The 72,089-nt window shown below is 40.1% G+C and overlaps 1 long non-coding RNA gene and 2 pseudogenes across 1 annotated transcript; 2 read left to right on the top strand and 1 right to left on the bottom strand.

Annotated features, from left to right (window-relative positions):
• The first annotated feature begins 18,157 nt into the window (after positions 1-18,157).
• On the top strand, positions 18,158-50,983 carry LOC133051697 (uncharacterized). Its single transcript, XR_009691914.1, has 4 exons — positions 18,158-18,250; positions 18,823-19,008; positions 48,080-48,182; positions 50,380-50,983. It is a non-coding gene; the product is annotated as an uncharacterized LOC133051697 (long non-coding RNA).
• A 162-nt stretch (positions 50,984-51,145) lies between these two features.
• On the top strand, positions 51,146-53,332 carry LOC133051696 (stromal membrane-associated protein 1-like; annotated as a pseudogene).
• A 14,672-nt stretch (positions 53,333-68,004) lies between these two features.
• LOC133051922 (E3 ubiquitin-protein ligase RNF168-like) lies at positions 68,005-69,707 on the bottom strand (annotated as a pseudogene).
• Between the last annotated feature and the right edge of the window lie 2,382 nt (positions 69,708-72,089).

Here is a 72,089-nt window from a genome sequence, read left to right as displayed (position 1 = left end):
GAATATTCAAAGTTGAAATGAACTATAATTCTGAAGGAACATAGATCACATTTATTTAAATTTTTAGCTGTAGTCACTGAACTTGACTTTATTTTTTGCCTTTTTAGATTATAAACCATATGGAGCTAATTATCATTCCCACATTAATTTCAATGTGTCAAAGAGTTGGGCAAATGTGTTTTAAATATATATTGAATATTATATTTATGCTCCTCAGTACTCTCACTGTTTATCATAATATCTTCCGTATATACTGCTTCATGATGGATTATCAATATAAATAATTTATGTGTGGTTTAATATGCCTCACAGCTGGACAAAGTGAAATCCTTTGCATTCCACTCCCCAAAGGTAACCACTGCTACTGTTTGATTGGTACTTGGCATACAATTTTCTATGTATATTGAAATACACATACATAAATTGATACATTGGTCTGCTCATCAACTGATTTACTAATCTGTTAGATATGAAATTGGAATCACAGAATAACACTGATCTGCTACTCACATTCTTCACTTAACAAGATGTGTGCTTTTAAATTGTTTTCATTAAGGTATAATTTAGACAAAATAAAATTCACTCCTTTTAGTGTCCAGTTCTGTAAGCCTTGAAAGGTACATACAATTGTATAACCACTACACAATTAGGATATGCAAGAGTTCCATTATACCAAAAATATCTCCTGTGCCTTTTTGTAGTCAACCTGAAAATGACCTATGTGTTTTCTGACTCCCCAATTTTGATAGCTCTAGATTTTTACTTTTATTTTTGCTTTAATACTGTTCTATGTATTTTTCATTTCCCTTGAGACTTCCTCTTTGACCCATGAATTAAATATGTATTGTTCAGTTTCCCAGTTCTTGGAGATTTTCATGTAATCTTTCTATTATTGATTTCTAGAGTTTTATTTCATTATTGTCAGATAACACAATCTGTTTGGTTTCAGTTTTTTTAATTTATTAAGGTTTGGTTCTTGACTCAGGATATAGTCTATCTTGCTGAGTGTTCTGTGTGCATTTGAGAAGAATGTGCATTCTGCTATTTTTGGGTGGACCACTCTATAAATGTCAATTAAATCTAGTTGGTTGATGGTGGTGTTCAGTTCATCTATAACTTTGCTGATTTTTTGCCTACTAATTCTATCTATTAGTGAGAGAGGAATATTGAAGATCACAATTATAATTGTGGATTTGTCTATTTCCCTTTCAGTTCCTTCAGTTTTGCTTCATGTATTTTAAGACTGTTGTTAGGTATAATACATATTTATAACTATTGTATCTTCCTGGTGAATTGACTGCCCCTCTTTATCCCTGGTAACTATGTTTGCTTTCAAGTTGACATTGTCTGATATTCTCCTATAGATTCTGGTCAGTGTTTCCATGGTGTGTTTTTATTCATCGTTTTACTCTTAAGCTACCTATGTCATTATATTTGAAGTGAGTTTCTTGTAGACAACATATAGTTGGAGCATTATTTGTGTTTCACGTTGTTTTTTATAAATCCATTCTGACAATCTAGTTCATTTAGTTATGTATTTAGGCCATTGACAATTAATTATTGGTGGTATGTTTTGATTTAGATCTACCACTTTATTTTTCATGTTTTGTTGGTCTTCTCTGTTTTTCATTACCCTGTTTCCCCTTTCTTGCTTTCCTCTGGGTTATCTAAATGCTTTTGAGTATCTCATTTTAATTTTTTTTACTCTGATTTTAAATATCTCTCTTCACATAACATTTTTGTGGTTTCTCTGTGGATTATAAACTATCTACTTAACTTTTCACAGTCTATTCAGAATCAGTATGTTACCACTTCAATTGATATGTAGAAACCTCACCTTAATATGTGCTGTTACCACTCCCCTTTATGCTATATTTGCCTTATGTATTATATCTATATTGAAATGTACATAGATATCTACTATAGCTACTTTATTGAAGTACTGACTCCATCAGTCAACGTTATATTTTGCTGTGGTTTTCCACTTCATGGTCCAACTCTCACATATCCGTACATGACTAGTGAAAAAAGTATAGCTTCGACAATATGGACCTTTGTCGACAAAGTGATGTTTCTGCTCTTTAATATACTGTCTAGGTTTAGCATAGCTTTTCTTCCAAGGAGCAAGCATCTCTAATATCATGGCTGCAGTCACCATCTGTAGCAATTCTGATAGTTTGTCACTGTTTCCATTGTTTCCCCATCTATTTGCCATGAAGTAATGGGACTGGATGCCATGATCTTCGTTTTTTGAATGTTGAGTTTTAAACCAGCTTTTTCACTCTCCTCTTTCACCTTCATCAAGAGGCTCTTTAGTTCCTTATCACTTTCTGCCATTAGAGTGGTATCATCTGCATATCTGAGGCTGTTGATATTTCTCACAGCAATCTTCATCCCAGCTTGACCTTCACCCAGCCCTGGCATTTCACATGATGTATTCTGCATAGAAGTGAAATAAAGAGGGTGACAACATAAAGCCTTTTTGTACTCCTTTCCCAATTTGTAAACAGTCTGTTATTCCATGTCTGATTCTATTGCTTCTTGTCCTGCACACATGTTTCTCAGGAGATGGATAAGGGGTTCTGGTACTCCATCTCTAAGAATTTTCCACATTTTTTTGTGATCCACACAGTCAAAGGCTTTAGCATAGTCACTGAAGCAGATGTGGTTTTTTTTTTTGGGGGGGGGGGGAAATTCCCTCGCTATTTCAATGATCCAATGGATATTGCCAATTTGATCTCTGGTTCATCTGCTTTTTCTAAATCCACCTTGCACATCTGGAAGTTCTTGGTTCACATACTGTTGAAGCCTAGCTTGAAGTATTTTGAACATTACCTTGCTAGTATGTGAAATGAGTGAAATTGTACTGTAATTTGAACATTCTTTGGCATTGCCTTTTTTTGGAATTGGAATTAAAATTGACATTTTCCAGTCCTGTGGCCACTGCTGAGTTTTCCAAATTTGCTGACATATTGGAATCTCTTTAAAAAACTAATAATAGAGTTGCCATATTATTCAGCAACTCCACTCCTGGGCATATATCTGAAAAAAAAAACCCTCTAATTTGAAAAGATACATGCACCCCAATATTCATAGCACACTTTTTAAGTAGCCAAGACTTGGAAGCAACCTAAATGTCCATCAGCAGATGAATGGATAAAGAGGATATATATAATATTCCTATATATAGATAGGAATTTTATTTGGCCATAAAAAAGAATAAAATTAATGCCATTTGCAGCAGCATAGATGGACCTAGAGATTATCATACTAAGCACAGTAAGTCAGAAAAAGAAAGGTGAAGGAGTCTTTTGGGCCTAGAAAAGAGAACAACAGTCTCAAAGGCCCCTTGCTGAATCGTCTAACTTCGGAGAAAACAAAACAGAATTTTAGTTCCAACCTGATGCTCCAGGCCGGTTGCAGTTCTCTGGGACTTATCAACCCCTGTCCAGAAACCTTCCACCCCCTACACCTGCCCAGAAGACTTATCACCTCCTGCCCAAATACAAATTTCATCTCAACAAAAGAATACTCAAAATATCCTGCCTGATTAAAGTGTCCCTTATCACTTCCACAAACCTCCCTATAAGTATGAAGCCTCCCTGACCCCTCTCGGCACTCAGCCTGGTCGTTTGGCCTACTGTCTCCCCTCCTTGCCTGAATAAAGGTAACCTACTTCTGTTGAGGTCATCTTTCCTTTTCTGCCTCGCCCGAACTATACCCTACAAAAGACAAATATCATATGATATCACTTATATGTGGAATCTAAAATATACAAGTGAACTTATTTACAAAACAGATACAGATTCACAGACATAGAAAACACTCTTACAGTTACCAATGGGGGAAAGGGGAGCAGGAAGGGATAAATTAGGAGTTGGGAATTAGCAGATACACACTAACATCTATACAACAAGGTCCTACTGTATAACACAGGGAACTATATTCAATATCTTATAGTAGATTATAATGAAAAAGGATATTAAAAAGGATATATGTATATGTATGTATAATGAATCACTTTGTTCTATACTAGAAACTAACACATTGTAAATCAACTATACTTCAATTAAAAAGCAATATAGATCATTATTAATAAATCAAGCAATAATTTGGGCGGCACTGAATGCCAGTGTTCAGCGAGATTAGAGCATTTAGAGACCTGGTAGCTTCAGGATATAATGGGAAAAGTTTTAGGGTTATTTCAAGTTTAAGTACTGTGCAGGCATTCAAAGCAGTTTCCCTGGTTTACTTCACCTCTCCTAACTTCTTACCCTTATCTGAAGTATAGGATTAAACAGGTAACTGAATAAGTGTTAAGTTTAAAGGAAATGCAATTTAGAGTACCACTTGTCTACATTAATTTTGTAAATATTAATTTTCTTTACCCTCCATATCATCTTTCATAGGGGAAACATCTGTTGCTAATTCACATAAGCCCCATACTCAATTCTCTTGACCCTAGGGGTAGGATTTCATTGCTTTCATCATCATCAGTCATCATTACCATCATCATCACCATCACCAACAAGAGCAGTTGTCCTATGGGGAATTTTAAATGACCTGTCCTTAACTCCTGGGGGCCTATCACCTACATAAGAGGTCACTGTGTATATACAGTGTTTGTCAATCTCCTTTCATTGTCAGGAGCCTTTTCAGAATTTTTTTTTTTTTTTGCCTAATCACCTCTAACCCCACTCCCTAGCAAAATGTGAAATTTTTAATACTCCAGATATAGTTGATCTGTTTGTGTACTGTGGCTGTGGTCCTTTGGAGGTTCACAGACCATTGTGGGTTTTGTTTTGTTTTTTGGTCTGCAACACACAGTTTGTGGGATTTTAGTTCCCTCACCAGGGATGGAACCCAGGCACTCAGCAGTAAGAGGGCAGAGTCCTAACCACTGGACTTTCAAGGAATTCCCTCACAAACCATTGCAATATCTAGGAAATCTGACCCTCAAGAACCCATCTTTGATCCCTTGGGCATGGTGTCATCTGTTGAGAATGCATGGTATACTGTGATTAGGGCAAAAGCTGGGATCCCATTCCTTCTATATCCATCCCACAATCCACATTCAAAAAATGTCATGATCAGATGCCAGGCCTTGATGGACCATCCATGGAACCACTCCAAGCATTGATATGGAGCCATGCTCAAGTCCCTACACTTGGAGGGACCTGTAGACCTCCAACCTCATCCCTCTCTGGGAGAAATCTCACTTCCTTCTCTATTACCTGAGATGTCCTTTCTCCCAACCAGGTAGCCTGCCAGGCTCCTCTATTGATGGGATTATCCCAGCAAGAATACTGGAGTGGGTTGCCATGGCCTCCTCCAGGGGATTTTCCTGACCCAGGGATCAAACCTGAATCTTCTGTGTCTCTTGCATTGCAGCTGGATTTATTACTGACTGAGCCACCAGGGAAGTCATTTCCAGTCATTTCCAAATGTGTTCACAAAGGACAAAAGAAACCTGGCTTCAGACAACTTCTGCTTCCAGCTGTTATAAATCTCCCATGCAGCAGGGGGCAGGAGCCCAAGGCCTGGCTTCCTGGTGCAGTGAGGGTAAGCACAGGGAGAACAAAGATTAACCACCTCGGAAGTACATGTTCTGATACCTTTGCTAAAGTTCTGCCACCAGCAACCAAAGGTGCCCAGGCTGCCAGGTCCCACTCCTGGCTCTGGCAATTGGCATGGGGAGCAACTTCTTGTCCATTTTTCTCTGTGCTCAGGAACACATGCTTTGGAGTCACACACATCCACAAAGAGATGATAATGACACCTCACTAGTGGGGATGTTGTGATATGAAATCCAGTCACTAACATGAAGAACCTAGATCTGGGCCCCTCTAAACAATCTGCCTCATAAATAATAGTAGCTCATTCCTTTGTTGATTAGAGAACTTATGTGGTCATGACCTGCCCCTTCAGTCAGGGCCCCTTACCCAGATTGCAGGTCAGAATCACCTTGGGGATATTTTTCTAAACCCACATATTAATTTCCCTTGGTGGTGAAAATAGGGCTTCTGTATCAAAAGCCATTCAACTTATTCAGGCATAATGACATGGGCCTTAAGAAATACATATGCCCATTTGGCACCAATAGTGTATGGCATTGTCCATTTCCCCTTCATTCTACCAGCATCAGTCATTAACAGCTTTTTTCTTTACTCCCATATAGGATCTCTTCATTCTCCCCAGACAAGTCCCAGTGGAAGAGTCACCTCAGAAGGTGTGTCCGTAAACTTATAGATTCACAAGCTCCTTTGCTAGGGTTGCCAGATTTAGCAAATAAACACACAGAATGCCCAGTTGTACTTGAACCTCAGATGAACAAAGAAATATTTCATGCAAAAAACTACACTAAAAATACTTGTTTATTTTACTTTTTTGTTGTTGTTTATTTTAAATTCAAATTTAAATGGTTTAAGTATAATCCAGTAACCCTACAAATGGAGTGATCAGGAAGAGAACCAAGATGCTCTTGTCAACAGCACCAGCTGAGTCCCCAAGCAGAAACCAGCACCAATGCTCATCCATGTGAATGAGCTTTCTTGGATGTACTAGTGAAAGGTTGTTGCTGAACGATAAGACGCCGGGATTCCTGGCCTCTGGAGGAGACGAATTCAGTCCGGGGCCAGAGATGAGGCTGGATCACTCAGAGCTTTTGTGTAATAAAGTTTTATTAAAGTATGAAGGAGATAGACAAAGCTTCTGACACAGGCATCAGAAGGAGGCAGAAAGAGTAACCCCCTGCTAGTCTTTAGCTGTATGTTATATAGTCACTCGCAGTCTGTTAATGAAAAGAAAGGAATGTCTTAAAATTTAGAATGGCACCAGATAATTCATCCCAGGCCATAAAACAATTGACTTGCATCTTGTAGAAGGGCAGATTACCACGCAAATAGTTTTGTTTACATAGATTAGGGGAACAATATCTGAGTATAACATACTGGTTTGTCAAGTAGGTTGAGCCATTTGGGGGAACCAACTTGAAGACAGAGCCTGGGGTACATTAACATAGCTTAAGACAAATATTTCCATAAGAAAAAATGTATTGGTTAACTCAAGGTTTTGAGAATAGTTAGCTTCAGGTGAAACCAGGTGTCATGGCAACACAGCATTTTAAGTGAAACCTCCTTTTAAATTTGTATAGAGAAGGTAAAAAAAAATCTCTAGTTTGTTTCTTCCTGCCGCTTAAGAGAGATAAAAATGTCTGGCCCTTGCAGCCTATTTCTTCCGTTTGGAGACCCCTGGCCTTCCTGCCTGTTACCCTCTCATTTCCCCCTTTTCTTTCAGGAGAATTATGTTGCCTAGGGAAAAGGGGTGCCATTCTCATTCCATAACTGCTTCCGAGCTGACAAGGGGCGTTGTCCCTAAATTGGTGAGGCAACATGTTCTCCTAATCCTCATACTGCGGATGTCTGATCCAGGGGCCCCAAATAATAGTTGGAAGAAGCTGCAGCGATAGCAGGAGTTTGAGCAACCATTTGTAACTTTAAAGCTTTCTTGCGACTAGAAACAAATCCAGTTACACAGTTACAGATGCAGGGAGCAAACAGAAAAAACAAAACAATCAGAATTATTGTAATTAAGATAGTTTTCCACCATGGGGAACTAGTTAATGTCTCCCAAAGTGAGGCAATTGAGGCTTCAGGAGTATCCATAGCCCCAGTCATCTTGGTCATGTGTTTAGTAAAATGAGTAACATTAGTGCTCATATCAGGTATATATGTACAGCACTGAGTATGAATGATGGCACAAGTTCCTCCTTGCGCAGCTGTCAGAATATCTAAAGCCAATCTGTTTTGTAAAACCACCTTTCTAATTTGTGCTTGTTCAGCATTAAGAGCTGAAATAGCTTTTTGAGAATCTTGTAATGCCTGTTGAGTAAAATTAGTCAAAGCATCTGTTGCAGGAAGGGGGACCCCTTCCAGGGCCAGAAACTGGGCTCTTGTCTAACACTTGGAAATGAATTGTCCGAGGAGACACATGCTGACAAAGCAAGAGATTTTATTGGGAAAGGGCACCCGGGTGGAGAGCAGGACGTAAGGGAACCCAGGAGAACTGCTCTGCCGTCTGGCTCGAAGTCTTGGGTTTTATGGTGATGGGATTAGTTTCTGGGTGGTCTTTGGCCAATCATTCTAATTCAGAGTCTTTCCTGGTGGTGATGCATCGCTCAGCCAAGATGGATGCTAGCAAGAGGGATTCTGGGAAGTGGACGGACAGGCAGTGTCTCCCCTCGACGTTTCCTGAACTCTTCCAGCTGGTGATGGCTTATTAGTTTCGTATTCCTTATCAGGATCTCCTGTCATAAAACAACTCATGCAAATAGTTACAATGGGGCCTGGCCAGGGTGGGCTGTTTCAATCAGTGTGCTTCCCCTAACACATCCACTCTTAGCATAACATCTGTAGTTCCCAAAGAGGGGACAAACACTGCAGCCAAATAATCATACCAGTGAAATACAGACTTTGCCCACCGAGTTTTAAGGTGGGGTAAATTAGCAAGCTTCTCTGGAAGCTCTGAAAATATAAAGCCATGAGTAAAGGCTAGACCCAGGGTGCATCTCCCTATCCAGCCAGGGGGAAGCCAAGCCCATAAGTAAGAGCCACATATCCAATAAGCCCCATTTGGAGCAAGCCAGCATGACTGAGATATCCAGTCCCAGTTAGTGCCTGGCCAGACAAAGGGAGGTCCTGAACTGGGGTTGGAAAACACGGGAATTATTACATTACATATTTCCTGAGGCAAAAATCCCAATTGTTTCCAATCATAGTAATTAAGTTGTTGGCTAACTTTTGGGGATGGCTCAGGTTGTTCCCAGCATATAGGGGCAATAGATATTAGACGTCCTTTTACAGGAGTTAGCCATATAACCTCATCTCATATTTGATAAACGTCAGGTAAAAAACCATCAGATCTAGACCTATTTGTTTTATATGCAGCAAAATAGTCATTAAACCGAAACAATGTATAATCAAAATTAAAAGTCACGTTATGTCCAAAGTTAAAGTACAAAGTGTTGCATCAGTCCATTTTAGGGTTGTTAGATGTCATCGGATGAAGAAGAGACATCACGTATGATTGTTGTCGAAGGTATTTGCAGACTTGGAGAAAGTCTTTTCCTTGAAGTGGAGATGTCCACCACGGAAAGCCTTCCACTGATGAAGAGAGGAGTGCTCCGCAGACCCAGCAGTTAGGCCGATTGTGGAATGCAGTGAAGGAGTGAGCCCAGGACAGGAAGGCATTGTCTTGAGGATCAAATGGCAGACTCAGGATCTTTGGAGTCAGCAGAAGTAGACTCACATAGATTATCAGGCCCATCTGAAATGTACAAAGTCACAGCATAGAAAGTAAAGACATAAAATGACATCACTTAGTTCTGGTCAGGGTGCCACCTCTTAACTCGAGTGTGATGTACCCATGAATCAATTCCTGGGACTTTGACAGCTGTGGGAGAAGAAAGAATAACCTGGTAAGGGCCTTCCCAGAGGGACTTGAGGGATGGGCCCCCAGATCCCAATGTTTTTATGAGGACCTTGGTTCCTGGCTCAAATAGAGGCTTGCTGGAGTCTCCCGGAGTTCTGTTAATGCCTGTTGAAAAGCTGAGAGCTGAGTTACATAATTAGTTAACTCCAAGGCTTCAGGGTCTATAACAATGTCTGTGCTTAAGAAAGGCCTTCCATAAATACATTCAAAGGGGGACAGTCCCTACTTTTGGGGGGCAGTTCGAGCCCTCATTAAAGCTACAGGTAGGACTTTAATCCAGTTGTCCTGTGTTTCTTGAGTTAATTTGCACAGATGTCTTTTGATAATATCATTAGCTTTTTCAACCTTTCCTGAGGATTGGGGTCTCCAAGGAACAGTGTAAGTGATACTCTATTTCTAGAGCTTTAGACACCTCCTGAGTTACAGCAGCTTTAAAGGCGGAGCCACTGTCACTCTGAAGGCTCCCTGGCAGCCCAAACCTGGGGATAATTTCATGGATTACAATCTTTATAACCTCCTTAGCTTGTTCACTACTACAGGGGAAACTCTCAATCCATCCAGTAAAAGTATTCACCCAAACTTGTAAGCAAGAATACCCATTAGCTTTTGGCATATGAATACAATCAATTTCCCAGTCCTCTACAGGATACTTTGCACTTCGTTGTAATCCAGATTTTGCTAGCTTTTCAGTCTTTGGGTTATTTTTCTGACAAACCTCACACATTTTGATAGTGTTCTTTAAAGTTTTCATTACATTTTAACCTTCAAACAAATGAGATGCCATCTGGTAAGTACTTTCTGCACCCAAATGAAAACTCTGGTGTAAACCCTTAAGAATTTTCCACTGAGCATTTTCAGGAATTATTAATTGTCCATCCTCGGACTGTAACCATCCTTTATCAGTAATCTTTGCTCCTCTTTTCTCATATCTTTCTAATTCTTCCTCAGTATATTGTGGTTTTTCTTGTTCCACAGGACCTGTCCAGATCAAAGGCGTCTGTAGTGAGCGGGTTTTGTAAAGTGCCGCTCTTTTGGCTTGAGAGTCAGCTAACAGGTTACAGGCAGCTACTTTACTCCCATCCCTGCTGTGCCCTTTGCAATGCATAACCGCCACTTCTTTAGGACAATATATAGCATTTAAAAGTCTCTCGATCTCTCTGAAATGCTTAATAGGTTCTCCTGTTGCTGTTTTAAACTGTCTTTCTTTCCATATTGCAGCATAAACATGTAAAGTCAAATAAGCCTACTTAGAATCAGTGTAGATATTTACTCGCTGCCCTTTGCTTAACTCTAGAGCTCGGGTCAGAGCCACAAGCTCCGCTAACTGGGCACTGGTTCCCTGGGGGAGAGATTTTGCTTCTAAAACCTGTTCAGCAGTCACCATTGCATAACCGGCTTTACACTTTCCATCCCGAACAAAAGAACTGCCATCTGTAAATATTTCCATGTCAGGATTGTCTAATGGGGTATCCATTAGATCCGCCCGAGCTGCATAGTTTAAAGTTAGGAATTGGGAACAATCGTGATCAGATGTTTTATTTTCCTTCTCAGGAAGGAAAGTGACAGGATTTAAATTTCCACAAACTTTAAGCTTAGTTACTGGTCCTTCTAACAACAATGACTGATATTTAAGAAGTCTACTGTCTGTCATCCAAATATTAACCTTAGAATTTAAGATTCCACTCACATCATGAGAAGTCAGTACAGTAAGGTTCCGTCCATTAATTATTTTTAAAGCTTCAGGTGCTAATAAAGCCATGGCCCCAATTACTCTTAGGCAGTGGGGCCACCCACGTGCAATTACATTGAATTCTTTGCTTAGATAAGCAATAGGTTGCTGGTGAGGCCCTTGGGGTTGTGTCAAAACTCCCAAGGCCATACCTTTTCTTTCAGTGACAAACAAGTTAAATTATGACTCTGTGGGCAAACTCAAAACGGGGGCTTGCAGGAGAGCAGTCTGAAGAAACTTAAAAGCTTTTTGAGTATCTGGAGACCAAACCAGTTTGTCGGTTTAGGCCTGCTGAGTTTCAACTATAAGTTTATATAAAGGCCGGGCAAGTTACCCATAGCCCGGAATCCAAATATGACAGTAGCCTGTGATTCCCCAAAATCCTCTCAATTATCTTAAAGTCATAGATAGGGGATGATTTAGTATAGGTTTAATTCTCTCGGGGCCTATGGCCCTAGTCCCTTCTGATATGATTAGGCCCAGATATCTAACAGATTGTTGACAAAGCTGAGCCTTTTCTCTTGATACCTTGAAACCGCAGCCTGCCAGAAAGTTTAAGAAATCTTCTGAAGCTCGTGAACAAGCTTCCTCTGTCTCAGCACAGAGCAAAATATCATCTACATATTGTAACACCACCGCTTCAGAGCTATTAAAGTTTTGTAGATCCCGTGACAAACTTTGCCCAAATAAGTGAGGACTGCCACGAAATCCCTGGGGCAAAACTGTCCAGGTTAACTGACAAGCTGGCTGCGTAGGGTCTTCAAAGGCAAATAGAAATTGACTTTCTTCCGCCAAAGGCAATGAATAGAAGGCATCTTTCAAATCAATTAGTGAAAAATATTTTGCTCGTTCAGGAATTTCAGACAATAGAGTATAAGGATTAGGCACCACAGGGTGTAAATTTATTATTCGTAAATCTTGAACTAGTCTCCATTTACCATTTGATTTCTTTATACCCCAAATAGGAGTGTTGCATGGACTGTTACAGGGAATTAATAGTCTCTGCTCCTAAATTTTTGATGATGGGTTTTAACCCTTCCTTAACCTCAGGTTTCAAGTGCTTCTTGTGTGGAAATAAGTGCGGGTCTTTGAGCTTGACAACTACAGGAATAGCATTTTGTGCTCGACCCACAGATTTTCCATCAGCCCATACTCTAGGATCCACATTTTGTTCAACTAAAGGGAGAGAAAAGGAGGGCTCCATATTCATGAAAACAGAGGCATGGACCTTGCTCAGTATACCCATCCCCAAAAGGGGTGAGGGTGATTCTGGCACGATAAGAAACTCGTGTGAAAATAGCACAGAATCCCAGTTGCAAGATAGAGAATAACTGAAATAATACCTTTTGGCTCGTCCAGACAGTCCCATTACAGAAGTGGATCAGGAAGAAAGTGGGCCAGGGGCTTCAGTAAGCACGGAGTAAGTTGCCCCAGTATCTAAAAGGAAATTGACGGATTGGCCTCCCACCGTTATCAATACCCGGGGTTCCTCAGGTGTAATTAGGACGGGAGCTTGTGTGGGGACCCCCGGGCACCTTCAGTCCTGATTGTCTTGAGAGTCAGACCCCTGAAACCTACGCCTCTGGGGGCAGTCTCTCCTCCAGTGTGGTCCCTTGCAGACCGGACTTGGAGCCAGGGGCGGCTTAGATGCCTGAGGGCAATCCCGCTTGATATGTCCCTCCTTTCCACAGTAATAGCAAGCCCATCCCTTTTCACCTGGGTCCCTCTGGGAATTTTTCTCAGGCTGTTTAAGAACGGTTTTCATAGCCATTGCGAGGGCTTCCGCCTTTTCCTTTGTCTTTCTCTGCCTTTCTTTCTTTTCCTCATATTCCCTACCATAATAGACTGTGAGCCAGTTGTAACAGATTATCTAAAGACTGATTTGGCCCATACACCCGTTTTGATAACTTACAGCGAATATCTGGAGCCGACTGAGTGAGAAATCTCTTTTAAAATCACTTTTCCCTCTTCACTTTCGGGATCAATCGCTGAATTTGTGAAGGGCTTCTCTCAGTCTATCTAGGAATTTACCAGGAGCTTCCTTCTCCTCCTGTTTTATGTTTGCCAGTTTGCCATAGTTTAAAGGTTTAGAACGCGCCTGCCTGAGTCCTTCAAGAATACATTTGACAAAATGACTCTGATCCCATCTTCCTTTAGCAGTGTTATAGTCCCAGTCTGGTTCTGTAGCTGGGACTGCCTGACTCCCAGTGGGTACTGTGGCCATGCAGTATCACATAGGAAGACCAGGTGTGTCTTCTTTAAGCCCTGGGGATCAAATCTATCCCAGTTTTTCAGGATAGAGTTCAAAGGAGTGAGTCTGGAATTGTTAGCTCCCATCTGTAAGAGAGAAAAAAAGCGACCAGGGCCATTTTTTCTACCGGAGGCGTCCCTCCCTGCTCTAGGTGGGGGTGTAGACAGACTTTACACCAAAAGCTTTTCCCTCCCGGTTGGACTTAGTCCGTCCCTTGCCGACGCAGGCGTCACACTCGTCCCTCCCAGTTCTACCACCGAGATGGGGTGGGGATGAACCAGGGGTAGACCTGATGGCATCCCTGACTGATGTCCAGCTCTTTACCTCGCTTGCCTCTGATGCCACCTGGGGTGCAATCAGAGTAACCTTCCAGAATGCCTCCCAAGCTAAGACCGCTGGGGGGAAACATTCATCACCTGAATGCCTGTGCACGACCCTGAGTATATTCCTGACCGCAATAAGACCTCCACGAACTTTAAACTGAGATGTTCCTTCCAAGCGTCACCACACCAGTATAAGAGCCTCCTCTGGTCCACTAAGAGCCAGTGTTACCAAAGGGAAAAAAACCATTGCAGTTCCAATCCGAGTAACCTTTAACCTCAGAGATGCTCTTGGAGTTAGAGCTCCATCTAGCTTCCAAACTTTCCAGTCCTAGCGAGGCTAGGCGCTTCCTGACTACCAATCCCAGTGAGACCTAGGCCACCTTGTACACAGTAGCAACATAGATTACAAGTCCCTGGAAAACCTATGATCCGATAGATTAGGTTAGTACTTCTAATTTCCAAAGAGTTATGAAATGGTCAAAGAGACCGAAAAGTTTGACCGAGAAAGGAGAGTTCCGTCCACAAGATTTGCCCATTTCTGGTTGGTTCTCGAAGGAGACATTGGTTGCCTCTTGGCATTGGCAGGTTGACATAAACCCCCGAGAGGTTTCTGCCATAAGCCTTATGAGGTCGCCGCGGAACTGCGGAGCAGGGCTCCTCACTTGCTTCGAGCAGAGCTTTTCATTCATTCACACAAGCACACCGTAGAGTTAGTAAAGTACAGCGGAAACATGTTCGCTAGGAGAACAAAGAACTAGAGCTCCAAGCATCCTTACCTTGTCCTGAAGGATCCCGGACGAGCCCCCAAGATGAAAGGTTGTTGCTGAATGATAAGACGCCAGGATTCTTGGCCTCCGGAGGAGACGAATTCAATCCGGGGCCAGAGACGAGACTGGATTGCTCAGAGCTTTTGTGTAATAAAGTTTTATTAAAGTATAAAAGAGATAGACAAAGCTTCTGACACAGGCATCAGAAGGGGGCAGAAAGAGTAACCCCCTGCTAGTCTTTAGCTGTATGTTATATAGTCACTCGCAGTCTGTTAATGAAAAGAAAGGAATGTCTTAAAATTTAGAATGGCACCAGATAATTCATCCCAGGCCATAAAACAATTGACTTGCATCTTGTAGAAGGGCAGATTACCACACAAATAGTTTTGTTTACATAGATTAGGGGAACAATATCTGAGTATAACATACTGGTTTGTCAAGTAGGTTGAGCCATTTGGGGGAACCAACTTGAAGACAGAGCCTGGGGTACATTAACATAGCTTAAGACAAACATTTCCATAAGAAAAAATGTATTGGTTAACTCAAGGTTTTGAGAGTAGTTAGCTTCAGGTGAAACCAGGTGTCATGGCAACACAGCATTTTAAGTGAAACCTCCTTTTAAATGTGTATAGAGAAGGTAAAAAATATCTCTAGTTTGTTTCTTCCTGCTGCTTAAAAGAGATAAAAATGTCTGGCCCTTGCAGCCTATTTCTTCCGTTTGGAGACCCCTGGCCTTCCTGCCTGTTACCCTCTCACTAGCCTAGTGGAGCCTCCAGCTGACAACAACCACAGGTAAGACTCCACATGGAGCAGAAAACCAACCTAAGAGATTAAAATATGGCTATTGTTTTGGTGGTGTTTGTCAAACACAAATGGATATCTGAGCCATATAGTTTTGGTGATTTCTCTTTTTCTACAGTTTGTAACCATTGGATAAGATAGGGATTTGCTGACCTGTGGAGGTTTGGTAGGATTTCATAATTTTGGCTATAGTCTTGTGTGTGGATTTATATGTGGGGATAGTTTTTGAACATTTCCTCAATTCCTTTTTGGATTCCCAGGATAAATTTTTATGATGTATGATTTTCATCATACTCTTGGAATTTCAGAATTTTTTTCCAATCCCGTTGCCCAGACAAGCCTTTGCTGCAGCCATGTTTGTGAAGGGAAGAAGAGGGTATTGCTGCAAACTGCTCCCTGAGATGCATAGGAAGCCATAACCTCAGAAGATGGCTTTGTGGGTACACAGTCAGAACAAGCCGAGTTTACCCATTTTGAGAAGAGTTTCTCAAAGAAGTTGTCCTGAAACACTTTCTCCTGCTACAAGGATAGACTTGCAAGGGAGCCACTCTTCTTGAGTACACATAGGATGCCTTCACTAGAACACAGAGAGATATGCATTGCAGTCCTGGTCCTTTCAGACTGTCCTGGTACATCAGTGCAGGGTAGATAAATCTGTGCAGCTCTGGGGTTCATAAATATGAAGCCCACTTGTCTCGTGTGAAATCTAAGGCACATTCTACAGTATCAGCTTTATAAGGAACAAAGTTGATGTATTTTTCTTATTTTTCATATTTCCTAATTGGTTTAGAGTCAAGATGTGGAAGAGTGTATTTTCAGGGCCTCTTAAAAACTCAACCATTTTGGAGCAAAATCGTTGGAATATTTTGGGAGTCAGTGAGACAGAAAAGAGCAGAAGAGCTGTGGATCTGTTTGTAGACCCACTCCTGAGGGCAGAGCAAACATGTGCTCTATAAGGGCAGTTTGCTTCAAGAGTTTGATGGGAGAGGGCCTCCACTGTGCAACTTGTTTGTTCATCCAACCTCACTAATCAGGGAAGTGATTCTGTAGGTAGAGGAGTGTATAGAGAGGTCACATGGGTTTGGTTCGACCTGTTCCTCTATGGTGAAAGAAAATATCAGGAATGGAGGGTAAAAATTCCCCAGGAAAAACCAATGTATGGTTTAAATGACTTAGTTTTCTGCCTATTAAATGTTCTAGGTTTGCCTCCCTGAAATCACTCTGAGATTTCTTCATTGACATTTTTCTGTATGGATCTACATCATTCAGTCACATGACCAGAGACAGTTTATTTCTTTGCAGATGGCTAACTGCTTAGCATGGATTGTGATAGTACACGTTCATCCTCAGAGGGAGGCTAACTCATCTCCCAGATCCCCAGGGAACTGGGTCTCCATGTTCTGATAATACATCCCTGGTGGTGGTTTAGTCACTAAGTCGTGTCCGACTCTTGCGACCCCATTGTCTGTAGCCTGTCTTTGTTCATGGATTTGTTCAAAGGCTCCTTTGTCCATGGATTTCCCATGCTAGAATACTGGAATGGATTTCCATCTCCAGGGGATCTTCCTGACCCAGGAATCGAGACCCTCCACCCCTCCTCTACATTGCAGGCAGATTCTTTTTACCTCGAGCCAGCTGGGAAGCCCTGTACTTCTCTTCAAGAAAGTGAAATCGAAGTTGCTCAGTCTGTTCCGATTCTTTGCGAGCCCATTGGACTGTAGCCTGCCAGGTTCCTCTGTCCATGGGATTCCCCAGGCAAGAATACTGGAGTGGGTTGCCATTTTCTTCTCCCGGGGATCTTCCCAACCTAGGGATCGAACCCAGGTCTCCCGCAATGCGGGCCGACTCTCTACCGTCTGAGCCACCAGGGAATCCCCTACTGTCTCTTTAATTCAGTTCAGTTAAGTCACTCAGTCTTATCCGATGCTTCGGGACCCCATGGACCGCAGCACGCCAGGCCTCCCTGTCCAGCACCATCTCCCGGAACTTGCTCAAACTCATGTCTCTCCAGTCAGTGATGCCATCCAACCATCTCATCCTCTGTCGTCCTCTTCTCCTCCCGCCTTCAGTCTTTCCCAGCATTAGGGTCTTTTCCAGTGAGTCAGTTCTTCCCATTAGCTTGCCAAAGAATTGGAGTTTCAGCTTCAGCATCAGTCCTTACAATGAATATTCAGGACTGATTTCCTTTGGATTGACTGGTTGGATCCCCTCGCAGCTCAAAAGCATCGATTCTTTGACGCTCAGTTTGGTTTTTTTTTTTTTTTTTATAGGCCAACTCTCACATCCATACATGACTACTGAAAAAACCCAAACTAGACGGACAACCGCAACAGTCTCATTATTTTTTTATTTTTTATTTTTTAAACTTATTTATTTTTTTATTCCTTTTTTTCCCCAGTTATTTTTATTAGTTGGGGGCTAATTACTTTACAATATTGTAGTGGTTTTTGCCATACATTGACATGAATCAGCCATGGATTTACATGTGTTCCCCATCCTGAACCCCCCTCCCACCTCCCTCCCCATCCCAGTCTCTTTAAAGCAAACGCAATTTCTGACCACAAGCACATATTTTGTCCCACCGAACTGGACAGATTTTTGCTAGTTGCCGGGGTCCCAGTCTAGTGGCTCTAATGAGTATGTTTTCTCGGTTGCAGCCTGAAGAGCTGAGGTGTTTTACTTTAAGCTAAAGATACGGGGGTGCAGGAGGGTGGGAGGGTATTGGTATTTAAGGTGGTGGAGGATCTGCGTGCGCCTGGCGGTAACCGTAGAAACGTGACGTCAGCAAGGCGACCTCGACGATTTTCTAATGGAGACAAAAGCGCCTGGAGAGGAGAGCACTTTTCGCCTTCAGTTGTTTGGAACTGAGGTTGGAGAGTGAGTACCTACGGTAGGCGCTTTACCGCCCTGGGGTGTGGGGAGACAAAGGGATCCACACGCAAGTCGCCTCTTTCCCGCTTTGGGTCTCGGTGCCCCGCTGTCTCGTAGGTAAAGCACTGGGGTCCCGCCCGGCCCCAGTGAGTGCGGTGTCTGCGCCAGGGGTGTCCTGGAGCCACTTTCTTCCTAAATGCAGGAGCGTGGAAGGTGAGACAGGTAGCGACTCTCTGAGCCTCACCTTTCCCCTCTGTAACATGGGGATGAGAATGTTTTCCACACAGGATCGCTGAGAACGTTCAGTGATAACACATGAGTAAGCCGATGGCCCTCTGGTTATTGCGGGATCATGAACGTCTTTATGAATTCAGGCCACTTTTTATTCCGTTTCCGCTTTGTTGTTAAGGGATAGATGAGAAACGGAGAAGAAAAAGTCCGTGGTGGGAAGCTCGTTGTAACATCTGGTTGTTATGATCACTACCCAATGGTTTCATTGTCATTGTCATAACCCAGTGCCTAGAACGATGCCGAGCACACAGTTACACCGGTAAACCATGGTGATTGCCGGATGTGTCTCTCCCTGTGCAGCCCTCATGCTGATGGCCTTGCTCATATCAGGTGTCTGAAGGAGACAGCTTCTGAAGATCAGTGTCCTGGTGACTGATGGAACGTCCACTGCAGGTTAAAGGCCAGCGGTCCTCCAGAGACCCCAACACTTCACATCTTCAGTTGGATATGATGCCTGACTCAAATGAGTTCATATGTATGGTAAAAGTATGTTGTGGGATATCTCTGTAAGGTTCACAAATTAGCCTAAAAGTAGCTACTTTGATCTACATGGGAAAGAGTTGGAAAGTGGGAATACATTTCATCAGCTGCTACATGCTTTTCAGTCACCCTTGAGGCCCATCTGAGAGAAGCCTTTTTTTTCTTTTTTGTGCTGAAAAGCAATTGTTTGTCCAACTGGGAAGGCAGTTGGTCTTTAACATTCATTTGTAGTAAATAGAGTTAAATAAGTAAATATATCTTATAAATAATAATAATCAGTGATTCCCTTGTGTCTCTCATACGGGTATGAAATATACAGTAGTTAGGACTTTCTAATAATTTGACATTGTAATGTAGATTGTTCTCTGCTGCAAATAGGTTTCTTTTCCTTTTATAATGACATTTTTTTTAAAAAAAACAGGCAATTTCCAAGTGCTAGTTTAAAATGTCAGCTATAGAATTTATTATTTAAAAACAAGCACTTTTACTTTAGAGTTTGTCCTGACATGATGATACTCAGCCACATTTCCTGAAATAACCAATTCCTATTAAATATCATTATGATTTCCCTGGGATGTATTATTTTTATTTCTGTACTTCAGAAAAAAGTGAACATTTAGTTTACCCTAATATTTGGGTATATTTTATTGCACATGATTATTTTGGTTATATGGAGCATGACCAATTTGATAAGATATAATGTGGATCTGTTAATACTACAAGAGCATAATTGTAAGAATTTTTCACCTGATTAATTTAATTGCATCAGAATTATGAATATATAAATATATTTCAAATATTTTATTGAGGTATAGTCAACATGCAATATACTGTGCATATTTAAAGTATATGGTCTAAGTTTTGATATATGTATGCACCTGTGAATCTAATACTACAGTCAAGATAATGAACATATATATCATCTCAAAAAGCTTCCTTGTGCTCTTAGGTAATCAGCCCACCAAGCTCTCCTTTGCCTCTCTCTCTACTTCAACCTATCTCATTCATAGGCTTCCACTGACTTTTGTCACTATAGATTAGCTTTCCTTTCCTATAATGTGGAACTATCCCATTATTTGGATATATAACAATTTGTTCTGTCCATTCACCTGTTAATGGATATTTGGATTGTTTCCAATTTGGGGCTCTTGGAAATAAACCTTCTATGAACATTTGTATATAATTCTTTCCTGGGACATATATTTTCTCTATGTAAATACTTATAAGAGCAATGGCTGGGTCATATGATAGTTGTAAAATTAACTACGTAAGAAACTGCTAAACTTTTTCCCTGAGTAGTCAGAGCATTTTCCATTGCCACCAGCAGTGTATGAGATATGAGAGTTCCATCCTCCACAACCTTGCCAGTATTTGGTATGGTCATTCTTTTTAATTTTGGATTGGACTTTCACAGAGGGGTGTAGTGATTTCTCATAGTTTTCATTTATATTTTCCTAATGACTAATGATGATGAGCATCTTTTCATGTGCTTGACATGTGTTTGACACATGTCATGTGTTTGACAAGTGTGTATCTTAGGTGAAGTATCTGTTCAAATCTTTTGTCCACTTATTTATTGAAGTGTCTGTTTTCTACTGACCTCTGTGAGATTTTTAATTCTAAATAGCAGATCTGTGAATTGCAAATATTTCTCTCATTCGCTCAATGGCTTGTCTTTTTATTCTCTCAACAGTGTTCTTAGAAGAACATGAGTTTTAATTTTGTGGAAATTCAGTGCATCAATTCGTTCATGTATGGTTTTGAATTTGCTTTTGATGTCATTTATAAGAAATCTTTATGAAACCTAAGGTCACAAGAATTTTCTACTGTAATTTTTCTAGAGTTTTAAAATAGTTTTAGCTTTTATGTTTACATCAGTCATTCTTTTTGAGTTAACTTTTGTATGTAGTGCATTATATGGATCAAAGTTCACACTCAGATACTCAGCCATGTCCATCTCTTTGCGACCCCAATGGACTGTAGCCTGCCAGGCTCCTCTGTTCATGGGATTTCCCAGGCAAGAATATGGAGTGGGGTGCTATTTTCTCCTTCAGGGAATCTTCCCTATACAGGGATCTATCCCACGTCTCTTGTATCTCCTGCATTGGCAGGTGGATTCTTCACCACTAGTGCCACCTGGGAAGCCCCATCTATCACAGTTTATGTGCATATGGCTATCTACTTGTCCCAGTACCATTTGTTGAAAAGACTCCTTTTTCTGCTGAATTGCCTTTGTAGCTTTGTTGAAAATCAGTTGCCCATATATATGTGGGTCTATTTCTAGAATTTTAATTTCGTTCCTTTGATATACATTCCTACCTTCATCCCAATACCACAGTGCCTTGATGACTATAGATTTGAGTTTTGAAATAAGATAGTGCTTATCCTCCAGCTTTTTTCTTTTCAAAGTTGCTTTTTGTAGACTAAGCCCTTTGCATTTCAATGACTTTTTAGAATAATCAATTTCTTTAAAAAAATGAACACTTTAATTTTTATTGGGATTGCAAGGAATCTATACATCAGTTTGGGAAGAATAGACATCTTCACAATACTGAGTCCTCTGACCCAAGAGGATGACATATCCCTTGATTTATTTAGGCCTGCTTTAATTTTCTCAGCAATGTTTTATAGTGTTCAGAGTTTAGAACTTGCACATTTGTGGACACAGATGTACAATATAGGTTATCTTTATGTAGTTCGTACTTTTCAATGATATTGTCATGGGAATATTTTTTTATTATAATTTCCAGGTATTTTCACTGAACGTGTCAGTAGCTGACTATTGCTGGGAAATCTTTGTGGTTGAAAGCACAGGTTACGCTAGGATGGAAAAGATACTTGATTTTTAATATCTCTATTAGTCAGAGTTCTCAAAGAGAACCAATGGGATGTATATATAGAGAGATTTATTTTAAGGAAGTGACGTTAGTTTGTGGAGTCTGATGGGGGAAGCCGACAGACTGGAAACTCAGGAGTTTTAGTTGGAGTCTGGAGGTAGTTTGCTGGTGAGTCATGAGGAGCTGATGTTGTAGATGAAGTCCAAAGGAGGGAATTTCCTGGAAGTCCAGGTTTAGGACTCTGCACTTTTCTGAGGACCAGTTGGGGAATCTGTCTAAGCTTCTTCCTAGCTCCTGATGGCAATATTTCCATTTCTTGACTTGGCACTGTAGAACTCTAACCTCTGCTTGCATCATCACATGATGTTATCCCTGTTCTTCTGTCTTTATGTGGCACCAGTCACATTATTTTAGGGACAACCCTACTCCAGTATGACCTCATCTTAACTAACTACATCTGCAACAGCCATAGTTCCAAGTAAGGTTATGTTCAGGGGCACTGGGAATTAAGACTTCAACATATCTTTTTGGGGTGACATTTCAATCCATCACATTCACTGAAACTAGTTTCTGGGGATGCAACACAGTGAATAAGAAAGGGCAGTATCCCTAGAGCTTTTACTCTAGTTTGAGAAACTGGCAATAAGCAGGGAAACAAGTCAGTAAGCTGGGCTATTTTGTATGGGAATAAATGCTTGCAACAAAATAAAATTCATTAGTAGAAAATTACAAGGACAGGGATTGTTGTAGACACAATTGTCAGTGAAGCTCTTTCTTAGGACATGATATTCGAATTGAGTCCAAATGACAAGCTTTATTACAGACAAATGGAAACTTCGTAAAAATATCAAAACTTGCATGTCCTTATGAAAATTCTACCATTTATTAAGCTGATATTGTGTGCCTCATGCCATTCTAAGTATTTGCATGTATCGATTAATTCTCAAAGCAACAACCCATGAGGTAAAGACAGTTCTTAAAGGAGAAAACTGAGGCCCAGAGAGGTTCTTTCATTCTCCCATAGTACAGAGAGAGCCAGCTATCCCAAGGTTTTTGCAGTTGAATTTTTTAAATTATGTAATTCCTCACCATTTATCCTTGTAGAAACCAAAACACAAGGCAATATTTTTTACTTTGAACTTCTTTCTTCAATGATCAGTTCTGCATAATTGGTGTTTTGCAGATGAGGCACTTGAGTGACTATGAGGTGAAGTAAAAGTGTTCAAATTCATACCATTATTTTTTTTTTTCAAATTCATACCATTTTATAAGTGGTAGAATGGTGGTTTGGACCTGGTCTGTCTCTGGAGCCCACACTCCTCACCATTATACTTAGGAAGAAGAAAGAGACATTTGTTGAACTATGTCAGCCCCTGTTAGGTGTTGTCAGGTGAAAACTATGCTTTGGTAGGCATTTTTGCATATACAGACTATTTATTTAACAAAAATGTGAAGATAATGATTGTAAAAATTAGAAGATAATATTCATCACAGTTTCTATGCATTAGACAATTTGGTATTTTCCATCTTTCTCCTTTTTGTTGTTCTTATAGATACGTGGTAGCAGCTCATTGTGGTTTTAAGCTTAATTTCCCTGAAATCTTGATCTCTTTTCATCCAAATGTCCTTTTTAAAATCTCCATTTATTTACTTAACAAACTGGATCTTTTTCCTGTGGAGTCTGCATTCTGGATTATGCTGATTATGTCTCTATTGTGCTGTTGGTTCTACTGGCTCATCCTATTTCCTTTAAATTGGTAATTACTGTACATATAGAGGCTTGCTCAGATTCAGATTTGTGGAAAGAGTACCTGAGATGTGGTGGTGTACTTCCTATGGCCCTATATCAGGAGCCTCTTCATTTCTGTCCTTCTTCCTCTGTCCTTGAGACTGATCACTGGGTCCAGGTGTTGTCTGATCCATCTATTATGACATTTCCCATCTGCCTTTTACTCATGTTTTCTTAGCCTCTTAAGATGAAGACCTCGATCTATATTTCATTAATGGTTGCAAATGGTAATATTTTAATTCTATAATTTCTTTTCCATGTATTAGCTGGAATTCTTCTATAAGACAAACTTCCTCTCATCAACTATGAGGTTACACTGATGTCTGATTGACACAGAAGAGAGGAATTAATGCTTAATTCTTTTGCAATATTTCTACTCTTTAAGATGGTGAGTTTTTTCTGTGGGATCCTCCAAAGGTGAAAATTGAGTTGTTTTTTTTTTTCTTTTAGAGTGTTGTCATACGCTCTAGATGTTTATATACTTGATGTTTTAATCCATTGCAGGTATTAACATTTTTGATGTTCAAATTGTTCTATTTTTGGACTGTGAGAGCCTTTTGGTTGGCTTCTGAGTCTTTAGGGTGGCTGTTGTCTCCTTGACATGTGTTCTAGAATGAGAGTTTGGTTCAGACTCATCTGCTACAATTCCCACTTAGTCCTGGAATCAGCCTTTTCTCCAAAGAATGCTGATTCCTTTTAGTGTGAAATGTGTCTAATTCAATCTGATCAAGTAGAGTTGCTCTTTGCTACTGGGTTGGTCATTGTTTCTTGTCCTTTTTAGTACCTGGAGCCAGTAATTATGTATTGTATTTTTAATGAGAATATATATCATCTTCCATCCTGAGCTGCTGCTCTGTCATCTTATAGGTAATCACTTTTATGAATTTGAGTTTTAACTTTCAATTTTAAAAAATATAATCAATTACAATATATATATTTATTTCTCCCCACATTGCAAGATGGGTTCTTAACCACTGGACCACCAGGGAAGTCCATAACTCAAATTTAATAAAGAGATGTGATGTAGATTCAGGAGTAAGCAGGAAATGAAAACTACCTATATGTCCTTTCATTCTCTTTATACACGTATGATGGAGAAGGAAATGGCAGTCCACTCCAGTTTTCTTGCCTGGAGTATTCCATGGACAGAGGAGCCAGCGGACTACAGTCCATAGGGTTGCATAGAGTCAGACATGACTAAGCAACTATCACTCACACACTCACATACACACTACGAATTCTTTAAAGGGCATTGGGATCATACAACAGTTAATTTTTATAACCTTCTTTAAAGGAAACTTTTTGTTTCTATTTCTAAAAATTGTCTCTTCTTTGGAAAAAATAACCCATAGAAAATGAAGAGAGATGCCTCTAAGTAGATGTCTGTAACCATATAGTGGGTCATCTAGGAAATGGCATATTGATACCTACCTCACAGATCTGTTGTCAGGAATAATGAACAAACTGATAGAAGATATCCGTTTTTCAATATTGTAAAAGTTCAACAAATATATGTATAATTTCTCCTGTGTTCTCTCCCAAGAAAAGAGATGACTTAAATAAGAAGAGTTCATAGAAATCATTTGGATTTGAAGGAGCAGAAAGGAAATGTATATGTTATGAATGTTATGCCATGTATATTCTCTTTCAGAGCTTCTATAGCTTCTAAAATGGACACACCCATTTTCTCAATTTCTGTGCTGAAGGAGGCACTAAGGGAATCAGCAGATACTATTTTAGTCACTTTTTATCTGCCATGTTCAAAGTCTTCGAGTTGCCAGGTCTCAGCTAGCTCTAAACAGTGTCTCAGTGCCCCCTGAATATGAAACTTCTCTTTGTCCAGGCTTAGTTTTCTGTCTTTCATTCACACTGTTGCTCAGCTAGACCTCTACGTCCAAAACCTAGGTGAAAGATGACATGATCGCAGGTAGTCCTCCTGTGTTCAGACTAACCCTCAGATCCCTCAGTTGGCTTGAGCATGTATCCCATTTTGAATTTTTTTGAAGTGCTGGGCTTTTGTATATTTTCCTTTTCTTTTCTTAGTTTTAGTTGCATAAAGAAGGTACTTTTTTTCTTTTCTTTCCTTTTCTTCTCTTTTCCTTTTTTCTAGTGATGAGGTTGCAATTTTATTTTTTAATATTTATTTGTTTATTTGGCTGTGTTGGGTCTGAGATGTGGCATGTGGGACCTTTGTTGTGGCATGTGGGCTCTTCATTGCGGCTTCTCTCTAGTTGTGGCCTGCAAGCTTAGTTGCCCCCACGGCATGTGGGATCTTAGTTTCCTGACCACGGATCAAACCCACATCCTCTGCATTGGAAGGTGGATTCTTAACCAGTGGGTCATCAGGAAAGTCCCAGGAAGGTACTTTAAAGTTTATTTCATTCTCACATGTTGATTGTGCCTGGGAACTTTGTCTGATTGAAACTGTGACTAAACTTTCCCCCTGAATCCTTCTGTTTAAGCATTCTCCCCTCGGGTTGCTGTGGGGCTGGGCGATATCATGCAGACCCTCACGTTTTCCTTTCCCTTGGAGCTCACTCCTTGGCTAACTGGTGGTTAAAACCATGGCTTGCTCTTAGCTCAAGGGGCTTTAATTGTGAGAGTACAGAAGGAAGCATCTTGTAAAGCTGCTTTTATCTCACAACCTTTACTAAAATCCTGGGAAGTGTAGATGTCATTGGACTGCTGCATGTAAGCTTTATTTGAGAGACATGATTGCCATTCCTTTAGGCATGTCTAATTCTCTTGACATTGCCCACTGGGAATGTCATGTGGTAGATTAAAAAATTAGTTCTGAGACCACTTGTTACCTAATTCCTATGGCTTAGGGATTCCCCATTTTGACACTGACCCACTTTCCTATGGGAAGGGCTAGGGATATTTATTCTTACTATATTTTGCACTTCCAAAACCAAGCACTTTGTTGTAGATAAAACTGGGTAGACAATGCACGAAGGGAAAAAAAGTCATTAAAATTCTTAAAGGTCTATTTCTTATGGATAAGAACTGTCTACATTTGACTACATTTTTTTTTTCAGAAATTGTACTATGCCAGTATAATTATGCATTTTTTAAGAATAGCAATGATGTAAAATCCTTCTTATGGTTTTATAAGCTACTTTTTTATGATAAACACCATAGGTCAATTCAAGCCAATCAGTATAAGCTCACAGAATAATAAAAATGATCCTGTAATTTCTAATGATTCATTTAGGTATGATAATAATTGTACATATTTATTCCTGACCTCTTCACTACCTAACACTGTTGTACATGTTCAACCTACACTTAGTCTTTTCCTTTAACCATCAGGGAAGTGAGGCACAGTGAGGGTAGGGCTAGCTGGTCCCAAGACCAAGATGTGAACAGATTCTGTGTGGTCTCTGAGCCCCACATGTAAGCAGTACACACTACTGCTTCTCACCTGATAAGACCCTCAGCCTCACTGTTCATCAGGGCACAGCAAAACTAATCAAACTGAGGTACAACACTTTTTCCCCACTTAAATAGGTAGGAATTTAAAATATTGATAGTAAGTAGTATGATTTGGAATTTGGGGAATTGTGTCCTGTTATAGTGTGGAATGGGCTCCCCAACATCTTCTTATCCCTTCCTGTGCCTCAGGGATGGTCCTGTTCTAAATTTATGGCTCTCTTGTAGGCAGAGCAAAGATTGCTTGTGTTCCTCAGTGATTTTATTATTCTCTGTATTTACAAGAGTAACACAGGTTTATAGGTTAAAAAATGGAACATATAAACAGAAATAAAATACCCTAAATATAGCACTCAAAGATAATCCTTGCTAATGTTTTCACCTGGGTTATATGGGTCTCAAAGCTTTCTTATATGGGAATATGTGTATTCATGCATGTACAGATGCATTCATATGCTCTGTACAAAAGGTAAGACCTTATTTTAGATTTTTAATCTGCTTATATCACTGTAGTGGGTTGAATTATATTCCACAACAAGATATGTCCAAGCCTTAACCCATACCTGTGATTGCAACCATATTTAGAAGTATGGTCTGAGCATATGCAATTGAGATGAGTTCATACTGAATTTAGGGTGGTCCCTAAAACCAATGACTGGTGTCCTTATAAGAGAAAGGAGAGAAAAAAAAAAAAAAAAGAAAGGAGAGGATGATTTCACACACAAGGAAGAAGGCCATGTAAAGAAAGATGGAGGCAAAGACTGGAGTCTGCTGCTCTAGTATGGCCCTGTCAATACCCTACTTTTGGACTCTGGTCTCCAGAAGTGAGAGAGGGAAAAATTTCTGTTGTTTTAAGCCATGAATTTCATGTTTTCTTTTTTATTGCCAGTTCAGAAAAGTATAAAGTTAATGTGCAGGAGCCATGTCATCTCAGATTTAACCATTGACTTTCCCCATATTTTCCTCTTATTTCCAGTTTAGAGTTAGTGAGTAAGCGCTAATGGAATAGTATAGGTTTCAAGCTCAATATATATTTACTGATTAGTGTATGAATTAGTGATACAAAGAAATGGTAGTATTAGGAAACTAATACACTCAGTAAAAACATCCCTCAAATGTCACTGAATATGAATAAAAATCAGTGTAAACCCTATTTTTCACAACTGCCAGGATAGTAGTATCAATAAAGATAGAGAAAACAAAATACAAAATTGGCTAAAATTGTATTTGTGCCAAGTCCTTTTTATGTATCATATGCCAAGTCCTATTCATATATCAGTTCTTCAGTGCTCACAGCACCTCTTTGAGGTAGATACAATTGCTTATACTCACTTTATAGATTAAAAAACTGTGGAACAGAAAAATAAGGATTTGGCCCAGGACTGCACAGTTAGGCAGCAGGTCATCTTGGGTTTGAACCCAGCACCTCCTGCTCCAGAGCCTGGGAAACTGTTGAAGATTTGATATTAAGCAATAGGAGCAATGTGTACAAACATGCATATTTTATATGGTTATTAAAAGAACTTTCAAGATGTTAACATATTTATACAAAATATCTGAACCTAGAGACTAAAAGGAGACTTGTGACCTTGGTGAGAGCACATTCCTTGCAATTATGGGGACAAAAACTATAGTGCGGTAAGGTAAGGGGTCGGTAGGAAGAGAAACATATTAAAAACCAAATGCAAAAATGCTTTCTGGAACTTTGATGTTGAAGGGTGGGGGAGAAAGGAGAAAAGAGAGAGAAAGAAGGCCTGTGATTGTATGGGGATGAGCGGTACAAACAGGGATTAAAAAAATATTTTTTCACTTCTTAAAAGTACAAAGTTAATTTGCTGGAGCCATGTCACCTCAGAGCAACCACTGACTTTTCTCATATTTTCCTCTTATTTCCTCTTTAGAGTTAATGTTTTGTTAGTTCAGTTCAGTCGCTTAGTCCTGTCTGACTCTTTGCAACCCCATGGACTACAGCATGCCAGGCTTCCATGTTCATCACCAGCTCCCGGAACATACTCAAACTCATGTCCTTCAAGTCAGTGATGCCATCCAACCATCTCATCCTCTGTTGTCCCCTTCTCCTCCTGCCTTCAATCTTTCCCAGCATCAGGGTCTTTTCCAATGAGTCAGTTCTTTGCATCAGATGGCCAAAGTATTGGAGTTTCAGCAACAGTCCTTCCAATGAATATTCAGGACTGATTTCCTGTAGGATTGACTGGTTTGATCTCCTTGCAGTCCAAGGGACTCTCAAGAGTTTTCTCCAACACCACAGATCAAAAGCATCAATTCTTTGGCACTCAGTTTTCTTCATAGTCCAACTCTCATATCCATATAAGACTACTGGGAAAACCATAGCTTTGACTACATGGACATTTGTCAGCAAAGTAATGTCTCTGTCTAGTTTGGTCATAGATTTTCTTCCAAGGAGCAAGTGTCTTTTGATTTCATGGCTGCAGTCACCATCTACAGTGATTTTGGAGCCCAAGAAAATAGTCTGTCACTGTTTCCATTGTTTACCCATCTATTTGCCATGAAGTGGTGGGACCAGATGCCATGATCTTCATTTTTTGAGTGTTGAGTTTTAAGCCAGCTTTTTCACTCTCCTCTTTCACTTTCATCAATAGGCTCTTCAGTTCCTCTTCACTTTCTGCCATAAGGGTGGTGTCATCTGAATCTCTGAGGTTACTGTTATTTTTCCCGGCAATCTTGATTCCAGCTTGTGCTTCATCCAGCCAGGCATTTCGCATAATTTGTACTCTGCGTATATATTAAATAAGCAGGGTGACAATATGCAACCTTGATGTTCTCCTTCCCTGATTTGGAAACAGTCTGTTGTTCCATGTCCAGTTCTAACTGTTACTTCTTGACTTACATACAGGTTTCTCAGGAGGCAGGTCAGGTGGTCTGGTATTCCCATCTCTTTAAGAATTTTCCACAGTTTGTTGTGATCCACACAGTCGAAGGCTTTGGCGTAGTCAATAAAGCAGAAGTTGATGTTTTTCTGGGACTCTTGCTTTTTCTATGATCCAACGGATGTTAACAATTTGATCTCTGGTTCCTCTGCCTTTTCTAATTCCAGCTTGAACATCTGGAAGTTCACAGTTCATGTACTGCTGAAGGCTGGCTTGGAGAATTTTGAGCATTACTTTGCTAGCATGTGAGATGAGTGCAACTGTGTGGTAGTTTGAACATTCTTTGGCATTGCCTTTCTTTGGGATTGCAGTGAACTGACCCTTTCCAGTCCTGTAGCCACTGCTATGTTTTCCCAATTTGCTGGCATATTGAGTGCAACACTTTAACAGCATCATCTTTTAGGATATGAAATAGCTCAACTGAAATTCCATCACCTCCCCTAGCTTTGTTTGTAGTGATGTTTCCTAGGGCCCACTTGACTACACATTCCAGGATGTCTGGCTCTAGGTGGGTGATTACACCATCATGATTATCTGGGTCATGAAGATCTTTTTTGTATAGTTCTTCTGCATATTCTTGCCACCTCTTCTTCATATCTTCTGCTTCTGTTAGGTCCATGCCATTTCTGTCCTTTATTGTGCCCATCTTTGCATGAAATATTCCCTTGATATCTCTAATTTTCTTGAAGATATCTCAAGTCTCTCACATTCTATTGTTTTCCTCTATTTCTTTGCATTGATCACAGAGGAAGGCTACCTTATCTCGTCTTGGTATTCTTTGGAACTTTGCGTTCAAATGGGAATATCTTTCCTTTTCTCCTTTGCCTTTCACTTCTCTTCTTTTCTCAGCTATTCGTAAGGCCTCCTCAGACAATGATTTTGCCTTTTTGCATTTCTTATTCTTGGGGATGGTCTTGATCACTGCCTCCTGTATAATGTCACGAACCTCCATCCATAGTTCTTCAGGCACTCTATCAGATCTAATCCCTTTAATCTATTTTTCACTTCCACTGCTTTTTTTGACTATGCCAAAAGCCTTTGAGGGTGTGGATCACTACAAACTGGAAAATTCGTAAAGAGATGAGAATACCAGACCACCTTACCTGCCTCCTGAGAAATCTGTATGCAGGTCAAAAAGCAATAGTTAGGACTAGAAATGGAACAACAGACTGGTTCCAAATCGGAAAAGGAGTATGTCAAGGCTGTATATTGTCACCCTGCTTATTTAACTTATGTGCAGAGTATATCATGAGAAATGCTGGGCTGGATGAAGCACAAGCTGGAATCAAGATTGCCAGGAGTTATATCAATAACCTCAGATATGCAGATAACACTACACTTATGGCAGAAAGCGAAGAACTAAAGAGCCTTTTGATGAAAGTGAAAGAGAGTGAAAAGGTTGGTTTAAAACTCAACTAAGATCATGGCATCTGGTCCCATCACTTCATGGCAAATAGATTGGGAAACAGTGGAAATAATGCCAGGTTTAATTTTGGGGGGCTCCAAAGTCACTGCAGATGGTGACTGCAGCCATGAAATTAAAAGATGCTTGCTCCTTGGAAGAAAAGTTATGAGCAACCTAGACAGCGTATTAAAAAGCAGAGATATTACTTTGCTGACAAATGTCCATCTAGTCAAAGCTATGGTTTTTCCAGTAGTCTTGTATGGATGTGAGAGTTGGACTATAAAGAAAGCTGAGTGCTGAAGAATTGATGCTTTTGAACTGTGGTGTTGGTGAAGACTCTTGAGAGTCCCTTGGACAGCAAGGAGATCCAACCAGTCCATCCTATAGGAAATCAGTCCTGAATATTCATTGGAAGGACTGAAGCTGAAGCTGAAACTCCAGTACTTTAGCCACCTCATTTGAAAAGACCCTGATGCTGGGAAAGATTGAAGGCGGGAGGAGAAGGGGACAACAGAGGATGAGATGGTTGGATGGCATCACTGACTCAATGGACATGAGTTTGAGTAAACTCCACGAGTTTTTGATGGACAGGGAGGCCTGGCGTGCTGCAGTCCATGGAGTCAAAGAGAGTCCAACACGACTGACTGACTGAACTGTATAATTGTAAGGGATTTGATTTAGGCCATACCTGAATGGTCTAGTGGTTTTCTCTACTTCAGTTTAAGTCTGAATTTACAAAGGTGATAGAAAGTGTGTTAGAGGGTGTTCTAGTGGGGAGGGAGGTGGGGGGGCTTCTGGATGGGGAACACATGTACATCCATGGCTGATTCATGTCAATGTATGGCAAAAACCACTACAATATTGTAAAGTAATTAACCTCCAACTAATAAAAAATAAAGGAAAAAAAATTCAGACTAAAAAAAAAAAATAAAGTAGATTTCCTATAGTCAAAAAAAAAAAAAAAAAAAAAGAAAGTGTTCTAGTTTAGAACCTTTTGAAATGGTGTTAGATAGTGTTCTAATTTCAGTCTTTTATACATGGTTGACCAGTTCTCCCAGCACCGCTTGTTAAAGAGATTGTCTTTTCTCCATTGTATATTTGCGCTTCATTTGTTAAATATTAGGTGTCCATAGGTGCATGGGTTTCTCTCTGAGCTTTCTATAGTGTTCTATTGATCTATATTTCTCTCTTTGTGCCGGTACCATACTCTCTTGATGACTGTAGCTTTGTAGTATAGTCTGAAGTCAGGAAGGTTGATTACTCTAGTTCAATTCTTCTTTCTCAAGAATCCTTCGGCTATTCAAGTTTTGTTATGTTTCCATATGAATTGTGAAATTATTTGTTCTAGTTCTGTGAAGAATACCATTGGTAGCTTGATAGGGATTGCATTCAATCTATAGATTGCTTTGGGTAATATACTCATTTTAACTTTATTGATTTTTTAATGCATGAATATGGTATATTTTTACATCTATTTGTGTCATCTTTGATTTTTTTCATCAGTGTTTTATATTTTTCTACATATAGCTCTTTTGTTTTTTTAGGTAAATTTATTCCAAAGTGTTTTATTCGTTTCATTGCAGTGGTGAATGGAATTGTTTCCTTAATTTCTCTTTCTGTTTTTCATTGTTAGTGTATAGAAATGCAAAGGATTTTTGTGTATTAATTTTATATCCTTCAAATTTACTATATTCATTGATTAGCTCTAGCAATTTTCTGGTGGTATCTTTAGGGTTTTCTATGTAGAAGATCATGTCATCTGCAAACAGTGAGAATTTTACTTTTTTTTCAATCTATATTCCTTTTATTTCTTTTTCTTCTCTGACTGCTGTGGCTAGGACTTCCAAAACCATGTTGAACAGTAGTGGTCAGAGTTGGCACCTTTGTCTCTCCCCTGATTTTAGAGGAAATGCTTTCAATTTTTTGCCATTGAGAATAATATTTGCTGTGGGTTTGTCATATATGGCTTTTATTATGTTGAGGTATGTTCTTTCTGTGCCTGCTTTCTGGCGAGTATCTTTCAATTTATTAATATGGTGTATCACATTGATTGATTTGTGAATAGGGAAGAATCTTTGCATCCCTGGGATAAAGCCCACTTGGTCATGATATATGATTTTTGTAATATTTTGTTGGATTCTGTTTGCTAGAATTTTGTCGAGGATTTTTGCATCTATATTCATCAGTGATATTGCCCAATAGTTTTTTTTTCTTTTTTTTTGGTGGCACATTTGTCTGGTTATGATATTAGGGTGATGATGGCCTAATAGAAGTTTACCTTCCTCTGCAATTTTCTGGAAAAGTTTGAGTAGCATAGGTGTTAGCTCTTCTCTAAAATTTTGGTAGAATTCACCTGTGAAGCCATCTGGCCCTGGGCTTTTGTTTGTTGGAAGATTTTTTATTACAGTTTTGATTTCTTTGCTTGTGATGGGTCTGTTAGGGTTTTCTGTTTCTTCCTGGTTCAGTATTGAAAGGGTACACTTTTCTAAGAATTTGTCCATTTCTTCCAAGTTGTCCATTTTATTGGCATATAATTTACTCATAGTATTCTCTTAAGATCTTTTGTTTCTCTGGGTTTTCTGTTGTGATTTCTCCATTTTGATTTCTAATTTTCTTGATTTGCTTCTTCTCCCCTTTTTTTCTTGATGAGTCTGATTTTAGTTTATTTTATTTATCTTATCAAAGGACCACCCTTTAGTTTTGTTGATCTTTGCTCTAGTCTCTTTCATTTCTTTTTCATTCATATCTGCTCTCATATTTATGATTTCTTTCCTTCTACTAACCTTGGGGTTCTTCTACTCTTCTTTTTCTCATTGCTTTAGATGTAAATTTAGGTTGTTCATTTGATGTTTCTCTTGTTTCTTGAGGTAGGCTTGTATAGCTATGAACCTTCCTCTTAGCACTGCTTTTACTGAATCCCATAGGTTTTGGATTGTCGTGTTTTCCTTTTCACTTGTTTCAATGCTTATTTTGATTTCCTTTTTGGTTTCTTCCATGATCTGTTGGTTATTCAGGAGGGTGTTATTTACCCTCCATATATTTGTGTTTTTTATAGTGTTTTTCCTGTAGTTGACATCTAATGTTACCTCATTGTTATCAGAAAAGATGCTTGAAATGATTTCAAGTTTTAAAAATTTGCCAAGGATAGATTTATGGCCCAGGGTGTGATCTGTCCTGGAGAATGTTCCATGTACACTTAAGAAAATCGTGAAAGCCATTATTTTTGGGTGAAATGCCCTGTAGATATCAATTAGGTCTAACAGGTCCATTGTATCATTTAAAGCTTGTGTTACCTTGCTAGTTTTCTGGCCAGGTGATCTATCCATCAGTGTGAGTTGGGTATTAAAGTCCCCTGCTATCATTGTGTTACTGTTAATTTTCCCTTTCATACTTGTGAGCATTTGACTTACATATTAAGGTGCTCCTATGTTGGCTGCATATATATTTATAATTGTTATATCTTCTTCAATTGATCCTTTGGTCATTATGTAGTGTCCTTCTTTGTCTCTTATTACGGTCTTCATTTTAAAGTCTATTTTATCTGATATGAGTGTTGCTACTCCTGCTTTCTTTTGGTCTCCATTTGCATGAAATATGTTTTTCCAGCCCTTCACTTTCAGTCTGTATATTTCCCTAGGTTTCAGGTGGGTCTCTTGTAGGCAGTATACATAGGGGTCTTGTTTTTGTATCCATTTGGCCAATCTTTGTCTTTTGATTGGAGCATTTAACCCAGTTACATTTAAGGTAATTATTGATAAGTATGATCCCATTACCATTTACTTTATTGTTTGAGTTCATTTTTATAAACCTTTTCTGTGTTTCCTGTCTAGAGAACATCCTTTAGCATTTGTTGAAGAGCTGGTTTGGTGGTGCTGAATTCTCTAAGCTTTTGCTTGTTTGTAAAGTTTTTGATTTCTCCTTCATATTTGAATAGGATAGTTGCTGGGTAGAGGAATCTTGGTTGTAGGTTTTTCTCTTTCATCACTTAAGTATGTCCTGCCATTTTCTTCTGGCCTGAAGAGTTACTGTTGAAAGATTAGCTGTTATCCTTATGGGGATCCCCTTGTGTGTTATTTGTTGCTTTTCCCTTACTGGTTTTAATATTTGCTGTTTGTGTTTGATCTTTGTTACTTTGATTAATATGTGTCTTGGGGTGTTTCACCTTGGGTTTATCCTGTTTGGGACTCTCTGGGTTTCTCGGACTTGGGTAGCTATTTCCTTCCCCATTTTAGGGAAGTTTTCAACTATTATCTCCTCAAATATTTTTTCATGCCCTTTCTTTTCATCTTCTTCTTATGGGATGCCTATGATTTGAATGTTGGGGCATTTAATGTTGTCCCAGAGGTCTCTGAGGTTGTCCTCATGTCTTTTAATTCTTTTTTTCTTTTTTCCTCTCTGCTTCATTTATTTCTACCATTCTGTCTTTTACCTCACTTATCCTCTCTTCTACCTCAATTATTCTACTGTTGGTTTCCTCCAGAGTACTTTAAATCTCAGTTATTGCATTGTGTATTATTGATTGACTCTTCTTTTTTCCTTCTAGGTGTTTGTTAAACATTTCTTCTATCTTCTCAACCCTTGTCTCTAGTCTATTTTTCCGTAACTCCATTTTGTTTTCAAGATTTTGAATCATCTTTACTGTCATTCTGAATTCTTTTTCAGGTAGACTCCCTATCTCCTCCTCTTTGGTTTGGTTTGGTGGTTTTTTTTAATCATGTTCCTTCACCTGCTGAATATTTCTCTGCCTTTTCATTTTGTTTAAATTGCTGTGTTTGGGGTGCCCTTTCTGCAGGCTGGAAGTTCATGGTCCTATTAACTGTGGAGACTGCTATCTGTGGGTGGGGTTGGACCGGTGGCTTGTCAAGGTTTCCTGGTTTCGGGAAGTTGTGTTCTGTGTTCTGGTGGGTAGAGCTGGATCTTTTCTCTCTGGAGTGCAATGAAGAGTCCAGGAGTGAGTTTTGGGGTTTCTATGGGCTGGGCATAGCTTTGGGCAGCCAATCTTTTAATGTTCAGTGTTATGTTCCTGTTTTGCTGGAGAATTAGCATGGTGCATCTTGCAATGGAACTTGTTGACTCTTGAGTGGAACTTGGTTTCAGTGTAGATATGGAGACTTCTGGGTGAGCTCTTGTCTTAACTTTCACAACCAGATACATCCACAACTGTGCATTGTTTCCACTTTGTCTCATGCTCTTCTTTCCTTCTGGAACTATTTCTCTGCTCTTCTCCAGTAGTATATTGGACACCTGCCGACCTGGGGAGTTCATCTTTATTTTCTTAGGTCTTAGATCTACATTTCATGATTTACGGCATGCTTTACTTTTATTTTTAATATATTTAAATATGTTTAAATATAAATTAATATTTAAGTATACTACACTTTGAGTTATTTTTTTCTATAAGTTGTGAGGTATGTGTTAGAGTCCATTTTTTTAGTTATGCATGTCCAGTTGTTTTGGTTTTATTTTTTCTTTTGCAATATACGTTTCTTGGGATTTTCTTCATAGACAATAATGTCATCCACAAAGATGAAAGAAATTTTTTTACATTACAATTTGTATGTCTTTTATTTCTGTTCTTTTTACTTTGCCTTCTTGTACCAAATAAGATTTCCATTATGAAAATGGAACTTATGAAATTGGGGAGTTCATCTTTCAGTGTCATATCTTTTTGCCTTTTCATAGTGTTCATGGGGTTCTCAAGGCAAGAATACTGAAGTGGTTTGCATTCCCTTCTCCAGTGGATCACATTTTGTCAGAACTTTCCACCATGACCCATCTGTCTTAGATGGCCCTACACAGCATGGGTCATAGTTTCATTGAGTTAGACAAGACTGTGATCCATGTGATTAGTTTGGTTAGTTTTCTGTGACTGTGGTTTTCATTCTATCTGCCCTCTGATGGATGAGGATAAGAGGCTTGTGGAAGCTTCCTGATGGGAGGACTGGCTGTGGGGAAAACTGAGTCTTGCTTTGGTGGGTGGGGCCATGCACAGTAAATCCTTAATCCAACTTTCTGTTGATGGGCTGTGTTCCCTTCCTGTAGTTTGGCCTGAGGCCCAACTATGGTAGGGGTGATTGGGATAATGGTGATGTCCTTTCAAAAGGCCTTATGCCAACACTCTGTGGCTCTCAGGACTGTTGTAGTCAGTCTGTTTATTAGGGCTTCTTTAATTTCTCTCAGCAAGGTTCTGCAGATTCAGATTACAGGTCATACACATCTATGGACATAGGTGTGCTACATAGATTATCTCTATATATTCATACTTTATGATGCTATTATTGATGGCATTTTTAAAAATTGGGATAATAGTGCTTTATAATGTGTTAGTTTCTGCTGTAGAAAGAAGTGTATCAGTTATCCATATATCTCCTTCTTGGATCTCCCCCACATACATCTGGGCCACCACAAATCACCAAGCTGAGCTCTGTGTGCTATACAGCAGGTTCCTACTAGCTATCTGTTTTACACATGGTAATGTGTATATGTCAGTCCCAATCTCATAATTCATCCCACCCGTTTCCCCCTCCCCATATCCACATTTTCATTCTCTATGCACGTCTGTTCATGCCCTGCAAATAGGTTCATCAGTACCATTTTTCTTGATTCTACATGTATACATGTGTACCGTTATTTGATTTTCTCTTTCTAAATTACTTGACTCTGTATGACAAACTGTAGTTCTATCTACATCTCTACAAATGATTCAACTTTGTAACTTTACATGGCTGAGTAATATTCCATTGTATATATGTAGCACACCATCTTTATTCATTCATCCATTGATGGATGTTTATTTTTTTTCTTTTATTTTTTTCGTTGATGGATATTTAAATTGCTTCCATGAATGGCACTGTTTATTTGATACAAATCCCAGATATATTTTCACTGAACTGTCAGTAACCAGATGTTGCTGGGAAATCTTTTGGGTAGAAAGCACCACAGAATAGAATAGAAAAGACTCTTGATGCTTAATATGTGTATTATTTAGGTTCCCAGAGAGACAAAAACAATAGGATGTATTTTGAGGAATTGACTAATGAGATTGAATAGGCTTGGTGAGTCCAAAGTCTAATGTAGGAGGCAAACAGACTGGAGGCTCAGGAGAGAGTTATAGTTGGAGTCTGACGGCACCCTCTGGCAAGTCACAAAGAGCCTATGTTGTAGGTGAAGTTCAAAGGCAGTCTCCTGGCAGAATTCCTTCTTGTTCAGAGAAGGTCAGCCTTTTGGTCTATCCATGCCTTCAACTGATTGGATGAGGCCCATCCACATTATGGAGGGCTAAGTGCTTTACCCAAATTCTACCTATTTAAATGTGATTCTCATTCAAAAACACTCTCACAGAAACATCTAGAATAATGTTTGATCAAATATCTGGGCATTGTGGTCCCAGCAAGTTGATACATAAAATTACCATCACAGTATTCATTTGCCTAGATGCTCATATCAGCTTTTAGATGTCATTGGCAATATACCAAAACAAAGGACAAAAATATCATACAGACATTTCTACAGGTTATTTCCAGAAAATCATTCACTGAAATGAAATAGTTTTATAGCTTTAATGTTTGTGTGGTTAGGATTGAATTGTGGAGTTACCTTCATTATCCTCAAACAAATCTACCTTGATGAATTCCTGGGTTCTTGGGTGGTAAGAAAAAGTGGGAGAGAGCATTATGAATGTGGGTATCCATGTATGTAGGTGGGGATGTGTGTGTGTGTTTGTGTGTATTGGTGAAGTTATAAGGAATATTTGTGTCAGGAGTATTTGAGGTTAATTCCTGTGTGTTATGTCAGTCCTGCTCAGTTCCTAGCACATATTAGGAAATGTATCAAGATCGTTGCTATTTGTTTTATCACAGATTTCCTTGGTCAGCATGGTTACCATGGTGACTCAGTGATTGCTGTGGGATTTATTACAGACTGAAATCCATTTGTGATTCTTATCTGAATCTGTTATGACTATGTTAGTTGTTAAGTGCTGCTTTTATAATTTTGTCATTTCTTCTAGATTTATTGATGTTAATTGACATTCAGATGTTGGGTTGAGCTTTCCCTTCTCCCCTATCATTTATTTATTTATTCATATATTTCTTTTATTAGTAAGACTCATAGATTCTTATTTTTTCAAACATTTTCCATCTGACAGAATTATTTATTTTTATGATCAAACTGTCACAGAATTGGCCTGCCAGCTCTACAAAGTTGCCTCTCTGTCCATTTTGTGCCTTCCTAGGATTCTCTGAACATGTTCTTTGCTCTCTGAGCCTGAGTATATGCCAGTCTGTGGAAAGGAAGTGATGATGTCCATTTCAAGGCATTACTTTGAGCATATGAAGAGGAAATAAAGATAATCAACATGGTATGGCATCTAGTAACCTTTCAGCAATGTTAGTTCCCATTCCAACATTACCTCCTTGATTCTGTCAACATGATGCCTCTGACATTTCCATAATAGCATGTCTACTGGAGAGAATACTTAGACATATAACGTAATCAGGGATAAGGGCACATGTCCATGATGTGAGAGCCTCACTGTCACTGCTGTGTGTGGAGGGGGCTGTGTGATGGAGCTGGGGAAGAGGAAAAGCATCATTGCACCGCTTCCAGGGAAATGAGAGGGGGGCAGGCAAGCAGATCCTGAGCCCCTTCCCCTGCGTTTCATGTGCTTTCCCTTCCTCTCATTTTCCTCTCTATTCCATGTGTTTATCTCCTTACTCTTCCTTCCTTACAGTGGAACATTAGAGAAGGTATGGACTTTGAGCCTCAGAAACAAGATCCAGTAGAGAAGAACCAAGTGTGATATTGAGTCTACTAGACATTTTCCTGGAACAAAAGAAGAGAGGTGAATCACTCTTGCCTTTTCCTCCTGAGGGAGAAGCTGCAAGTTGAACTTGGCTAACTGTGTGATTAAACCAGTGAACCTGGTTTCAGTTCAGGGGGCTTTATTTGGAGGGGACAGAAAGAAGCATGTTGTGAAACTCGCTTTCATCTCTTGACTTCACTAAAATTCTGGGAATTGGCAAGATCATCTGAATGCTGACTGGAAGGCTTATTTGAGAGACAGGCTTGCCCCTCCCCTAAGCCTCTGTCTTGTCCCTGAAGTTGCCCAGTTGGGACTGTCATGTGGTAGATTCATTCACTTTGGACCATGCTGTTACCTCATTCCCTTGGCTTAGGGATGTTCCTCATTTTGCTGCTGACCAGTTTCCTTTGGGAAGGGCTAAAAGTACTATTTTTTTCACTACCACAAAACCAAGACCCTTTTGTTATAAATAAAAAATGGGAAATATAGGAGAGGAAAAAAAAATTAGACACTCTTACAGTGGATAAGCACTGTTATCATTTGAATACATTTTTCGAAATTTTATTATGCAAGTGGTAAGTATTTTGTTTTTTAACTTAAGTACAGTTCATTTACAGTATGTGAAATAACTCAGAGAAAGATAAATATTAGATCATACCGATTATATGTGGAGTTTTAAAAATAATATGGGAGAGAAGAGGGTAGGATGAATTGAGAAAGTAGCATTGACATATATATATATATACTATCAGGTGTAAGCCAGATAACTAGTGGGAAGCTCCTATATAACACAGAGAGCCCAGCCTGGTGCTCTGTGAGGACCTAGAAGGGTGAGATGGGTGGGAGGGAGGCTCAAGAAGGAGAGGATATATGTATAATTATAGCTGATTCACGTTGTTGTACAGCAGAAACCAGCACAACATTGTAAAACAATTATCCTCCAAGTAAAATATAAAATGAATACAAATGAAAACTATAAAATACTTTTACTATAAATATACTGTGAAGGTTAGTCTATGCCAATCAGTACAAATGCACATAATAATAAAAATGGCAGTGGTAGCATTAATAGTCAATTTGTATATCATAATAGTGATAAGAATACTTAATATTATTGCTGATTTCCCCTCTGCCTATGCTACTGTAAGTGCTAAACCTGTACTTGCTCATTTAGTCCACCACAATCCACAAGGAGGAGTTACTGTTGCCCGAATTTAAACATCAAGGAAGTGAGACAGAGTGAGGGCAGGGCTCGCCAGTCACAAGACTAAGATGTGAACAGATTCTGGGTGACTGCTGAGACCCACATCTAACCAGTGCACACTACTCCTCATCTGATAAGACCTGCAAAGCATAATCAACCAAACTGATGTACAGTTGTTTTTCCCACTTTAGTACACAGGAATTTAAAATAGTGATAGTGGTCACTATAGCTTGGAATTGGGTGGAATGTGTCCTGTTATAATCTAGAAAGGTTCCCCGATATCTCATCTCCCTTCCTGTGCCTCTAGGGCATTCCCATTCCAAAGGCTTTCCTATGTTTGGGCTAGGAACCCTCTTGCTTCCCTCCCATTTTGTTTTGTTTTTATATAGGTACAGAAGCAATTGGTATTCATTTTAGGTAAAGATGGATGACATAGAAAAGAGGGGAAAAAAGCATTACCCCAAAACATACCACCCAATTAAACTGTATTTTCCTTTATATTATATTCCTCCAGAATTTTCTAATGCAGATGTTAATCTTTTTAACAACCTAACAAGCGATAGTTATTTAATTTTAATAGTTTGCTATTTATTTGGCTGCACTGGGTCTTAGTTGCAATACATGGGATCTTTGATCTTCATTGCAGCATGTGGGACCTTTAGTTCTGGCATGGGAACTCTTAGTTGTGGCATGTGCGATCTAGTTCCCTGACCAGGGGTGAAATCTGGGCACCCTGTATTGGCAGCATGGAGTCTTAGCCACTGGACAGCAGGGAATTCCCCATAGATATTTATATATTTGTGTGTTTAGAGTTAGTTGCTCAGTTGTGTCTGACTCTGAGATCCCATGGACAGTAGCCCACCAGGCTCCTCTGTCTATGGAATTCTCCAGGCAAGAATACTGGAGTGGGTTTCCATTCCCTTCTCCAGGGGATCTTCCTGACCCAGGGTTGAACCCAGGTCTCCTGCACTGCAGGCAGATTCTTTAGCAACTGAGCCACCAGGGGAGCCCCCATTTATGTGTATATTTGTATATTTATCTACAATGGATAAGATCTCATCTACATGTACTTTGGGAACCTGCATACCTCATTAAAGTTGGTTAAGTGGGTCCCCCGAAAAGATGTGTCCAATCTTAACACCCTCATACAAGTTAATGTGATCTTAATAAGAAATAATCTTGAGAGATTTGATTCAGTTAAGGATTGAAAGTGAAAAGTGAAGTGGCTCAGTCATGTTCAACTCTTTGCGACCCCGTGGATTGTAGCCCATGGAACTTTCCAGGCAAGAGTACTGGAGTGGGTTGCCATTTCCTTCTCCAGGGGATCTTCCTGACCCAGGGATCAAACCCAGGTCTTCTGCATTGCAGGCAGAGGCTTTACCTCTGAGCCACCAGGGAAGCCCCAGTTAAGGATACTGAGGTGAAATCAACAGAGGCTAGTGTTCTTATAGGAGAAAGGAGGGGAGATTTCACACACACAGGGAAGAAAGTCATGTGAAGAGATATTGAGAGGCAGAGATGGCAGCTGTGCTGCCACAAACCAAGGGGCTCCAGAAGCCACTGGACACTAGCAGATGTAAGGATGGATGCTTCCCTAGAGCCTTTGGCAGGAATCTGGCCCTGCTGACACCTTGATCTCAGACTTCTGGTCTCTAGAACTATGAGAGCTTGTCTCTGAAGTTTCTGACATTTTAAGCCACGAAGCTCAATAATTTGTTAAGGTGACCCAGTCGTGTCCGACTCTTGGCAACCCATGGACTGTATCCTCTGTCCATAAGGATTTTCCAGGCAAGAATACTGGAGTAGGTAACCATTCCCTTCTCCCAGGGGATTTTCCTGATCCAAGGATTGAACCTGAGTCTCCTGCATTGCAGGCAGATTCAGTTGAGCCATCAGGGAAGCCCCAAGGTGGTCCTAGGAGACCGTTATGAATGAACCATCAGCCTATGTCCTATTTTTTATGCCTGTGGGGATAGTATTGCCAATAAAGACATATAAGAAGGAAGAAATATGGCTAAAACTTACTAATGTGCTAAGTACTTTTTTATGTATCATTTCCATCAGTCCTTGTAGCACCTTATGAGGTAGATACTATTGCTGTGCTCATCCCCATTTTATAGAAGAAACGCCGAGTGACAGGGACATAAAGACTTGGCCCAGCACTGCACAATTAGGGAGCAGGACAGCTTGGGTTTGTACCCAGCACCTCATGCTCCAGAGTGTGGGAAACTGCCAAAGATTTAATGTTAAGTGACAGGAGCAGTCTGCTCAAACATGTGTATTTTAGGCATCATTAAAAGCAATACTCAGTATGATAATATACTTACTTACACAAAATATCGGGGCCTAGTGACAAAAACATTGCTTGTGTGAGCATGTTTATTGCAATCATGGGGACAGAAGCCACAGTGCAGTGATATGACTAGCCAGTGGGATCCAAAGAACCTTAACAGTGGATGTAGAAGACTTTCTGGAACATTGATTTTAAAGAGGGAGGGATAGACAAAGGACGGGAAAGTGGACAAGGAGGAGTTGGGGCAGGGCAGGATGGAGAAGGCTTGTGGCTGCATTGGGATGAGGGATTCAAGGAGGAATTTTTTTCGTTTTAGTTTTTAAAAAAAATTTTTATTTATTTTAATTGGAGGGTAATTACAATTCTGTGATGGATTTGCCATACATTAGTATGAATCAGCCATAGACATACATGTGTCCCCTCCCTGCTGAACCCCCCTCCCACCTCCCTCCCCACCCCATCCCTCCAGGTTGTCATGCCGAGGACAGGCTTTGAGTGCCCTGCATCATACATCAAACTCCCACTGGCTATCTATTTTACATATGGGTAATGTATATGTTTCAATGCTATTCTCTCTTTGAAAGATTGCCAGTTAATATTAAGGAACCATCTCATCTCAAAAGTTTGTCTCATGGTATAACAGAGAGATACTTGCTTCCTTCATAAAGATTTATATATTGTCATAGGAGAAAAAAAAATGAGAAATGACTTTTCACAGTGCCTTCTTTAGGACAAAGGCTCAGAGAGCCCCTACTTCTTTTTTTGTTTGTTTGTTTTTTCCCATTTATTTTTATTAGTTGGAGGCTAATTACTTTACAATATTGTAGTGGTTTTTGTCATACATTGACAGGAATCAGCCATGGATTTACATGTATTCCCCATCCCGATCCCCCCTCACACCTCACTCTCTACCCGATCCCTCTGGGTCTTCCCAGTGCACCAGGCCCGAGCACTTGTCTCATGCATCCAGCCTGGGCTGGTGATCTGTTTCACCCAAGATAATATACATATTTCGATGCTGTTCTCTTGAAACATCCCACCCTCGCCTTCTCCCACAGAGTCCAAAATTCTGTTCTGTACATCTGTGTCTCTTTTTCTGTTTTGCATATAGGGTTATCATTACCATCTTTCTAAATTCCATATATATGTGTTAGTATACTGTATTGGTCTTTGTATTTCTGGCTTACTTCACTCTGTATAATGGGCTCCAGTTTTATCCATCTCGTTAGAACTGATTCAAATGAATTCTTTTTAATGGCTGAGTAATATTCCATGGTGTAGATTGCTTCCATGTCCTGGCTATTATAAACAGTGCTATGATGAACATTGGGGTGCACGTGTCTCTTTCAGATCTGGTTTCCTCGGTGTGTATGCCCAGGAGTGGGATTGCTGGGTCATATGGCAGTTCTATTTCCAGTTTTTTAAGAAATCTCCACACTGTTCTCCATAGCGGCTATACTAGTTTGCATTCCCACCAACAGTGTAAGAGGGTTCCCTTTTCTCCACACCCTCTCCAGCATTTATTGTTTGCAGACTTTTGAATAGCAGCCATCCTGACTGGCGTGTAATGGTAGCTCATTGTGGTTTTGATTTGCATTTCTCTGATAATGAGTGATGTTGAGCATCTTTTCATGTGTTTGTTAGCCATCTGTATGTCTTCTTTGGAGAAATGTCTGTTTAGTTCTTTGGCCCATTTTTTGATTGGGTCATTTATTTTTCTGGAATTGAGCTGCAGGAGCTGCTTGTATATTTTTGAGATTAATCCTTTGTTGCTTCGCTTACTATTATTTTCTCCCAATCTGAGGGCTGTCTTTTCACCTTGCTTATAGTTTCCTTTGTTGTGCAAAAGCTTTTAAGTTTCATTAGGTCCCATTTGTTTTTTCTTTTTTTTTTTTTTGCTTTTACTTCCAATATTCTGGGAGGTGGGTCATAGAGGATCCTGCTATGATTTATGTCGGAGAGTGTTTTGCCTATGTTCTCCTCTAGGAGTTTTATAGTTTCTGGTCTTAGATTTAGATCTTTAATCTATTTTGAGTTTATTTTTGTGTATGGTGTTAGAAAGTGTTCTAGTTTCATTCTTTTACAAGTGGTTGACCAGTTTTCCCAGCACCACTTGTTAAAGAGGTTGTCTTTTTTCCATTGTATATCCTTGCCTCCTTTGTCAAAGATAAGGTGTCCATAGGTTCGTGGATTTATCTCTGGGCTTTCTATTCTGTTCCATTGATCTATATTTCTGTCTTTGTGCCAGTACCATACTGTCTTGATGATTGAGGCTTTGTAGTAGAGTCTGAAGTCAGGCAGGTTGATTCCTCCAGTTCCATTCTTCTTTCTCAAGATTACTTTGGCTATTTGAGGTTTTTTGTATTTCTATACAAATTGTGAAATTATTTGTTCTAGTTTTGTGAAAAATACTGTTGATAGCTTGATAGGGATTGCACTGAATCTATAGATTGCTTTGGGTATTATAGCCATTTTGACAATATCGATTCTTCCAATCCATGAACACGGTATGTTTCTCCATTTGTTTGTGTCCTTTTGATTTCTTTCATCAGTGTTTTATAGTTTTCTATGTATAGGTCTTTTGTTTCTTTAGGTAGATATACTCCTAAGTATTTTATTCTTTTTGTTGCAATGGTGAATGGTATTGTTTCCTTAATTTCTCTTTCTGTTTTCTCATTGATAGTGTATAGGAATGCAAGGGATTTCTGTGTGTTAATTTTATATCCTGCAACTTTACTATATTCGTTGATTAGCTCTATCAATTTTCTGGTAGAGTCTTTAGGGTTTTGTATATAGAGGATCATGTCATCTGCAAACAGCGAGAGTTTCACTTCTTCTTTTCCTATCTGGATTCCTTTTACTTCTTTTTCTGCTCTGATTGCTGTGGCCAACACTTCCAAAACTATGTTGTAGTGGTGAGAATGGGCACCCTTGTCTTGTTCCTGACTTTAGGGGAAATGCCTTCAATTTTTCACCATTGAGGATAATGTTTGCTGTGGGTTTGTCATATATAGCTTTTATTACGTTGAGGTATGTCCCTTCTATTCCTGCTTTCTGAAGAGTTTTTATTATAAATGGATGTTGAATTTTGTCAAAGACTTTTTCTGCATCTATTGAGATAATCATATGATTTTTATCTTTCAATTTGTTAATGTGGTGTATTATATTGATTGATTTGTGGATATTAAAGAATCCTTGCATTCCTGGGATAAAGCCCACTTGGTCATGATGTATGAAATATTTTTTTCCAGCCCTTCACTTTCAGTCTGTATGTGTCCCTTGTTTTGAGGTGGGTCTCTTGTAGACAGCATATATAGGGGTCTTGTTTTTGTATCCATTCAGCCAGTCTTTGTCTTTTGGTTGGGGCATTCAACCCATTTACATTTAAGGTAATTATTGATAGCTATGGTCCCATTGCCATTTACTTTGTTGTTTTGGGTTCGTGTTTATACAACCTTTCAGTGTTTCCTGTCTAAAGAAGATCCTTTAGCATTTGTTGAAGAGCTGGTTTGGTGGTGCTGAATTCTCTCAGCTTTTGCTTGTCCATAAAGCTTTTGTATTCTCCTTCATATCTGAATGAGATCCCTGCTGGGTACGGTAATCTGGGTTGTAGGTTATTCTCTTTCATTACTTTAAGTATGTCCTGCCATTCCCTTCTGGCCTGAAGGGTTTCTATTGATAGATCAGCTGTTATCCTTATGGGAATCCCTTTGTGTGTTATTTGTTGTTTCTCCCTTGCTGCTTTTAATATTTGTTCTTTGTGTTTGATCTTTGTTAATTTGATTAATATGTGTCTTGGGGTGTTTTGCCTTGGGTTTATCCTGTTTGGGACTCTCTGGGTTTCTTGGACTTGGGTGGCTATTTCCTTTCCCATTTTAGGGAAGTTTTCAGCTATTATCTCCTCGAGTATTTTCTCATGGCCTTTCTTTTTGTCTTCTTCTTCTGGGACTCTTATGATTCGAATGTTGGGGTGTTTCACATTGTCCCAGAGGTCCCTGAGGTTCTCCTCATTTCTTTTGATTCTTTTTTCTTTTTTCCTCTGTGCTTCATTTATTTCCACCATTTTATCTTCTACCTCACCTATCCTATCTTCTGTCTCCGTTATTCTACTCTTGGTTCCCTCCAGGGAGTTTTTTATCTCATATACTGCATTATTCATTTTTAATTGACTCTTTTTTATTTCTTCTAGGTCCTTATTAAACATTTCTTGCATCTTCTCAATCTTTGTCTCCAGGCTATTTATCTGTAACTCCATTTTGTTTTCAAGATTTTGGATCATTTTTATTATTATTCTAAATTCTTTTTCAGGTAGATTCCCTATCTCCTCCTCTTTTGTTTGACTTGGTGGAGCCCCTACTTCTTAAAGGGCCCTGAAGTCTGACCATGTGCTCTACCCTTTGGGCAGGTTTCCTCATTCACCCATCAAGACAGCTTTGTGACAAAAGCACCATGAGGCCCAGTCACAGATGCCCAAGATCATGGTGACAGAGCTGGGATCACCTCTGCAAGTAAGTGTCAGGATGGGATGAGGTCCCATCCCTCACCCTCCCTGAGGACACAGAGCAGCCGCCCTTTCAGAAGATGGGCTTTCAGGGCTGGAGAAATGGTCACACACCCCTGCTGTTGTCCCACAGTACTCACTCACCTACCCCATTGGGAGAGGAAGAGGACAGAGGACATGAAATCCTGCCCCTTCTGCCAGCTGACCTTGGTGTCTGGGCCACATGCAATGACTTATCCCTGAAGAGAGGGGTGGGTCTCAGGCAGAAGCTCAGGTATTGCCCTTGAGACAGGTGATCTGGAGGGAGGGCAAGTGATATGTGCAGAAGTGTTTTAAGGAATTGTATTTTATATTTCATGTCCTTTAATCCTAGCAGCTATTCAAGTTACCCATTATTATGACCATTATTCAGAACAGAGGACTAACTTTGCATGCGTGTGTGCTAAGTTGCTTCAGTCGTGTCTGATTGTTTGCAACGCTATGAACTGTAGCCTGCCAGGCTCCTCTGTCCATGGGATTCTCCACGCAAGAATAGTAGAGTGGGTTGCCATTTCTCTCCTCCAGGGGAATCTTCCCAAGCCAGGGATGGAACCCACGTCTCCCGCGTCTCCTGCGTTGCAGGTGGATGCTTTACCACTAAGCCACCAGATAAACAAAAACAAGAATACTGGAGTGGGCTGCTATGCCTTCCTCCAGGACTGACTTTAGGGATTTCAGTTAATCAGGGGCACACCTTTGTTTTCTTCCTGATCAGTAGCTAACTCTGGAATTTCATGTTTTGTTTTTTTTTTCATTTTGCCTTGAAGCCCATAGAGAAGTATAAATGGTTTTGTTAGCCTTTACTCACATAGTTATGGACATTTGGACAGCTTCCTATATTTCCATTTTTCTTTCCTATTTCATGCAATGCTGCAGTAAATATCCTCTTACCAGCTTACTTTTGTACATGTGTAAAAATTTCCCTGCCATCTTCCCTGGGACGTGATTTCAATAGTTTAAATTCTCCCATAAGGTGTCAGAGCATTCTCATTTCTTACCCCTCTAAACTTTTGTTCATAATATTTACATTTATTTCTGACTGTGTTCTGTTTCCTTGACTTATGCTGAAGTTTAGCCTCCCCAACCTGTCCCACACACACACAAGCCAGTTTTCAAATGTTTGTGAATTTTTTGTTGATTTTTGTTTTTTGTATTTTTCATGTGTCAGATGATAGGTAATGAAAGGATATTTAGATGTTTTCACTAGCACTCCTTAAATTATTAGTGAGTTGGAACATATTTTTGTGATTATTGGCCATTTTAATTTCTTCATCTGTAAACAGTTTACACATTTTGTCCACTTTGGTATTTTGTTGTAGGAGCTCTCCATGCATTCACTGATCCATGGACTTGTGATTTTAATGCATTTTTATTGGGTGAATATTATTTGCCAGACACTCCAGTGAAAATCCATGTCCTAGAAGATCTCTCTTCTGAGATCTAGATGCTTATATTTATTGAAAGTGTCCACCTGGAGAAAGAAAAGTATTAGTGCCCATCCATACATGCATGATTGTCAAGGAAAACATACTCAATTCAAAACACTTATCCCTAAGCCCTGCACCACCACAGAGTAAAAAGGATGCAGTGTTTTACATGAGGAGAGCACTGCCTCAGGATTAGCATTTCTGTGATCTTTACAGTTATGGTAGGATATTTTATATATATGTATATACATAAACATATAATTCTTAGAAATTATATATTTCTGAGTTTGCCTTTTCTAATTTATAAAATGTAAACAATTGTTTTGAGGAGCAAAAGAAAAAATATGTCGGGTGTCATACACAGTATATTGTACATAGGACACTCAATAGATGTTAGTTCCCCTCCTATCCCATACCCATCCTTCCTTTATAGGAGGGTCCCTTGACATAATCCAAATAGCATTACTCTGTGATGATGACTGGAAAGATTAAGCAGAAGAGAAATGTATAAGTTTCCATTATACACTAAGTTTCCATTATACACTAAGTTTCCATTATACACTTCTGTGTCCTATCTCTTTGCTGGCGTAACTTGTCAGTTAGTTTAGGAAGAAGGAAACAATCACTGGACCAGCTCCATATGGTTTGAGAAAGAAACCACCAAAACCATCACCCCACATCACTTTATTGCGTATACTTTCCCATTCCACTTTTTATCTTCTGTGTTAATTTCTCCAGAGTAATATATGCAATGTTATCCAGAAAGAGGAGGTTTGCAAAGGAACACTGCAATAGGATACTGGCACCAGGTACATCATCCACCTTTGGGTAAGTCTTTTCCCCTGTGCTGGTTGTTTTTCAGATAAAATCTGTGAGATAGATATAGAGGTAAATGAGATCCCATTTAGGAAAGAGCCTTTCCTTTTGAGACCTTAGTTGGGAAGGAACAAGCGGTGATTTCCAAATAATTACTTTCCAGTCTTCAGCTCTTATCACACTCTGTATCAGATGAAGTCAGTAGTCCTCATACTGTTTCTTAATTCAATGACCTCTTATGCATGGTCATAGGATGATTGGAACTTAAAACTTGCAAAAAAGCAGGATTCTTGACCTTAGGAAACCATGAAGAACTCAGCTTTCCTGAATGTCTGCTACTTTTATCCTCATGTATTTTGCACAACATTCCGGGGAGGTAAAGCATGATTTCCACACCATTTTGTAGCTGGTGAAGTAGTGATGTACAGAGATTAGGTAACCTGGCTGGGGGTCATCCTGCTACTAAGAAAAGCAGAGACTAGCTCGCCGGCTCGGCGGTGCGTGCGGGGCCGGCCCGGCGAGGAGGCGGGACACGTCGGCGCTGCCGCCCCCGCCGCCACCGGCGGTGGGCCACCACCGCCGCCGCCGCTGCCGCCGCCCCTCCTCCTGCTCCAGCCGCCTCGGCCGCCGCTTCCCGGGCGAGTTCGAGCGGCCCCGGCGGCCCCCGGCGCTTCCAGCTGCGCGGACCCGCGCCCGTCCCGCCCGGCTGCCGCCCGCGTCCACCCCGCCGCGATGGCGACGCGCTCGTGCCGGGAGAAGGCGCAGAAGCTGAACGAGCAGCACCAGCTCATCCTGTCCAAGCTGCTGAGGGAGGAGGACAACAAGTACTGCGCCGACTGCGAGGCCAAAGGTCCTCGATGGGCTTCCTGGAATATTGGTGTGTTTATTTGCATCAGATGTGCTGGCATCCATAGGAATCTTGGGGTTCATATTATCCAGGGTCAAGTCAGTCAACCTAGACCAATGGACGCCAGAACAGATCCAGTGCATGCAAGATATGGGAAATACTAAAGCAAGACTACTATATGAAGCCAATCTTCCAGAGAACTTTCGAAGACCACAGACAGATCAAGCAGTGGAATTTTTCATCAGAGATAAATATGAAAAGAAGAAATACTATGATAAAAATGCTATAGCTATTACAAATAAAGAAAAGGGAAAAAAAAAAGGAAGAGAAAAAGAAAGAAAAGGAGCCAGAAAAGCCTACAAAACCACTTACAACTGAAAAGCTGCAGAAGAAAGAAGATCAGCAGTTGGAACCTAAAAAGAGTGCCAGCCCTCAGAAAGCTGCAGAGCCCACCGTTGACCTTCTGGGACTCGATGGGCCTGCCGAGGCGCCAGTGACCAATGGGAGTGCAGTCGCGGGGCCAGCCCTGAACGATGACCTGGACATCTTTGGACCGATGATCTCTAACCCCTTACCTGTAACTGTCATGCCCCCAGCTCAGGGGACGTCCTCTGCACCAGCAGCTGCCACTCTGTCTGCAGTGACATCTGGGGATCTGGATCTGTTCACTGAGCAAGCTGCAAAGTCAGAAGAGGTGGCCAAGAAGCAGCTCTCCAAAGACTCCATCTTGTCTCTGTATGGTGCCGGGGCCATCCAGCAGCAGAGTGCTCCTGGTGTGTTTATGGGACCCACGAATCTACCGTTTACCTCACAAGCACCGGCTGCGTTTCCAGGCTTCCCGTCCATGGGCGTGCCTGTGCCCGCGGCGCCCGGCCTGGTGGGCAGCTCGCTGGGGCCGAGCGCGGGCATGATGGTGGGCGTGCCGGTGCCCAACGGATTCATGGGCAGCGCGCAGACTGCTGTGATGCCACTCGCGCAGGGCGTGGTCGGGCCCCCAGGGATGGTCCCGCACATGGGCGCAGACCAGGGGAAATTTGGCCTGCAGCCAGCTCCGCAGAGCCCATGGAACCTCCCGCAGGTGAACCAGCAGATGACTGGCCTGAGCCTGGGTGGCGTGGCGTCGGCAGCGGGCTTCGGGCCACCGCCCAGCACCTCGGCGGGGGCCGCGGGGTGGTCCGGGAGCTCATCAGGGCAGACGCTCAGCACGCAGCTGTGGAAGTGAGCCCCCACCAGCGTTCCCGCTCAGACGCACCTGCCTCCCCTGTCCGTTCATGTACATACCTGTTTTTTCTTTTCCCCCCCTTTGTTCATATGAAGACCTGATTGACCGTGTTGGTCTGTGCTGATTGAATGTGCTGTGGTGAAAAGCAGGTTGAGAAACTGTCCCTGTCGAGGGCAGCTTTGCTCACAGTTCCCAGGATTTCGCAGACACAGTCTCTGGGAAGCTGCTCAGTCAACGTGCATAATCAGTTTCCCTCTCGATGAAATTATAGCTCTCATGTTTGCATATAAGGGAAGTAGTTATCATGTTAGTAATACCTCTAACAGTATGAGCCCCACCCCCAGATTAGCCAGTAATCCTGTAAGAAGGTACTGTATGATCAAATGTTTAATCATATAAATAGAATGTCCATGTATCACCAAGCACTGTTTTCTAGTGTACCCAGACTCTTTTATGTCACATTCACCTCACTGTGCTGTTGTTATGATGTGCTTAACAGGGAACGTGGTTAGTGAAAGGAAGATAAACCTGGATGTTACGACACAACTTAGTTGAACACGTGTTTGAAGAAGTCAGATTTTACCTGCCTTCCTTGGAATTGGGATCTTTTCCTATGTATACATAGTGCTAGCAAGAGACCTTCCTCCACACTAGATGCAAACAGGGTAACTAAACAAGCCACTCAGTCCTTGAAGGTGTATCCAGGTTTATGACAGTGATTGTGTTTACATTTTATGGTGCCTAGTACTGACAAATGTCATATCCCTGTATTAAACAGATGAATCCATAAAAAAAAAAAAAGAAAAGCAGAGACTAGTACCTTACATATCCACACACAGACTGCATGAGGCTCAGCCACACATCAGGCCAAAATCAAATAAATTTTGCTTTCCTGCTGACCTGTGTCACTTCTATAATCTGTATCTTCATTTCTGATTCCAGGATGCTGGGTCTGCCTATATTTTTGCAAAACAATAAACCTGATTTGACCTCAATTTCCTATTCTGTAAAACCTGGGGAGTGTGACAAGAACACAAGCAAAATTTTGGAGTTGATGGATACATCAACTTTGGTTTGGTGATTATTATGGGTTTATGCATAGGTCCAAATTCAAGAATATGTATATGTTAAACATGTGTAATTTTTTGGCATATCAATTACACCTCGGTAAAGCTAAAGCAAAGAAACAAGGGACTCTGTTTAAACTATTATAGGTACTTTTGAAAGCAGAGTCCCCAGACCACCTATATGTCATAAGGAATATGCACTCTCTAATAGAGGGACAATTCTCCTATTGAGGATTAATAGTTGAAGGAGCAGTCCCTGAATACATACAGACAGGAAGTGCACAGACTCTTCAATGGACACTGACAAATCAACCTGGAGAGACGTACTGATTGAGGGCCCTACCAGCAGCCTCAGAACGTGTAGTATCAGTAGTAGTAGTATCAGAACGTGTAGGGTCATGCTCACCCACTGGAAATACTCCATAGTTTGTTGTTATACTTTCTGATGTGATGAATGGAAAGTCTATTGCCATCATTTTTAACTGCATATCAAGGTTATTTAAAATAAAAGCTTTCTTCCTATACAAGACTCTATCAGTCATAACTGTCATTTTTTTCACTGCAAATGGGTCTAGTTACATAGGAAGCCTAACAATGAGTGACAGTCACATAAGCCTACAGTTTCTCCTAATGCTACTGCCTGCTTGTAAGCTCCAGTTGTGTGTGTGTGTGTGTGTGTGTGTGTGTGTGTGTGTGTGGACTCCGGGGGCTCCCAATGACAGTGTGTATCCCTGGAAAGAGGTTGAGAATATCTCTCTGTGGTGTATGTTGAGTTCAGGATTAGAGAGGAGCTGCATTTGCTCATTCCCAAGGCTTTCTAAATGGCACACAGCTAGACCACAACGTGCTTCTGAGCAGACAGTAGTCTCTTTCCTCAGATGGAAGGCAAGCCTGTCTGCACTCACCTGCTCAGGTCAGGGATGGATCCCTCCAGGACGTAAGGTGTGGCTGTCTGACTAAATCTGCTGCTGAGCTCTGAAATTGAGGGCTCCCATCTTGCAGCCTCAGTTGCAGAGTCCTGAGGAGCTATATCCTCTCAACCACCCACCACACAGGTTCAGTCATCTCCCTGAGGAGTTCCACACTCAACGGATAAAAATCCTTAAATTCTTATCACATCTTTGACACACTGTGCGTCCATCTATTCTTCCATTCATACATTTGACAGGCATTAGGAAGAAACTCTACGTCACTCTTTGGCTAAGTCTTAGGCTTCTCCAGAACGGAAACAAGGAAGTAAGGCGTGAGAAGCCTGGTGTGGTACCTTGAGATGTTACATCTAAGAAGAGATGGATCCTTCTCATTAAGATCTCAGCCTGCTCAAGTGTTCTATAAATGGTGATTTTTACAACTTCATTTACTGCTGTGAGCCTCTGTCCACGTCTCTGGTTAGTGTCCTCTTGATGTATATTCTTCCCTTCACACCAAAATTTTACAAAGAATTCTTGATACTCAACTCACATCTCCTTGCACCTGCCCTTGGACTCAATCTTCATCCCTTATCTAATGGGCTATGTTCTTCCACACTTTTAAATTTACCATGACAGTGTCAATATTCACCTCTTTGTCACATTTATAGATCATGAGTCAAATGAAGACAAACAGATATTTCTCCAGGAGGTATGTCTGTCCCCAGGACAGAATTCATTTGCTTGTATATAGACAAAGATCATATTGTCATGCTATCAGTTACCAAAAAGCTCAAATTGTAAAATACCTTCCATAGAATCAGTCAGACAGTGTGAAGGCTGTGCCTTAGACATCGCACTTTCAAATAAAGCATATGCTTTCCCTTTTACATCTCATATTCTTGCTTCATTGAAAGGGATTTTGCAAATAAATTTAAGGCATGTTAGCAATTATTTATGGTCATTTAAATAAACTCTGATGTACCTGTTTTCATTTCTTTGTTAAAGATTTCCAAGTATGCAATGAAATCATCTAAAATTATGTCTCACACTTTGCCACAGTTAAATGTGTCACCTAAAGTATTGTCTGTTATACCACAATTAAGCAATATACTAGTTTTGAAATACCAGTGTAATGGTGGTGATAAGTCTTTGGCAGGTTCCTGGCTCTTAAGTCAAAATACTTGTACTGCATTACAGAAATCACATTTTTAGGATGTATCCATTCAGTAAAATAACACAAATCTTATAATAAAAATATATATAAATCCATACTAATATAAATAAATGAATTAATAAAAAGAGATAATTTTTCTTGATTAAACAATTCAAAATAACACAAATAGATACCTTCCCTCCATGAGATGAACCTTCCCCCTTCTATCCCTGAAGGCAGGGCTGACTTAGTGATTCAGTTATAAAGAATAGAGTAGGTGAATGGAAAACTGTTATTGTACACTGGAGAAACACAGCAAACAGCATCTTAACCCAGTGATGAAGGTCAACCTCTCCAACAGTGATGTCATGTGGGTACCATGTTCTCCCAGATATGATGTGATGAGAAGGGCACTTCAACTCTGTGGTATTTTTTTCCCCTAAATCCACAACCACAGTCTAATCATGAGAAAAATAACAAAATATGCCTGTACTCTTCAGGATTGTCAGAGTCATGAAAACAGTGTGACAGATCCTCAGACAGTTAAACAGAGAGTTCTTGCAATGGAGAAAAGACAGTCTCTTCAATAAATGGTGCATGGGAAAACTGGACAACTACAAATAAAAGAATAAAATTGGAGCATTCCCTAACATACAGAAAAATAAACTCAAAATAGACTAAAGACCTAAATGTAAGGCTGCATACTATATAACTCCTAGAGGAAATCATAGGCAGATCACACTTGGATATAAATTGCAGCAATGTTTTTTTTGTTTGTTTGTTTTTTGATCCATCTCCTAAAGTAAAGGAAATAAAAGCAAAAATAAACAAATATGGCCTAATTAAACTTAAAAGACTTTGCACAGCAAAGGGAACGACTAACAAAATGAAAAGACAACCTACTGAATGGGACAAAATATCTGCAGATGATGTGATTGATAAGGGATTAATATTCTGCATACATAAACAGCTCATGCAAATCAACATAAAGAAAACAACCCCGCACCAATTAAAAAGTGAGCATAAGAACTGAAGAGACATTTTTCCAAAGAAGAAATGCAAATGGCCAATAGGTACATGAAAAGATGTTCAACATTGTTAATGATAAGGGAAATGCAAATCAAAACTACAGTGAGATATCACTTCACACCTGTCAGATGGCTATCATTAACAAAAGCCCCACAGATAACAAATGTTGCCTAGGATGTGGAGATTTAGGAACCCTGGTACACTGTTGATGGGAGTGTAAACTGGTGAAGCCACTGTGGAAAACAGTATGGAGGTTTCTTAAAAACTGAAACATAGAACTACTGTATGACCCAGCATTTCCACTTCTGGGTATATAACCAAAACAAAAACACTAACATGAAGAGATACATGTGCATTAATGTTCATGGCATTATTTATTTATTTATTTATTTTTTATGGCATTATTTATAATTGCCAAGATATAGAAGCAACCTAAGTGTCCATCAACAGATGAATGGATAAAGAAGATGTGGTATATACATATATATATATGTATAGAGAGAGAGAGAGAGAGAGAAGATGTGGTATATATATATATATAGAGAGAGAGAGAGAGAGAGAGAGACAGAGAGAGAATGGAATACTACTCACCCATAAGAAAGAATGAAATAATGCCTGCAGCAAGCAACGAACAGATTGACTTGGAGGGTATTATGCTAAGTGAAATGTCAGACAGAGACAGACAAATACTATATGATATCACATGTGTAGCCTAAAAAATAAACTAGCAAATATAACAGAAATAGGCTCACAGATATAGAGAACAAACTCATGGCTAGCAGTGGTGGGCAGGAAGGAACAAAAGAGCAGTGGAGGAGTAGGAGTGGGAGGTGCAAACTACTGGATATAAGATAGACTCAAAGATGTACTGTACATCATGGGGAATATAGCCAATATTTCATAATAACTATAAATGGAAAGTAACCTTTTCAAATTGAATAAGACATTTAAATATTAATATATGAATGGAAATCATTGTTAATAATAGCCCAAAGTGGAAATAACCTAAATATCCACCAATTTGTGAAAGAATAAATAAAACATGGTATGTTATTTGGCAATAAAAAGGAATGAAGTACTGATACACACTACAGCTTAAGAGGAACCTTGAAAAATTTATGCCAAGTGAAAACCTGAATATGCAAAAGATCATGTATTATATGATTCCCTTTATACGAAATGGCCAGAAAGAGGCCATCAGTAGAGCCATACCCAAGCAATTCCCCCCTTTCCATCCAGACTTCTAGAAAGCTCTGTCTGGTGAGTTTGCCCCTCTGTCCCACTTTCCTGTTCCCAAATGTTTAAGCTGCAGTTCAGGCTTTTGTCACAAGGTGGAACCAACATAGCTCCATTACCAGACTTCTGTGTCAGTTCAATGGCTCAGTCCTGTCTGACTCTTTGTGACCCCATGGACTGCAGCATGCCAGGCTTCCCTGTCCATCATCAACTGCTGGAGCTTGCTCAAACTCATGTCCCTCGAGTTGGTGATGCCATCCAACCGTCTCATCCTCTGTCGTCCCCTTCTCCTCCTGCCTACAATCTTTCCCAGCATCAGGGTCTTTTCCAGTGAGTCAGTTTTTTGCATCAGGTGGCCAAAGTATTGGGGTTTCCGCTTCAGCATCAGTCCTTCCAATGAATATTCAGGACTGTTTTCCTTTAGGATTGACTGGTTTGATCTCCTTGCACCAGTGACTCTCAGGAGTCTTCTCCAACACCACAGTTCAAAATTATGGAGCTTATTATGGAGCTCCACATTATGCAACTTATTCTAATAGTGTAAAGGTGCTTCAATATGAGGACCTGGCACAGCCAAATAAATAATAAATAAAAATAAAATTAAATAAGATACAGAGCATCATATCACATTCTTCAAAATCTGGATACAATATCCAAGAACCAGATAAATCTCAAATTGAGAAAAGACAATCAACAGACACCAACACAGAAATGACATGGATGTTGGAATTATCTGACCAGGAAATTAAAGTAGATCTTATGAAAATGTTTCGACAATTACTTACAAATATGCTTGAAACAAATGAAAAAAAAAATCAAGTCTCAGCAAAGAAACACAAGATATAGAGAAAACCAATTAGAAATTTTAGAACTGAAATGTAAATTAAAAGCTCAATGGATAGACTGAAGAGCAGAATAGAGGAAAGAATCAGTGAACTTGAAGACAGTATGTTAGAGATTATACAATCAGAACAGCAAAGAGAAAAGGTATTTTAAAAAAGAACAAAGCCTCAGGGACCCATTGATCTAACAAAGGATATACTATGCTTCTCATTTTTGTTCTGGAAGGAGAGGAGAAAAAGTGCATGGGTGAAAATGGATTTGAAAAATAGTGGCTAGTGATCATGAAATCTGGCAAAAAATCTAAATTTACATTTTTAATTAAAATTCTTTGCTCAATTTATTTAAGCTAAGAAAAAGTTCTCCATTTCCTCACCCCCCACCCCTCACCTATTGCAACCACCAAACTATTCACTGTATCTATGAGCTTGATTGGGGGAGGGGGTTGTTTTAGATTCTACATAAAAGAGATCAAATAGTATTTGTCTTTCTCTGTTTGAATTACTTAGCATGATGCCCTCAAGATCCATCCATGTTATCCCAAGCAAAAAGATTTCTATTCTTACTCATGGGTGAATAATAGTCCATTAAATACATGTACCACATAGTCTTTATCCATTCACACATTGCAGATACTTAGGTTGTTTCCATACCTTTGTTACTATAAATAATACTGCAATGAACATGAGGATGCATATACCTTTTCAAATTAATGTTTTTATTTTCTTTGGATAAATACCCAGAAGTGGAACTGCCAGGTCATATGATAGTTCTTTTTTTTTTTTTTTTCAATTTTCTTTGGAACCTCCTAACTGTTTTCCATAGTGGTTGCACCTATTTACAGTCCCACCAACAGTGCACAAAGTACTCCACATCCCTGCCAACACTTGTTATTTCTTCTCTTTTTTTTAATAACAGTCATTCTAACAAGTGTAAGGTGATATCTCATCTTGGTTTTGATTTGCCCTTCCCCAACAATTAATAATGTTTAACAACTTTTCATGTACCTGTTGGCCATCTCTATGTATTCTTTGGGAAAATGTCTGTTCAGATCTGTCCAGTTTTAAATAGGATTATTATTATTATTATTAGCTATTGAGCTGTATGAGTTCTTTGTATATTTTGGACATTAGCCCCTTATCAGATATTTGCAATTATTTTATCCCATTTGGTAGGTTGTCTTTTAATTCTGTTGATGGTTTCCTTTGCTGTGCAGAAGCTTTGTAGTCTGGTGTAGTCCCATTTGTTTTTGTTGCTTTTGCTTTGGTTTCAGATTAAAAAATCACTACCAAGATCTATGTCAAGAGGTGTACTGCTTGTTTTCTTCTAGGAGTTTAATGATTTCAGGTCTTACGTCCAAGTCTTTAACCCCATTTTGAGTTCATTTTTATGTATGGTTGAAGATACTGGTCAAGCTTCATTATTTTGCACATGGTTGTCTAATTTTCTCAACATCATTTCTTGAGGAGACTGTCCTTTCCCCAGTGTATATTCTTGGTTCCTTTTGTCATAAATTAATTGACCAGGGACTTCGCTGGTGTTCCAGTGATTAAGAATCAGCCTGCCAACACAGGGGACACAGTTTCCATCCCTGGTCAAGGAAGATCCCACATACCGAGGAGCAACTAAGCCTGTGCACCCCAACTACTGAGCCCACACTCTAGAGCCCACGAGCTGCAACTACTGAAGCCTGTGTGCCTAGAGCCCATGCTTGCAACAAGAGAAGCCACCACAATGAGAAGCCTGCACACCAGAACTAGAGAGTAGCCCCCACTCACTGCAACTAGAGAAAGCCCACACACAGCAACAAAGACCCAGTGCAACCAAAAATAAACAAATAAATAAAAAATAATAAATAATCTATAAAAATAAATTAGTTGATTACACATGTGTCTAAATCTATATTTTTAAGAAATTGAGTGGACCCAAAGCAGAGTACACCTAAAGAAGTTTAGGAAAAGACATATCATAGTCAAAGCTCAGAAAAGTAAAGGCAAAAGGAAAGTCAGGGAAAGAAACACAACATACTACCTCTAGGAGAAAGTGAAGTGAAGTGGCTCAGTCGTGTCTGACTCTTTGTGACCCCATGGACTGTAGCCTACCAGGCTTCTCTGTCCATGGGATTTTCCAGGCAAGAATACTGGAGTGGGTTGCCATTTCCTTCTCCAGGAGATCTTCCCGACCCAGGGATTGAACATGGGTCTCCCCCATTGTAGGCAGATGCTTTACCATCTGAGCCACCAGGGAAGGAGAAAAGTGGTATATAAAGGACAGCAATTTCTTATCAGAAATGATGTGGTCCACAAGAAAGTGGCACATTCTCCATGTGCTAAAATAAAGGAACTGACAACCTCAAATCCTGTATCTAGCTTAATTATCCTTCAGAAATTTTTGAGGATTAAAAAAGGCATTCTCAAGTGAAGAAAGACTAAGAAAAAGTTTTCACCAGCAGATACACCCTGAAGAATGCATAGAGGAAACAGAAAGGAATTAGTAAAAGAATAAATCTAGAAACATCTGGAAGGAAGAACAGCCCCAAAATATGATTAAATACTTTCCTTTTCTTCTTGAAATTTCCAAATTCTGTTTAATAGTAGAAGCAAAATATATAACACCAGGGATGTCCCCGGAGGTCCAGTGGTTAAAACTCCACACTTCTACTAAGGAGCATGAGTTTAATCCCCAGTTGGGGAACTAAGATTCTGCACGCCATGCAACATGGTCCAAAAAACAACAACAACAACAACAACCAAAAAACGCAGTATGATACTAAAGGATGTAATTTCAATGTATGTAGCGGAAAACTTAGTGTCTTGTTCTACAAACCGTAGATGATAAAGGGACTTTATGGACCACACCAGTGGGAAGAGCTAGGCGTGCAGACACTCACCGCTGTTTGGGGCACATATTATTTATTAATATGAATCTATAAGTCAATGAATGAATGACAGATAAGGATACACATTTTCTCCATATCCTAAACAGGCAGTTGGGAAGTGAACATTACCTCCTTGGATATTTGGTTACTTTGACTTCATTGACTTTCTCTCTTTCCTTAAAACATACCTCTATTTGAACATGATGTTCCAAACTGTACTAACGCCTTCTATCTGATTTTGTCAGATCAATTCCCTGGTTATTAAATACTTCTTCTCTAAGGTCAAAGGACTCAGGGAAGCCTCGGAATTAGCCCTTGCATCTTTGTTAATCGCAATCTTCAGGAGGTTGGCAGAGAGATGAATTTAAGATAAATGAAAGGGGCATTGTGGGCCCACCTGGTAAAGCATGAAATCTACCAAGAAAAGAATCCGAAGTGACAGGGCCAACTGTGTATGAAGGAACCTCTCCAGATAACCCATTTCTATTTACAGAAACAAACTATTATATCCCAGGGGAGATCCTGTGCAGAGATTCTACTAAACAGAGTTTGAAAAGGTCAGTTAGTGTGGACAACAGTAAAATGCACATTTGAGTAAGATAGGAATAACCCATGTGCCTCCCACAGCACAGAATTACCCCAACATAAGGGGGTGGTTTAGTCAACAAATGCAGTTCTGTTTGGGATGTGGTCATGATGTTGGATTTAACTCTGCAGAAATAAGTGCACAAAAGCTAGGTCCAGCCAAGTACATGGCTCCATGCAGCAGGAGGAGGAGGCAGAATGCAAGGGGTCCCATACACCTTGGCTGCGTCTGAGCCAGGAGGAAAGGTGTAGGAAGAAGGAAAAGAACCAGAAGGAGGAAAACTCATTTCCAAGACAAAATAGCGTCTTGTCTCTGTTCTCCAGGAAATACAAACTTTCTGCTTCCAGGTTCTGCAGAATTCCAGAACTAAAGCCTTGAAACAGAATGGGCTCCACTTCAGCCCACGTTGGCAGCATGTGCTGTTTGGGGTCAAGAAGCCCAAGTTATCTGGAAGTGAAACACGCAGTCACAGAAACCTGTCCTCAACTGTAGTTCAGGACCTCTACAAAACCACCAGCCCGTGCATGGCAGCATGTGTCGAGCTAAACTCTGGGACCTGTCGATGCTCCCATTATGTGAATTAATACTGCATTGTCTTCATTTAATTTATTAAAAAAATCATTTGGTGGGCTTCCCTGGTGGCTCGGTGGTGAAGAATCCACCTGACAATGCAGGACACACTGGTTCGATCCGTGGTCCAGGAAGATACTACATGCTGTGGGACAACTAAGCCCACACAACACAACTACTGCGCCAGCACTCTAGAGCCTGTGAACTGCAACTACTGAGCACACATGCTGTAAATACAGACGCCTGCATGCCTAGAGCCCGTCTTCCGCCAGAAGAGAAGCCACCGCAATGAGACGCTCCTGCACCACAACTAGAGAGTAGCCCCTGCTCGCTGCGACTGGAGAAGGCCCGTGTGCAGCAATGAAGACTCATTGCAACCAAAAATAAATCAATACATCTTTAAAGAAAAAGTATGTGGTGATGGTGCGGTTTTACTAAATGGGAAAATATTCAAGTCAAAATATCTGAGTTTTCTTCTGCCAGGAATGGGAGAGGGGGAGAAGCAACACAATCTAAGAAACCATACATGTGCTCTTCAAGACACTGCTGTCTCATTTCTTGGAAGAAATGGGTGAGAGTGAGCAGATTTGCTTGCCACCATTCTCTGCTGTTCATGAGAATACAGAATGCGCAATGAAACATCAGGATGGGGCTGATGTCAGAATGCCCTGGGCCAGGCTGCATCACCCCATCTTACTGTTGTGCTGCATTCTCACATCCTGCCCCTTTCCCCTTACAACGTCAATGAAAAACTTTTGAACATGAAGGGATTGTTCTTTTTATGTAGAATTCATGGTTTTATTTGCCAAGATAATAAAATTACTTTCTGCAATAACATATGACATGAATTTTTCAGAGTAGAGTGGTCATTTACAATTTATTTTAAAAACCTGTAACTCCATCAATTCACAGAAATCTAATGGATAGGATTATCACATGGACAAAAAGGCATGATTTGTTAAGAATTAGCACAGAATGCAGGGTATGAATATGACCTTGACCCCTTTGTTCATTTAATCTTCATCTTCACAATGTTTGCTTTTAAAGAATCTGTGTGATTCTCATTGCCAGTATTGTCCCTTGTGTCATTTGATGGGATGCTCAGACGCCATCTGCCTGGAAGAAGCTTTATCATACATTTGCACTAATCAGGTGATTGTGAAATAGCTTCTAGAAAAAGATAATATTTTCTTTCTTCCTTGAAACAGAAAATTTTGCTACATATACCGATTGCTAGATGTTTTAGCAAGAGCAAATGTCACAGTAGGATACTAGTTTTCTCATTAACACCAAAACATGAAGGGTTTGTTATAAACAAATATGATGACAGGTACTGTTAGGTGCCAAGGATTGATATCAGGATGGTCAGCTCTGGACTAAACCACCCACCTTCAATTTGCACAACAGTATCAGTACTCAAGGTTATACTTATTACTGTTGAATTGTTTGATGTTAAAAGTTGTGTTTGATTTCTAAAGGTTAAAAAAAGCATAAAAACATTAATGCTAAACTTTCAGCCCTGAGCATGTTTAGTGAGACTGGTCATGCAAGCATTTATAGTGCCATGCTCTTCAAGCCTATATTTTCTGATAGAAATGTTGCCCTATTTGTCTTCCCCAGTATATAGTGTTTTTATTTCATTGAGGGTGGGATCCATTACCTGCCATTTAACAAAATGAAGACAAAATAGAAAAAAAAAGGAAGTGTGGGGGAAAAACTAGTGCACAAGAGTTGGGCTAGTTAGGTCCAGCACCACACTGAAGTAGACTCAGTGGTTTTGGAGCAAAGAAGACTTACTCTCGCATATTTTCTCATGCTCCCACAAAAGTCCATCAACAAATGTTCTCAAGTTCCTCTTGCCTTGTCATGGGGACTCAGGAGTTGACCAAGAAAAACTACTTGGCCCCATGAAGGATGGCACTGTCAGTGTCTGTCCTGAAAGGAGCCTAGTTAGGAAGCAGTCTCAAAGTATACGGTCTTGATCATCTCATGAAGATGTGTGGCAAGTGGCTCTCAGGAAGAATATTAAGTCTGGATCATTCACATGGCACTGTTGCATGGGAACATGGTGGCTCTGAACTGGAACTGAACTGCCTTCCACTCACTTGACCAAAGCAATGAGACTGACCAGTATGGGTGAAGTGAGTGTGAGTGTGTGTGAGTGTGCGCGCCCATGTGCATGCTCAATTGTGTCCCATTATTTGCGACCCCATAAACTGTAGCCTGCCAGACTCCTCTGTCCATGGAATTTTCCAGGCAAGAGTACTGGAGTGGGTTGCCATTTCCTGCTCCAGGCGATCTTCCCAACCCAGGAATCGAACCTGTGTCTCTTGTGTATCCTGCATTTGAAGGTAGATTGTTTACCATTGTGCCACCTGGAGAGCCCAAGGTAGGTTTAAAGAGAAGGGAAGATTTTCTAATTTCCTTTGTCTTTGAGGGCTCAAGCTGAAGAACATGTAACCACTGTTTTAAAGGAACCAGCTCCACTTGGCTGGATTGGATCAGAGCTCATTTCATCCCAAGTCTTGAGGGCCTTTTGGTCTGGAAAAGTGACTTGTCTCCTACTATTCACAACTGGGACACTCTCTCTGTAATTATGAATTGTTTTACATAAACTAAAAGAGAATGTCTTTGATCACTAGAGTTTGTCAGTGTTGGATTGCTTCCACTGTGATGTTCTGAAACTTTTTCACCTTGAAATATTAAAGCAGCTCATGTTAGAGACACTTTATCATGAACGTTTTATAGTTGAGACATTATATATATTTTACCATTTATAATAAATGCCATCTATACAAAAGCCTGGGTGTTAAGTTTAATATTGGCACAAGATCTGTTTTCCATGATATGTTAACACCTACAATTTCACTAACTGTTGAGGGTATTTTCTATTGAGATTCTGAAGCCAAAGAAGCCTTGTGTTCTTTCTGTCCATTTTCCTTACTTCCTTGAAATAAGAGATTTTTGTATTGTCTTCACTGTGAAGATTTCAGATCAATCTTTGTATCACACTTGGTTGTCTCTTAGCTATATAACTTCTAAGTGTAAATCATTGAACTCTTCAAAGAAACATTATAAGGGATAAATCATAATAGGTGTGAAGGAAAGCACAGTGTTGTGATACACCTCACTGAGTTGATGAAAGGAGTTGAGGCAACGAAGGAGGAGAAAAGCCTGAGTGATCTCAGGGACGATGCAGAGATGGAACAAACCAGAGTGTGGGGAGAGCTAATGGGTGGACAGAGTGTTCTGGTTAGGAATGTGACCCCAGGAGGCAGACAGGACCTCACTGGCAGATGGAGTCCATGGGACCTGGGGTCAGAGAGAAACTAAAGAGGGTGTATGGTTTCTAAGAGGTGTGGGGGACCCCTTAGTCATGAATCCTTCTGCTTTATGCCTGCTTCCTACTTTAAAGGAGGCTCTGGGAACTTCCCTACTGTCAGTGGACCTGGTCCTTCTCTGCCCTGTAGACCAGTGTCGGAAGTATATACTAATGACTGACACAAAACATTTACTAGTTTATCACAAAAATGCATTCATGGTAGGAGTACCAGAAAGAGTAACTGAAAAATTAAAATTTACCTTAAAAAAGATGTTAGGAAAACTTTACACAGACAAATAAGTGGCTATATATGCAAATCCTAAATACATTACACTGTTTTATATCCTTTTTGGTCATGGACTACTCCAGGAAGATGTAATTACAAAACTTTAATTCAAGGAGTCCTTAAAACGTAAAGCAAAACAGGTCTTAAAAAACATTGGTTTGATGAAAAGAGAGATTTTAGTCTGTTTTAGACAAATTTGGTTAGTTTCTAACTACACTTCATTTCAACACAATCATCACTCAGAGGACAATCATTTATGAAAGCGGAAATTAAAGTTTAAATTAGCTTCAGAATTCTACCCATTATCACCCAATTAACATTGAAGTACATGTCATCAAGTATGCAAAGATTACAGAATTTCAGTTATGTAATTTTCAGGCAAAAAACATAATAATGTATAAAATCATTGACAAACTTAAGCTAGAATTATTAGCTCTAGGACATTTTATTGTATTATTACCTTAAAAGGATGGCAAACTAGACATCAGCAGAAATGCTGTTAAAACTGTTGTTTTTTTCACTCCAAGTTTTTCATATTAATGAAATAAAAGTTTAACAGTCTCGAAGTTACACTTCACAAGTGAAATTGCTGCTCTCTGATTTAACTTTCAGGGATAAGACAGGGCAAAATCCCAGTATCATCCTTTCCGTTTTTGTGCATAAACACAAATGAGTCAGTATCAATACAAATGACAACATAAGGAAACAACATGTTTAGTCAGATTCTACATCACAGGATATTACAACATAACTCTGCTACAGTAAATTCCCATTTTGTGTTTTGGAATAGCAGATTACATAGTATGGTGTGAAAAGCAGTAAAACGCACATGCTTTCTGTGTCATTTAGCAAAGAAAGGACAAGAAAGAATACATTGCCAAACTCCACCTGCTACTCCATCCTAGACCCAGTTGTCTATCATCCACTCAGCTCCAGTACTTCCAAATTCTCAATCTAACCCACTCAGTCTCAAGCCAAGATTAACTCCTTTTGCACCAACTCTCCTTTCTCTCAGCTAAGTCATCATTTTCCAGAAAAGTCTGATTTTTCTGACTTCATGATTTAACCCATTTGAAGTCAAAGAAAATGCTGTAATACTGAAAGCAATTAAACTAGACATGGAAATTAGTATTGTGGAAGATACATTTCAAGTGCTCAGCTAGTGTAATGAGAAAGTTGCAAGAAAACAGATTTTAAACTCTGCCTGGCTTCCTTAGTTACTTGGTATATTATAATGTTGCTCTGATTATTAGTCAGGACAAAGAAGTGCTCAAAGTCCCTAAAATATGCATCTTGGAGGGAAATGCATGGACATTAAGATTTCTTGGGAGTTGGCCAAGGCATTTTTACATCCATAAGGACCGTCAACTTAAACTTAGTCCATCACAGTTGTTAAAAAATGAAAGGAGTGGAACTCTTGCTTACGACTGGGTTTGGCAGAAACACATCTGTATACTCTGCCCCTGTAATCACACAGGCCTTTAATTAGGGACAATGAGTGTGCCCACAGAGCAGCACTAATGAAAAATTTATAAAGAATCTATGCTAGAGCTTCACAATCCAGCTTCACTAGGTTGTAAACACTCTTCTTACCCAAGCATTACTTTGTGTATCTGTAAAACATCTGAAAAATACTTTTCTTTGACTTGCCAGGCTGTAGGGAATGAGTCATTTTATGTACAACTATCTATAGTAGAACTTGGTAATTTCTTGCATTAACTGAACAATGTTACAACTGGAACTTAAAAGAAGGTTGCCAATTTTCACTTTTTGGGGCTCTGTGAGGTACTGGATGCTCTAGATCAGTTTGTCTTTTGAAGCTTCTCTCTTTGGCATTCTCCCTCTGTCCATTTAGTAATTTGCCTGGAGGTGAAGACGTAGCCCGTAACTGATATTCATCTGGGGATCCTTTTAGCCAAGTTGGCCTCATTTGTTCCTGATTCACCTCTTTCTGAAGCTGCAATGCTAATAACCTATCCTGTTCATCTTGTTTAATGTCTCTCAAAAAACAGACGTTCCAAATCTATCAGTTTTGGGGTGAAGTGGACTTGTTTACTCTTGGTCTGAGGAAGCTTTGAGGAACATTTTTCTTCTTTTTGTAGAACAGCATGGATTGCTGACTGCTTCAGACAGATTCCTGTTTTTTGCTCTGGAGATATCTTTATTGGTCAGTAGGTGAGACTCCCCATTTTCTGTCACAACTGTGTTATTTTTCAGTGTCTGTGTCACATCTGACACTGTACATCCACTCTCTGTTTCACCATAAGGCTTAACTGCAGCTTCTCCAGAAGAGGAAACTCCAGCTTTAGGTTCTTCATGACTGATGACACATGACTCTCTTTCATGACTGCTTTGTTTGGTTTTCACTTTTCCTTCAAGGTACCATTCTCCACCACTGGCACATAACTGAGGTCTAGGTGACTCCACTGAAGCTTCTGCATCTCGCTTTTGAACTTCAAGGCATATTTGAGGAGAATGTGCTGGCATATCTTCCTCAATTTCTGTGTCTTGCCATGTAGGTTTCTCCCGATCACTGCTGTCAGTTTCCTTGGACCTGGAAGTTTCCCTGTCTTCTTCTACAACTTCAGACTGTGACGCTGACTCAAGTTGAGAATTCGGTGACAAATTCTTTTGAATATCGCCAGTGCTTTTTTGTTTGCTCTTCCTTTTCCTTTGTGACTCGGTTGTGACGGGATTAGAGTTTTTGGAATCCGAGCAGAAAGCCGAGACACTTTCCTCACAGACATTGCTAATAATAAGGCTTAGCCTTCTTGCCAGCGCTTCATCACTTTTCAGTTGTTCTTCCATCTCTCTGTGCCTTTTTTCTGCCTGTCTCTTTTCCTCTCTTCCTCCTCTGCCAGTAGTCTCCGTTTGTATTCTTCACTGGCTTTGTTTGCTTCCTCCTGAATGGCTTGTCGCTCTGCCTCCACCTTGCTTCTCTCCTCTTCATATTCTCTTCTTAATTCCCCAGGTTGACTTAATAGATGAACTGGCTGAGCGTCATCAACGACTTCCTCTGATTGTTGCTCAGAGACTCTAAGCCGGCATTCCTCTGGATAGTGTTTTTGAATTATCTCCCACAGTTCCATATTGATAATTTCTTCGGGTGTGCTACCCAGTCCACGAAGAGACCCGGTGGCGACAGAAAGGACAGCACAAATTTGCCTTCTCCACAGTCGATTTGAAGCATGCTTTACAGAGCGTGTGGTTGCAAGGCAGTGTCACAGGCTCAATGAGGATTTCCACACAGATGTGGCACGGGCATTCCAACAAGGAAGGGACGGTGTCTTTGGGTACAGCCATTTTAATATGCTAATAAGGTGTATTCAACATCAATACCAGAATTCCAGGATTGGGAGCACCGGGATGTCTTTAAGTAAAAAGGTTCTGTGGGCCAGGTAAACAGTACGACCCCAGAAGGTGGTGTATTTGTCCGTGTTAAAGACAAGCATCCCAAAAGGAAGCAAACGAACGTTGACTGCCCCCAGGCACTGACAACCATTGCAGTACGGCAGAGGTGGGCACAGGGCTCTCTAGTGAGGCAGAAGGCAGGCGTCAAGTTCCATTCCTCCCTGTTCCCAGGTGAGGCTTCTCCCTTAGTTCTGAGAAGCTAAGCCCGAGACCGCTGAGGTGCGCAGGCCCCAGGCCACCACTCCACGAAGACCAGTGCTTCTTCCGGGATGCCGCCCCAGCAGAGGGACTTCCGTTTGACCTTTGCTGTGGGGTCGACCGCACCTGTGCACCTCTCAGAGCTCGGAGCGGACCCTCCTCTCTCTTGCGCAGTGCAAGTCGCTCAGGGGTGTCTGACTCTTTGCGACCCTGTGAAATTCTCCAGGCCAGAATACTGGAGTGGGTAGCCTTTCCCTTCTCCAGGGGATCTTCCCAACCCAGGGATCGAACCCAGGTCTCCCGCATTGCAGGCGGATTCTTTACGAACAGAGCTATCAGGGAAGCCTAATCTTGGGGGTGGTGCTGTAGCAATCTCAAAAGGGTTAGTGAGGTCACAACGCTCTCCCTCTCTCCTTTTTCTTATAGGACACCAATCATTCATTTTAGAGTCTACTCTAAATACAGGATGATTTCATGTCAATATCCGTAGTTTCATGCCACAGACCTTATTCCCCAAAATGGTCTCATCACAGGTTCAGGGATTGCAGTTTGGACATGTTTTTCATATGTCAACCCATTATAGTGATACCAGGGTTGGAAAACTAAAATGAGATCTTACCTTTTGCTGATCAGTATACCAACACATGCCTACATGCATGAATATATAAGTGCCTGCATAAGAAAGAATATAACGCATTCTTGAACAATGAAATGCAGATAAAAACATTCAGCAGGTGTTTTGGGGTTGTATGTTTTGGGGAAAGGTTGCTTTTCCGCTCTTTATTATATTATTTATTTTTTACCTAGAAGAGATGTCTATTGTTCTTGCAAGTGTTAAAAACATAAAATGGCAGGGAAGCAAGTACATTCTTACTACATCCCCAGAAAAGCCTTTAGAACAGTAATATTTTTCAGGGACAGGAAGCGAGATGAGAGGTTGAGGAAGCCCCTTCCTGCATATAACAAGAAAATTCCCCTCCAATAACAACCAAAATGACGAATATCAGTGCTTTAAATTTCTTGTTATTAAATTGGAAGAAAATATTGGACCTCAGTTTGACATTTTAAATTTTTAAATGGAGGATAATTGCATTACAATGTTGTGCTGGTTTCTGCCATAGAATGTTACAAATCAGTTGTAACTATGTATATGTATCCTCTCCCTCTCCCCTCCCCTCCCCCCATCCTGCCCCTTTAGTTCATACAAAGCTCGAATCTAGGTTCCCTGTGTTATATAGCAACTTCTCACTATCTGTCTCTTCTACACATGGTAGAGCGTGTGTGTGTGTGTGTGTGTGTGTGTGTGTGTGTGTGTAGTGCTACTTTTTCAATTCATCTCACCCTCTCATTCCCCTGCTATGTCCTCAAGTCTGTTCTCTGTTCTGTTTCTCCATTCCTTCCCTGCAAATAGGTTCATCAGTGCCATTTGTCTAGATTTCATATATATGCTTTAATATACTATATTTGGTTTTCTGTGACTTACATCACTCTGTATAACAGTCTCTAGGTTCATCTACCTCATTATGACTGACTCAAATTCGTTCCTTTTTATGGCTGAGTAATATTCCATGTATATATGTACCACTACTTCTTTGTCTATTCATCCATTGATGGATATGTAGGTTGCCCCTGTGTCCTGGCTATTGTAAATAGTGCTGCAGTAAAGATTAGGGTACATGTTTCTTTTTGAGTTGTGGGTTTCTCAGTGTATATGCCCAGTCATGGAATTGCTGGATCATATGATAGTTTTGTTCTTAGTTTTTTTCAGGAGTCTCCATACTGCTCCCCATAGTGGCTGTATCAATTTACATTCCCACCAACAGTGTGCAAGAGGGTTCCCTTTTCTCCACGTCTTCTTCAGCATTTATTGTTTATAGATTTTTTGATGATAGCCATTCTGACTGGTATGAAGTGGTACTTCACTGTAGTTTTGAATTGCATTTCTCTGATAATGAGTAATGTTGAGCATCTTTTCATGTGTTTATTGGCCATCTGCATGTCTTTGGAGAAGTTTCAGTCTTCTGCCTATTTTTTTGATTGGGTTGTTTGTATTTCTGATATTGAGCTGACTGAGAT

This window comes from Dama dama, chromosome X, assembly GCF_033118175.1.
Source record: "Dama dama isolate Ldn47 chromosome X, ASM3311817v1, whole genome shotgun sequence".
NCBI lineage: Eukaryota > Metazoa > Chordata > Mammalia > Artiodactyla > Cervidae > Dama > Dama dama.
This window is presented reverse-complemented; position numbering and strand designations above follow the sequence as displayed.